Raw genomic sequence first — 72,089 nt, 5'->3', positions numbered from 1 at the left:
GAAGGCAAATTATTTGTCGAAAGGAGGGAGAGTTACCTTGATCAAGAGCACTTTAACGAGTATTCCAGTATACTTTCTCTCATTGTTTACGCTTCTGAGGTCCGTCAAAATTAGATTAGAAAGGCTCATGAGAAACTTTTTGTAGAATGATAGGAACGGCAAGAAGAAGTGTCATTTGGTCAGATGGAAAGTGATATGCAAGCCCAAGAAGAACGGGGGACCGGGTATTAAGGGACTTAGATTAGCTAATAGAGATCTTCTAGGAAAATGGCTTTAGAGATTTGGGGAGGAGAGGAATAGTTTGTGGAGGAAGACTATTAGGGCCAAGTACAGGGAAAGGAGTTTAGGCTAGTATAGCGGAGGGTCTAAAGATTCGTATGGGTGTAGTGTTTGGAAAAGGGTTCTCAAAGTGAGTGAGAATTTTGAGAAAGGGATTAGGTACAAAGCGGATTTGGGAGACAGAGTTAGATTTTGGGAGGACAGATGGTGTGGCACGACGTCTCTGGCTATTCAATTTCCGTCTTTGTACGCTTGTTCTATTAAGAAGAACCGCTCTATCCAGCAGTATTTGAATTGCAATGAGTCCAATCCTACTTGGGATTTGGGGTTTAGGAGAAACTTCAATGATTAGGAGCCAACTAAGGTGGCATCTTTCCATGATCTCCTGCATACGGTCCATCTCAACAACAGCGAACAGGATAAGTGGGAATGGCATGGGCTAAGGAGTTGAGATTCTCTGTCAGGTCTTTCTTTATGTGGCTCAATCCATGTACAGAGCGATCCCTACCGAGTCTCATCATTTGGTCCAGGTTAGTCCCCTCTAAAATTTCTTTTTTTGTTTGGCTGGCTTCCCTTAATAGGATCCTTACGTTGGATAATTTGATTGTGCGGGGTTGGATTACTCCCAATTGCTGTCCCCTTTGCTTGAGAGATGAGGAATCGGTTGATCATATTTTAGTCCCTTATTCATTTTTTTATAATTTTTGGTCAACTTTCCTTGGTATGTTCCATATTAGTTGGGTCCTTCCCTGTAAGTTCTCCTCATTGTTAGAAGAACGGACCAGTAATGCTTTTCACACCAAAAAGCGGATCTTGTGGGCTATTGATCCTTCGGCTATTGCTTGGGGGGTCTGGAAATAGAGAAATAACAGAGTGTTTAATAACAAGATTAGTAGCTTTTATGCGACTTTCTTGGAGATCTTGAGGTGTTTATACCTTTGGTCCAAGCAGAACATAGAGTTTGCGGGAACTTCTTTCGATGATTTCGTATTTAGATGGCAATCTCTATGTAATCACTGAGACTATAGTTTCTTTTCTTTATTGTTTCTCGTGAGGCTTTCTCGACCTCCTTGTATCTTTTGCCATTATCAATATATTATACTTTTTCAAAAAAAAACTATATAACAAAGATCTAATCTTCAAAATGATTGGGTGTGTCTGATTCTTTCCCATTGCAAACTCCTATGTTCCTCTTCTTTCATATGGTCTAAGATACCATGAATGGGGCAACCCCCAAAACTTTCTTGGTTTTGTTTATCCTGTTTGTCTTCAAAACGACATTGGTTCCCGTCCTTTGATCCCTTGAATATGGGATAAGTGAAAAGAGGTACCAAAACAATTACAACTATTCAAACTTGAACCGTGATACAGTTAAAATTGACTTTAAATTGTTAGTTCATTAGTTTGTTGAATAGCTTCATGATTGGTGTGGGGTATCTGATTCCAATCCAATGACGTTGACGAAGAAAACTCGTGCATATTTATAAACTTTGGGTAGAAATTGGAAGACCAAAGTGGTTATAGTTGGAGGATTCCCATATACCTTGTTTGAGGCCATGGTCTTGAATCCACTATGCCTTCTGACACCATTTAACTTAAGGTTCCTTTCTATTAAGATAAACTTTTAGCTTTTCCATCCTGAAGACGTAGCATGATTTGCAGTAGTTTTTTAGCCTATGAAGCATACTTGAAGCAAGATTCTTCTCTTTGATACATGATTATAGATAAACAAATGTAGAGAGCTTCAATTTAATTTGTCAGATTCCGTGCACATTTGATGTATATATTGCTTCTCATATTCTTAAAATCAACTAATATTCGAATGCTTCTTTTCTTTCTTTTTTCCAGAACAAAGTGCGACAACGAAGAAGAGAGAGCAAGTCGTAAAGTGTTCAGGGGCTGCTCTCGTTCTTCAATATGCGAGGGGTGTACTTCCTGTGTATGCTTTGGATGCAACATCTGCCGTTTCTCTGACTGCAACTGCCAGACCTGTATGGATTTCATGAAAAATGCAGAAACTTAGTCCCTAAATCCATCCCATTGAACCAGTTTTTTATTTTTATTTTTATGGGTAGTTCTCATTTTTTTGGCCTTTCAGGCCTTCAACCCCATTAACTGAAAGCTTTAAAGTATTTTCTTTCTAATGTCAACTTGAATTCAGAGTCCCTCTTGAGTGACAATTTTTGTTCTTCCCGACGTTTGTATATGAGCTTAATTGGTGCAGTAACCATTCTCTCCATTCAAAATAAATTTTTTTAACTTCAGATTGTCACAAACAGATTAAAGTATCTGAAAGACGTTAACGCTCATGAGTTAACTACAAAATCAGATCATTGTGTGGTGTTTACTTGTCTTTTTTTTCTTTCTGAATAATACTATTGTGTCCCATCTCTTTTAATGGACCATTACACCTTAATCCATCTTTGAATTTTAATTCCAAAAATTACAAAACAATTGAGACAACTTGGATATTTCTAAACTTTTTGGAAACATTCAATGTTTCGCGATAATATTACATTTTAGTCAGTCGAAGTTGATTAGTTCCATCAAAATACTTCAAATCAGTACTTTAAACCATGCCTCCATAACTTTAAATCTCAGAAGAGATTTTGTCCCAATTTCAAGTCATCTTAAGATTTTAAAATTGCATACGATAAGATTTGTGATTGAGCATCAATTAATCCAGCATATAATAGAAAAAATAATCGTTATCAAAGGGTCGGTTCCAGTGACTCATTGAGAATGATCTGTGAGAAAACACGACCCCAACAGTGTAAACAAGAAATCCTATGAGAAAACACATGACCCCAACCGTGTAAACAAGATATCCAATGGTAGGGATTTATATATATCCCCAATGACGAACATCTTGGAGATTCTTATCCTGAGGATAAATCTCAACTGTTTGATTTTGTATTTAAACAATGGGCATCACTTGTTTTTTCCTTGAGCCACATTATTATTTCATAAAGACTAATGATAAACTGACTCGAAAAAGCATTTGAAATTCACTTGCTGACGTGGATGTGTGTTCATAGATCTTTTTTCCTTGTGTATCCCAAAGAAAAAGATCTATGGTTCTATGCACATGCTACATCAGCAAGTGAATTTCGAGTGGCTTTTTTTGAGTTAGTTTATTGCTACTATTTCTTAAATTCATTTTAACTTAACATGGTTACCATTACGAGGTCTGATTGTAAGTTATGGAGGTGGTGCCCTCCATTGACTCATGAGAAAAACACATGATCCCAATCGATTCGAGTCAAAAGCCAACAGTTGAGATTTTTACCGATCTTGATGACACAAATCTAGGAGATACTTATCCCGAGGATAAATCTCAACAATTGGATTTTGTGTTTAAATAGCTGGGATCATGTGTCAACAGATCCTGACCCCACTATAAAATAACGTTTTTTTCAAAAATATAAATTTTAAACCCCAAGGAGCGTTTGTCAATAAGAAATAACACCCAAAATGGTTGCATTGTGTGGAGCACACATATCCTTCATCTCTCCAGTGCTAGTTCCACTGCAATGAGAGTCATTAGCTCTTTTTTTTCTTCTACTTTTTTTTTATATATATTATCCCAGGGAGTATCCCCACCGTCGCTGAGACTAATTTACTTGGGTTCGCAGGCACCACCCATCCCTGTCATGTGTTACGACAGGTAAGTAGCCACATTTCTGTGGAGGAGCATATAGAGATCTGAAGCCATGACCTAAGGAGCACACCCAATCGCTTCTTACCATCTCAGCTAACCCCAGTGGATGTCAATTAGCTCTTATCCACAATGAAGGTAATGGGTTGAGCCTAATCATGTTTGGGTTCTAATAGTGTCAACTCGTTTGATCCATTTATTAAACTGGTCACGATTGGGTTAGGGACATTAACCTGTCTAACCGTTTTGACATGTTTGTCACTAATGTATATAGATATTTGGTGGTGGAATTTGATTTATGTTTTGTAATACTTAATTTCTACTAATGGTAGGTTGATAGATACAGGTTATGTTCATGTTTGGATCATAATCGTGCTCATGGTTGGGCCGTAATAGTGGTGTATTTGTAAGTTATGCGTGTCGACCTGAGCATGCCACAGCCCAACATGTTTACTAAGCGGGTTACATGAGTCGAGTTGTGTTACTTGTTTAATAAACGGATTGAGTTCAGGTTTAAGGTTTTGACACAATTATTAATCAGGTCAGATTTAATCAAGTTGACAATCAATGCAAGAACTTCACTAAATACTAACAGGATTAGAGAGACATGATTCACAAATCAATCCCTAAAGATTTAGGATAAGACCAGTCACAATGATAATTTGAGTGAATTGATAGAAAGCAAATACCAATCAACAAAAGAAATCAATCAAGATAATATATGAAAGCTTTAGTTATTATTGTTTGATCTACAATTCAGGTGAGATAAAAGGTCGCCTCTTCCGATTAAATGTCGCCTATTTTAAAATAGGGGCTGTGTTATTATCAAACAATGATAACCCAAGATAATCCTTCAACATTAGGGCTTGAACTCAAGACCTCTCCTTTTCTGGAGCGAGGCCTGACCACTAGGCCCAACACTCATTAAATGTAGATATTCTCTAGCTATCTCATTGTGATGGGATGGTAACCCCTTTATTGAAGGTCGTTTGAACTTTTCCAAAGGGCTGCTTTACAGTATTTGTTGGAGAGAGAGAGAGAGTAGATCGAATGTTTTGGACAAAAAATTTAAATCATTTGACATTTGTAATCTCATAAAATATTTAAAATACTCATTTAAAATTTTGTATTTAATAAAATTGAAATGAATCAATTTTTATAAGAACGATCATCATTTGCCCCAAGGGTATTAAGATGCTTTTATTCTATTCTATCTAAGACCATGCTTTTATTAATGGGTTTTGTTAACATTTGCCCCACGGGCACACGTTAAGATGCATTAAATGCACCTTCTAAATTTATTTTTCATTCCAAAAATATCCTCAAATGCTTACTTCCAAGGTGTATTTAATGCATCTTAACATGTGCCCTTAAGACACATGTTAACAAAACCCTTTGTTAAGTCAAGTGTCCATATCTTCTCTCACAACCAAAATCCAAGTTCTCTTTCCAGCACTTCTAGACATTAATTAGCAATCCATCTAAACCAACAACTTCTACATTTTATACCTTGTATTGAGCTTGGTAATATGAATCTTATTCTTTACTTAGACTCGTATCTTTTGTCGAGATATACATAATCGATTCCTTTCTCATTACCTTTCCACCCTATTCTCAACTCCACATATGTGAACCTTAAGGCTTATATAACAGCTCCTAAGCCTGAATTAAAGGTTTTTCTGCTCTTGGAATCCTCCCAAAATCTAATCTTGTCTCCTTTTCCATTTTGAACACGACATGTTTGGATATAATAATTGCTAGACCCAACACCACTTCGAAACAAATAATAGAGCTTTAAGAAAGAGTAGCATCCACAAAAACTAGCATATCAATTCGAGGCTAAAGATAGGACTCATTGGACTCCTCTCATATAACTCTGAATCCGAACGACAATCCCTTTCAACGATCCTCACCCTGAGGAATTCAAACCAACATATCAAACAAAAAGGTGATAGATGATTGCCTAGCCTCAGATCCTTTGGAACTCTTAGAAAAGTCAATGGGCAATCATTGGAATACAAAAAAGAAGGGGATGAGTCTTCATAATCCATTTAATCCATATATAGTCAAATCCCATAAGATCTATTATGTATTCTATAAAGTCCCAAATCACATGATCATAAACTTTATTTAAATCTATGTTACAGACCACACCCAAAGTCCCAAATCTTACATTAGCTAGCAACAAAGATCAATCTAAAATTTGGGTGATATCCTCACAAAAGTGCTTTGCTCCGATCCAATAACCGAGGCTACAATCATTTTGTCTTTGAGGCGAGGAATTTTGTGGTAATCTTGTAAGTGGCTCCAACAAAGGCGATCCGTCTTAAATCTAAGATGTCCGCAACTCCCTGCTTTTTCGGATCAATGCCACAAAAATATTGTGGGAACTATTATGAGTGAAAGATTTCCCAATAAAAATCCTTTTAACCATTTTTTTTTCTTTCTTTTGGACAAGTAAAGGATTATGTTAAAAGTGGTCAAGATGAGAAGCATTGAACAAACAGAGAAATCGAGAAGCCAAAACTACAATAACTAAGACGATGAAAGTGAAAAACCCAATCCCTTCTCACGAAGTCAGTAAAAAAGACTCCTCTGAACTCTTTAAAGATTTTACACCAACAAAACACAAAACTCGTAATAGTTAAAATAGAATCTTGTACTGATTCAGGGTTTCCTTTGAACACATGTCAGTTAACGCTCCTTCTAAATCCCCCAACAAACAGCGAAATGAATGACACTCCAAAGCACTCAGTTTGATATAAGAGTCCCACTAGCCCCACAAAACAAAGAGTGGGCTGAATGAGGCATACAACCCACAATCCCTAACATACCCAAAACATGATCCCACACATCTCATGTGAATGGACAATGTATAATAACATGATCTATCAACTCTTCATCCTTCGTTCACATAAGGAAAATATTCGGACCTTGAACACCCCACCTAATGAGATGGTCCATTGCAAGAATTCTTCCATGAACACCACACCATATGAAAAAAGTGACCTTAGACGGAACTTTTGGACCCCAAATAGGCAGGAAAAGGATGAATGGCTGGGGTTTAAAAGGAAGACATAAAATGACCCAACCGAGACCACGTCATTTCAATTCTCAACCCAAACTTTGTTGTCACCCACCTCCAACCTCAAAGGATTACTGTCGACACAAGTCCTCAAGGAAGCCACGACCTCCACCTCCCAATTATTAAAGGATCTTTATTCTTTGATGACAAAGAATAAAAATCCTTTAACCTTAATATCAAACCCCTCATCTATAACATCCCAACACTATTTGAAGAAAGCCATTAAGAAATCATTGAGACCTAGAGCCTTGTTTCTATCCATACCAATAATTGTCTCCCACATCTACTCTTTTTCAAACAATTGTTCCGGTAGCCTTGCTAATCCAAGCCAATCTGATCTAATTCCAGGTTTTCCAAGAGATGCCTCACTCTAAGCCAATGTTACCAAATAACATATGTGATGTTGTGCGACCAACATATGTTGTCACGTGTGCAATGGCACAATAGCATATTCAGTTGTATATCACTATTTTTTTTTTTTTTTTGTGTTTTTTAAAACAATAGAAGAAAAAAAATGAAAAAAAAAGAAAACTTTTCTATTATTACAATAACTCTAGGAAAAATAATTTTATAATCTTTTATTTACAATTTTATTACAATTTATTGTATTTGCATGTTTAATCAAATACGTGGTACTACATAAACTCAAAAAAAAAAAAAAATTAAAAATATATAAATTTGTATTAATTTAAATGAGCTTGAATGGTTGTAGATTTTTTGTTTTTTGTTAGGCAAGTAAGGGGTTAGTGGTTAACAAGGTGAAGGTGGGTTCAATGGATTTGAATCTAATGTAGAAGAATAATAGTGAAAATATGAGTTAAATGGAAGTGTACAAGAGTAGAAGAGTGAAAGAAATAGCTTAGAGTGACAAAGGAAAGGAAGGAGTGGAACTAGTATAATTATAGAAGAAGATGAGTTAAAAAACAAGTTAATGTTCCACTGACAGATTTTTTTACTATTAGAGCAGTATGTGATTGCATACTACTACAATATGCGATGGCATAATGACCTAATTGTCACATCTATATAATAAAACACAACAATAGGTCTCACTCCAGTTACAGTTTTGTAGAATATAAGCATCCCACTTCGTCTATAGTGGAGTGAGGTACACACGACCCCCGCACTTTATTGTCTTTCTGAAACGTCTCAAGCCCACAATAGTACAATATTGTCCATTTTGGACCGAAATCTACATGGTTTTAAAACGCATTGTATTATGTAGGATTTGATTTGTCCTTATAACCTAAGTTCTAAACGTTCTCTTGTCCGATGTGGAAATAATCACTCTTCCTTATCATTCCACCCCGCAATGTGACGACTCCACTTTGATACCTTGATCTTCACAGCTCTTTCCACATCCGGCCAGTGGTGTGCCGACGAGGCCATGACACTTTCCTCTTTAGCCCCTTCAATTATATTATCTTCCCCCCATAATATCCCTCCAATTTTATTATATTTTCCCTTTTACCCTCTTTTTCAATAATACCCCTTTAACTTCACTATCTTTTTCCTTTTATCCCTTTAACCCCAAAGAGGATGCCAATGCCGGAGGCACAGGCAAACTATGGTAATCAAATATGTCAGCATGACACGTGATTGTGTGACCCAAAATTGTGTATATGCATATGCAATCACATATGACAATTATGTTCTAAACTACTCTGAATATATACATCTGTAATAATTCTCCACCCTTTGCCTAATTTTAGTTTTTCTCTCCACCATGGAACCACTAACGTACAATATACATATATGATTTTTCCTTTTGTGGTTGTTGGTTGTCCTATGAAAGAATTTTGTAGTAATCCCCTTTCTTCAGCCACCTAACTCGTCTTTTGTCTCTTAACTTATTTCCACCAAATTTACAAGCTTTTGAAACTCAACTTTCTAAATCAATCTTTTTGGTTTCTTTTTGTATGAAAAAACTGGGCTATTATTTAACGTCAATGACTAAAGTTTCCTCTTAGATTGATTGCTTTTTTATCTCCACCCTCCTTAATACTTTGTTGTTCCAATCTTGAGTTTTTTCCTTCAAAGCCTTGAGTTTATGCCAAAATAGGACTCCAAGTTTTCCTATAAATGAAAAAGATCCGACCAGCTCCTGTATGGTTGGATAGAGCAACTTCTTTTCAAACTTAAAAAAAGGTAGGCCAACTCTCCCTCAAGGACAAAGATTGTGTGATCTGAAACTACCCTAGAGATGGCATCTGAACAATAGAAATGCTCCTCCGGTCGTCCCATGACAAAGAAACTAGGAATCTATCAAGCTTGCACACAATTAAAGAGTCCCAATTATTCATTCAAGTGAAAAAACAACATACATGGGGAAGTTCCACCAAAAAATTATTGTTAACAAATTCCCCTTATTTTAAATTTTGGACCCATTTTTTCTCAAAAGAGAACCTCAACATGTTGGAATCCCTTCCCAAAAATCATAACAAATCCCAATACCTTGCAATATCATGAGATTCCTACCAGAATTAGTTGTTCTCCTATTGCCCAAACCACTCACATTCCAAGAAAAATGATCGTGTTGAACTACTTTACCCCTCCCTCTCAGACTCGCAACTAAAGTGTAGATGAGTGATCACATTAAACGGAACCCAACTCAAGAAATGTTCCAAATATCTTCCCCCCCCCCCCCCCCCCCCACACACACACACACACACACACGCGCACAAAAATAAATAAATAAAAGGAAAGAAACAGTAAACAAATAAAAATCCTAGAGGACCAGTAAAAAATCAGACCTAATTCCACAGGATCTAATCCTATGCATATAGAATTACTCCGCACCCCTTGACCCTCTCTTACCAACTCTCCCAATGTTTGTCACAAATTCTTGTATCAAACCTGTTGTATAAGTCTTAGCGCGCCTCATGTTTTCTCTCAATTACCTTTATTGCTTCCCTTTTAGCTATTTCTGATGCAGGATGGAAGGGAAGAAGATGAAATACAGGGGTACGTGAACCTGATTTGAATTTGGATTAAGGATTTGGGCTATGATCATAGGATTACCGTAAAGGTTTAGGATAACCCAAAAGGATTTCAGTTACAGGATTTAATTAAGAAGTTTTGCAATTATGGTAAAGGATTTATAGGGTAAAGGAAAGGGTTATAGGTTGAGGTTTGTAGTTTCAGAATTCGAGACAATTAAGAAATCAAGATTTCAAGATTTCAAGATTTCTTGGAAATCAAGAAAATAGAGTTTTATTGGGTGGATTTAAGACTAAAAAATAATAATAATTGTAGAGGGTAAAAGTTGTAACAGATTTGGGCTGAGTAGATGCCCAGGTCCTAAGGAGAGTTGGAGTTAAGTAGGACTCCGAAAAGGTGGTACCCAGAGCAGTCCAGTCATACTCGGTTGTAGAGTATGGTTGGATTAGGTTTCTTCTCTGATAACAAAGTGGAGGAAACAAGATAAGCTTGGCAGACCTGATCTCAAGCTTCAAGGAACCAGGAAATGAATGATTCTACTTCGGTTGAGATTCCACAGATCGTGAGATTTCCCATGATCTGATCCAAATTAAGAGTAGTAGAATTAGGAACCCAGATTCGAGGGAAAACCTATTAAGTAGAATCAAGATCAAAAGGGAGGGGGTTCTTTCTCTTTCGGATCAAGGAGGAGCATAATAGAGAGCATTCTTGTTTTTCTTCTTCTATTAAACCTAACTTAATCGTCAGAGGACCTTTGACAGGTACCACACCGGTGCTAGCAGGTGATCGGAACAATGAGCATTCCATCAGGACTGCAAGATAGAGTTGATAGAGATAACACAAAATAACCTTTACAAGCTTAAACAAAGAGAAGAATGAGATTAAACAAAAAAAGAAGAAGAAAAAGATTAAAAAGAAAAGATGATAAATTTACCTTGGAATCACTCTAATGATTTTCATGGCATCATGAAGTTGAATGCTTCAACATTCAAGGAAAGAAACAAATTTCTGTAAATTTTATTCAAACAAAGATGTTGTAAAATAACATAAGGATGTATTTAAATACTAAAACAACACCCTAAAAAAACAAAATATCTAAATTACAATTAACTTAAAGAAAACATACTTATCGCCCTTAAATTTTCAATCCATATAAACTTAATAAAAATCATAATAAAGATATCAAAGTACCCCCCAAACATTTAATACTAAAACCATGGACTAATAAAACATAAAAATAAATCTAAATAGTACTCTCAATCACTAAAATAGATTCTCCTAAACATAAAACTAAATAAAACATAAAATCTAATGATCCAATGGAAAAGGTCCATGATCTCTGATGTTCCCATCAATTCCCCATGCTTTGTGCGTCAATTTATTCCCATATTATAAACAAGGCCTCCTTTTTTCAAATGGCTATTGGACTTCACCACCATATTTCCTTCTGTAAGTTGAAGTTTTCCTAAGATTTCCCAAGAGCTGCTTTTATTTCAGACTACGTCATTCTAGTTCCAACATCTAAATTATGTTTTCCTTGTTCTATTTTGATTTGCCTCTTGGAGCAAAGGGTATGAAACAAATGAATATTCAAGATCTTGCTCAACGTACCCATAAACTCAAATTTCATACAGGAGCAATTCCTAATTCATTCTTGTCATATGCAACAGAAACAATGAGAACATTAGAATATCAAAATGTAGAAATCATAACAGAGCAAGAGAATAACCATAGTCCATCCAAGTTAAGGTGTCTCTAAAATAGAAATTTAATTGTATAAAAAAAGGTTACAACAGTCAAACTACTACTACTACAAAAAAAAAATTACATTTTCTCGGATCAGAGATAAATATACATCCTTGGTGAGATCATATACAACAGGGTGCAGGTAAGGAACAGAAAGCACACCAGGTTTCTAGTATTCCTCGGTTAAGCATGTATATACAATTGAAATTTCTATCTTCATCATGCATGATACACCAGAAAACTAATACATTTGGAATGATAAAATACTTAGACAGCCTTTGGTTGTCCAGCATCCCAGCGGTGCTTGCCCCGACCTCTCCTTGCACTAGCAATGCTAACAGTCAAAGAGTTGCCTAAGCTTCCTAATTCACTAGGGCCCATTAGCTTCAAACCAAGATTCCTACACAAAAAGGACAATTTACTTTCATCCCCTCCATTCACCAACTGAATTTCAAGTGCTTGCTCCCGAGACAATACAGTGTACATAAGCAATGGTAATTCCAAGGAACGTTGGCAGCCCTTCTCTACCTCTTGTTCACAACTGTAATCACCAATAAATTTTCTCCTAGACTTCCCAAAAGTAACTCTCATGAGCCCCATAGATTTTGGGCCTTCCTTCAAAGGATCAAATATAAATAAAAACTTCCCAAATGCTAGATCAGGCTTTTTAAAAAGATCTATGAGGATATCATTGCATGGTCCCACACTTTTTTGAATGCACTTCCCATGATCGTTGTGCCAACTCTTCGTGGCACGGAGAATGTGTGAAGCTTCTCTTAACCCACTCAAGAAAGCACCATGCATACTGGCTGGATACTGCCTGTTTGTGGCCTCACCAGCAAAGAAAAGCCGTCCCCCAACACTTTCGGCAAGAATATCATAATCACTGCCAGACGACCCAACTCTAACATGGGAGTATGAACCATAGCAAAGGGGATCACTGCCCCATTTCGTGCATATTGTTTGGATGGGATCTGGCACATCAATGCCCTTTGGACTAAAAATACCTGTAAAACAGCTAAATGTTATATCTCTAGGGGGATCAAGAAAAAAAAAGGCCGCCATAAACTGCATTGATATATTGTCACCTGTCAAGAGATGTAGTACCTCTGAGGATGCTTAGAACGCGGTGAAGTGAAATGGCTGGATCTGTGGATTCAAAGGTAAGTGCAGCTTCTCCTGCTACAAGAGCAATAATAACAGGACCTCCGGAAACTGTATGGTAGCTGTAGAACAGAAAGAATTCTCCACGTCTATGGGAATCTCTGTTGAGACAGCCGAATGTGTCTAGGTCTTCCCCCCAAAACACGTGAGGGAAAACCATGGCTACTTTAGTCAGCAACCCAAATCCCAGTCTCTCGATGGCATCAAGCTTTCTTTTGGGTAGTTCGGGTTCAAACGTGATAGTCTTTTTCTTCAGGACCCCAAGAGGCACGGTACAAAGGACCATATCTGCTTGAAACACTTGATCCCCAGAAACCACCTCTACACCTTCATTTCCATACTTAATAAACCGAACTGTTTTTCCATAGAATATAGGGATTTCTTTGCACATTTCTTTGATCAGTCTCCAATTACCTCCGGGGAGGAAACAGTGGTCCCCACCCATTTCGTAAGGATCGTCTTGATCCCAATAAGCAACCGAAAGGTCCGAAAGACACCCGGCATTTGCATATTCCAAGTTTGCAAGATGCCAATCAAGGAGTTGCCTTTCTTCGGTACTTTGAGTCACGCCATATAACTGTCTTAAAGTCTCCAGCGCTGAACCCAGAGAAATATCATTTGCAGACCCATTCATAATATTTCTCAATTGGGTGGCTTTGTCGAGTAACTTATTGAAGATGAATTCGACCTTGGAATCTATTTCGTCTTCAACCGGTGTCCCATCTGGCTTGTATAAAGGGCATTTATCTCTGACCTTGTGAAGTGGGATGGATAGTTGCCTGGCTAGAACTCCAAGAGGGTTTGCATGACATCCCGTAATAACACTGCCTCCGAGGTCTACTGCAGCAAACCTACCCTTCCGACCCATTTTCTGGGTATAAACTCTCCCTCCAGGCCTGTTTCTACCTTCAAGGACAACAACCTTGAAACCAAACGCTAAAAGCTGCCTAGCCGCAGCTAACCCTGCAAGTCCAGAACCAATAATTATCACAGACCCTTCTGTTGCTTCTGGAATATGAGATGTAATCGAAGGTGAAACACCAAAGTTAATGTACCCATGAGACAAAAGAAAATCGTAAGCCGAACTGATCAGCTTTTCATACTCATTACTAACAGTTTCCTTGATCTGTCCTTTCGAAAGCCATGTTCGAACATTATCCCTCCATTTTGCCAATATATGGTTTCTCACCACAATATAGTTATTTTGCTCTTCTCCACCCGATTCACTCACAACACCATCTTCAATTTCCTCAACTAAAAGTTCATCAATTGGGAACCCTAGAGAGAGAGCAATCAAGGCCTCTGTCTCGGTTTCTTTCTCCATGTCTTCCATCGTCTTATTTCGTTTCCGAGGAGTACTACCCAAATGCTTCTCTATGAACTCATCCATCAGGTTCTCATCATAGCTCCGCACTCCGACGGTCTTTCTTGATGAGCGTTTAGAAACAGAACCATTACAAACTGGAATATCCATCATGTCTCAAATTCTTAAACCCCAACACTTAATACTCAATTTTCTCTCATTAAACCATTTTCACTGCTCAACTTCATGGATCCAGCAAATACCCATAAATCACATATCTCCAAAGTTCACTCTTTCGAAGTCGTAAGTTATCGAAATTTAGCCCTAGTAACCTGGATCTCTTCGATTTCAATAACTTGAAACCCCGAAGTTCAACGACAGAAATTTGGTTTCTAGATCTTTAACTTTCATGCCATTGTTCCTCCAAAACTCAAATTGTCACGAATTACTTCGGAAAAGAAAACAAATAAAATTTTGATTTTCCATTGTTGGAGCCAAGATTTGCAGATGAGCAGACGCTAAATCGACTTTATAGTTTAATTCGCTCTAATTTCGACTTCGCCATTGAAGGTCGACAGAAGACCGACTCTAAAACGGCTCGAAACACCATGCGAGAGCGAGACAAACTTGCATCATCGAAAGAAGAGTGAATCATACCTTTACACTCCCATGTTCGAGCGTGGATTTGGAATTTCTTTACTGTTTGCCCAATTAGGGTTTCTGCAACCGACCTCGAATGCGGCGGTCACTGCTTTTGTTAGTTATTAAATGCATAAATGAGATTGGAGGGAATTGCAGACAAATGATTCTTCATGTTTTAGGACGTTTAGTTTGGTAATGGAAATGGCCTGGGCTATGGGCTTATAGTATATAAAAGCCCAATAAGAGGGTAATTTTTAGATACCCCTCCGGATTTTTGTGTATATAAGATACACCCCCGGATTTTTTAAATTAAGTACATATCCCCTTTCAGGAGTCTTCTCGGGGAGAGCGATAGAAAATGAGGAAGATTACTTAACGAGCCCTGTGGGAGTTTTTTTTTTTTTTCCTCCCCTATATGATGCCTAATCTACTTTGTCGGGATAATGTGAAAGGAGGATCATCAAAATAGGTTGATCAAGTAGTCACCATCTCCCTAGCCTCAGTCTTTTCAAGGTCTTTTAATAGTCTCTCGATCTCATCTCTCGTTATTATGCTTTTAAAAATACCTAAACTATCATTTTTCTCACTTTCTTCCTGTAGTTGGGTTTTTCAATGGAGATTGTGATCATTTTCGATGATTTTTTTTTATCATGAATAACGAATGAAGAATGATGTATTCTTCATTTTGAACATTTAGATGTATTTTTTTTTTAATGTAAATTTCGAAGACTTATAAAAAAAATTTAAGAACGAAATTGAGATTCTAAAATTTTTTATGATTACATCGTAACTTTTGATTCGAGTGTCTAATTCACAACTATGCATTTTGGCTATTTCCAAAAGATTTGTCCAATATCAAAATCGAAAAAAATAAAAAAATGAAAAAAATCTGGATCACATTTACATTGTCGAGATCACCACTTTTTATTGTCGAGACCAACATTAATTCTTACTATTGAGCTCACTACTTTTTATTATCGAGTTTAACATTCTTATTTCGACAATAACAATGTTGAACTTGACTAGTATGATGATCAAAAGAGTATTCATCCAAAGTTATACACCGAGACTATAAGAAAATTATAGTCACACCAACAAGAAGTCCTTCAGTCCTTCGGTCCTTCGAACAAGTTTTAAAACCATGATTTGCTTATATGTTGTAGTAATAGGAGCCACATAAACACTTTAATCTAATCAATGAAAAACAAACTCAAATTTTATCTTTTTTTTCTCTAGGTCGGTAGTACCCAAAAGGATATCCTACTTGGAGGACTGTCTAAGGGATTTATTTTCGAATTACCTTATTTTTACCTTGGTCCAACTTGGAGGATTCTTGATAAGTACCATACCAGTGCCACCAAGCGACTGGAGAACCAAGGACTCACCATTGTAGCTACAAATTGAGTTGATAGAGGTAAAGTTATAATTACTTCTACAATTAGTATTCAGTAAAAATTGTTAAAATTATTATTATTTCAATAAAATTCAAAAATTATCCACCAAATTGCTTTGTTGCTTATAGGAAATCATTCTCAACATGCATGGATTTAAATGAAATGTTCAATTCTTGGAATTCTAGTCAAGTTAGTAACTATAGAATATGTAGATTTTAGTTTGGCCATCTTTGTCTTGAAAATGATTTAAGGGACCGTTCAAGATCATGTGCCATAATCTGTAAGTGGGTGTAGGGGAAAAATGATTTTTGAAAGGATAATGATTGTTTGACTCGAGTATTTTCACTCAGTTTGACGTGACAAGGGCACAAAATCATTGATTGGTTTCTTTGGAATTCTTCGGGATAAGCAAAGAAATAGTTTTGCGCCCGTGCCATGTTAGATCGAGTGAAAATACTCAAGTCAGAAAATCTCGACTCTTTTATATATATATATATATATCAGTTTGAATCGGTTTATAATGATTTGACTCGGTCGTTTCGGAACCGAGCTGCTTGTCCAAACCAGATTAGGTGTGGACGGGTCGGATCCCAAAAACTAATTCCTTGAACCCATGACAGGAACCATAAACCTGTTTTTCACCGTTTCCCTCCAACCGTACCCGCCTTTTTTTTTTTTTTTTTGTTCCTACAGTTGTCGTTTATTCTGTTATTATTCGTTTCCATCTTCGAAATCTAGGGCTGTTGTCGTCTCCATGGCCAAAGAATCTATCGAACCACCAAGTTTTGGAATCATTGAGTGGATAATCTCGAAGGCATATTTTTGCATTTTAATGGATTCCTCTTCAATGACGACAAATGAAAAAAAAAATCAAATTCCATAACATAAATAAATCATTTTAACTGATTTTACTCAACATTTGATCTCACTAAGTATCTTGATCTTCAATGTCCTCTATTTGTTCTTAATCGGGAATTTCAAAATTTTTTTTTTTTTTACCTCTGTTCTTGTTCAGTCTTGATGACTTGTTAGTCCATTTTGGTTAATTCGATTTCTTCTGTAAACTTCTCAATTTGCAAAATTGAACTATGGGAAGGAAGGATTTCTTGATTTTAATTTTCCTTGTTGTTTTAGTCTTTAATGGTTACTATTGCGGAAGAGGGGTTGCAACCACTGTTACTTATGATCATAGAGCCCTAGTTATTAATGGAGAGAGACGAGTTTTGCTTTCTGGTTCTATCCATTATCCTCGAACCACACCCGAAGTAAGCTCATTTTCGCTCCAAAGAAATTTTTTCCCCAATCAGTTCTCTTACCCATTGAAATCAGCTTTGATGATAATTGTTGAACAATAATTTATAGGTATGGCCGGAGATCATTAGGAAATCCAAGGAGGGGGGATTGGACGTGATAGAGACTTACGTTTTCTGGAACAACCATGAACCTGTAAAAGGAGAGGTAAAAAGCTAGTTGTCTGAATTTGTTCAGGGTTTTATTTAATTGTTTTTAATTCGTCTAATATATTTCAAGTCAAATGTTGTGTTGAAATGGTTTCTAGTACTACTTCGAAGGCAGGTTTGATCTGGTGAGGTTCGTGAAGACAGTGCAGGAAGCAGGACTTTTTGTGCATTTGAGGATTGGTCCATATGCTTGTGCTGAATGGAACTATGGGTTTGTTTCATTTCTTTCTCTCAGTGATGCAGCATATTGTGCTCTGTTGTTCTATTTCTGTTGCTTTCTTGTTATATCTTTTTTATATTCTTATAACAAGAAACAAGAAATTTATTTCATACGGGATTTTTTTTTGTTTATTATGTTGTGCATGGTCGATCAATGTATAAGTTGCATTTCATTAATTGTAGTCTAATTAATCAAGGTTATTCACATTTTTATCTGTGTCAAAGATATGATTAAGTTAACGTTAATCACACATTAATTGAGGATCACGATTGGCTTTTATGTCAGGGGTTTCCTAGTAGAAATTTAAGAATAAAAAGTTGGGTCGTTTCACTATATCCATCTGGGTATTCTCAATCCATTTAACAACTCACTAGAATAATACACATAAATACTTGTATCTCTCTTTCAAAACAAATTTGAAAATAACATTAAATTATGTGCAATGAATATCCAGCTTTTATCATGAGTACTTTGTATCTTACTCCCTCTTCACTCTATGAGCACAACAAAGGCTCTTATCCAACTTTGCAGATTTTGAATACAAATTTCGGTTTAATGATGCATTTAAGGATTAAATGTAAAAGAAGCAAGCTAAAAAATTTAAAATTTCCAGAAATTTGTAAGTAGGTCTGCAGGGGTACAAAGTCTGTTATGAAATTTTAAAGAAATATACAGAAATAGTGATATGCATGTTATTTCTTTATGAATATCCTATTAAATTACATGGAGAAATCTCCTTAGGGTTGGAATATTGTACAAGTTTTCCTACATATGGTAAAGTAAGAACTAAAAATGTACAAGGTGCTGTAACATGAATAAGGGGATAGGCTATCTTACCGGCTGTAACATGGAAATGGAACCATTGCAGTCTGAATACCACATTTATGCTTAAAATTGAAGAATTTGATAGCGCATGGAACTCCTTTTGATGTATTAGGGGAGCATATGAGAGAGGTCTTATGCGAGGACCACAACCCTTCTCCATGCACAATTGCTTATTATAATTCAAGTTATGTGCCCTAACCTCATTTTTGTATGTGGCTGACTCAATATCACTTTGGTGCACCACACGATGGTTGCACAGGACTGATGCAAGTGGAAATTTGTGAGCTTATGAAATTAAGCTTGCCTCTGATTATTTCAGGGGATTCCCTATCTGGTTGCACTTCATTCCTGATATCCAGTTTCGGACAACGAATACTCCTTTTAAGGTATCTTACTATCTAGAAGATGATTATGTTTCTTTGTAGAACATTTATTTCTTTATAGTTGATTTGTCCATCTTTTCTTACTTTAGTATGTCTCATGTAATTTTCTGTGCAAGAATGTATAGCTTGGAATGCCCTCGTTTATTTTTCCACATGGAATATGAAATCAATGTCCTGTCAATACAGATAGAAATGGAACGTTTTCTCACAAAAATTGTGAGCCTGATGAAGGAGGAAAAACTCTTTGCATCACAAGGTGGGCCTATTATTCTCGCACAGGTGATTCTTCGTATCCTCCATTTGCATTCCTTGATATGGAGACTCAATTTACGGTGTTTGATAGATTAGTTGTTCAAACTGCATGTTGTACAAACTTTTTGAACGATACAAAAAGTTTTAGGAACTAAGATCAATCTGCAAAAAGCAAGCAAAAGAAGGATAGGCCTAACTTCATTTAATCTCCAGCTCCTGCAGTTCAAGTTTGAAACCAAAAGGAAAAAACAGATGTATTGATTATGATACCAAACCCTCAAACAAGAACATGGCCAACCAAATTTTGGACGCCAATATGTCCAAACATCTCCAATATAACCAAGTATGATTAGTTTTAATGGATGCTTACAATATACATTGTAAAGAGGAAAAAAGAGTGGAGAACTTTATCATCAAGATGTCCGGATTACAGGTCTTGCCCATACAACAGCAGACATGGGGCATATCTTGGTTTCTCTTTAACCAGTGAACTCCATTCAACAAGGGGCAGATCCACACCTCAACGCTGCAGCAGATGAGATAGAGTGGTGGCCCTCAGGCACAAAATTGTAGTGGAGGGGTGGATCATTCTCAGGTTACAAATAGAATAGGTCATTACACCAATTAAGGACAAACCCTAAATAAGGTATTATTCAATTTTCCAAAGAAGCCTAAATGGGATCATATCTTTCTAGTTATAGCAAGGTTTTAACTGTCGAGAAGTGTAACATTTTTTTTCTCCTAATAAGTAAAAATTCATTGAAAAGCAGGGTCGAGAGGACCTACCCAACGAGAAAAATACAACAAAATGGAAAAAAAAAAAAAAAATGGCACACCCTTGGGGCCTCAATAACTGCATTTATTTTGGTTTCTTGTTGCTTAATGAATCATGGTCTCAATGTGTTTCGTGGCTCTGTTGGGAGTGGTCACAAACTGGACCATCTGATTGGACCTTGGCCTTGGATGAGTTTAATCCATTTTCGAATTCTTTGAATGGGAATTAGCATTAACTTCTCAGTTGATGGTCTGCCTTGGATTGGTTCTATCCCAGACCACCAACCTCGGTCAGGGTGAAGTCTTATTATATAGTCCCCACATCTGATTGGATGAGGTCTAAGAGCATCAACCTCATATTGGTTCGGATCTAAGAGCAATAAACTCATATTAGCAAAGGGCCATGTCCAAGAGCCCAACCTTGGATTGGATGTTTGACTAGCACCATTCTTGGCCATATGGTATTATGAATTTATGATAACTGGCTGTTGGTAGTCTGATAACTGCCTGTATCAGTGAAGATTTACTAGACCCCTTAGGTTTAGTTACTGAAACTTGCAGAACTGGTTAACAACATTATTTATTTTTTTCAGAGAAAAAAAAGTTGATAATATAACAACAGATTGGAGCATATACAATTTTGACTAAAACCTCATATATGGTGTACTATGGTGATTTTTATACAATTTCAGACATGGTTGTGCTGTGTTTTTTGAATACCTTAATACAAAATATCGACCCACACATCCATGGGGATTATCTCGTGATTCTACTTTTTTTTAAACAAAAAAAAATTCTATGCTACAGTTAGGCAATATCCAGAGGAAGGATTTCTATTCTCATCATATCTTGCATCCCGAGTTAATGAAAACTTCCATTTACAAAACAAATGATTGTCATATAATTCCTGTTAGTTTTACTGTTTGACATTGTTTCATTGACTCATTTATCTGTCATCTTTTCAAGTTATCTAATTTTGTGCATTGCTCCACAATGGAAAGATACAAAAGCACTTAGAAATGAGTCACACTAATAATTTTGTCTGCATCCTAGCTCTCTAAGATCCTTTGTTTGTACTTGGGAATTACTGGTTTTATTTTTCTGGTTATACTTCTCATTTTGGAATTTTAACAGGTTGAGAATGAGTATGGAAATGTTGAATGGGCATATGGGGTTGGCGGAGAGTTATATGTGAAATGGGCCGCGGAAACTGCTCTTAATCTGAATACCACTGTTCCTTGGGTTATGTGCGTACAAGACGATGCACCTGATCCAATAGTAAGTGTTTATCATATTAATGAACTCATTTTTTTCCTCCAAGAATATTTCTAATATGTTAACTTAGGAAGAGTTTTGATGTCACAGCCATCACATTAAAATGATATCATGCTTTTGTGTTAGTAATTTAATTGTTTTCAGTTAATGCTATGTCAAAGAAGTATAGTAGAGTTGCTTGAGTTTTCCAAGTATAGAGAAAATTAGAATTTTGTTAAATGTATTAGTGGTGGAACTGCTAAAAAAACATATGAGGATAAGTTGGCTAGGTCTGATATGTGGCCTCCCTACTCATAATTCTTTTCTTTTTCCTGGTCTGGTTCTTGTTTCAGCCTTTATCCTGCTCAATAACTTTAGTAGAAGTTAAAAAGTTAGAATGAGGGATATGGACTTGATTAAGACTTGGGGTATGGATATAATCCAATATTAGATTATCTGCAACTTGATTTTCTTTGGTTAGATTCATTTTTATTTTATATTTTATCTACATTAGAGTAAGATATGCCAAGTGTTAGAAGCCCATTTGAAGAGAAGAAAGTTCTAGGAGATATTAAGTTTTAACTGTAGATAAAGCTTTAGAGTTGGATGGTTTCACTACAGGTCTTTCCAAATCTTGTTTGATTCCTATAAAGAAACATGGAAGTGCTTGAGGAATTTCATAAAAGGTGTAGATGGTAAAGAGATTCAAACTTGACTTTAGATTAGATCATTAGGTGTAGTGATCCTATAGATGATTAGGCAACAATAGTAGTAAGAACTGCTTCATCCAGTAAACGTGAGGAACCTTCTTCCTATTTTTTTTGACAAGTATAATTTTGTTAATAAGAAGGGAGGTCGAGGAGACCTACCTAGATACAACTGATAAGAGTACTAACTATCCCAGGTATGAATAGATAAGATCCCATTTAAAAGAAAATCTTCAAAAAATAACCCTTTTAAACTCCTCAAAAAGCCTACACCAAAAAGAGGAAACCTAATATATTGAGAATGACTTCCTTGATATATTGCTCATCCCCTTCAAATGTTCTTCTATTCATTTCCTTGCAAATGCCCCAACATCCAACATAAGGTTTTAGGGCCCACGTAATTCTCTTTCTATTCATAAAGGCCCTGATCTGCCAACTTTGAAACAGTGCCCTCATAAAGTTAGAGAAGACCCTAAGTTTATTAAACAAGGACAGAAAATGGCACCAGATTACCCTTGCAAATGAAACCATTTGATTGAGTAACCTCTAAGTGATTCCGATCTTCCATTCAACTTCTCCATTTTGTTGGGGCATGTAGATGGAAGAAATTTGATACTTTATACCATATGCTACAAAATTATTTAGCAGAACACAATATAGAAATTCTTTTGCATTGTCAGAAAAAAAAAAAAATCTTAATCTTCTTATCATATTGATTTTGAACAATCTCGTGAAACATTTTAGTGATATAAACAACTTCGTATGTACTTCTCATCAGGTATATCAAGAACAATCATCAATGAATGAAACAAAATAATGATGCCCAAAAAAGAACAAAAAATATTAGTGGGTTTTGGATGCCAAACATCAGAGTGAATAATGAAAAATACAATTGCAACTTTAACTATTATTACTAGAGGGATAAGCAATGCAACAATATTTACAGTTCACAAACTTCACACTGAAAACTAGACTCAGAAATAAAAACTGGAGGTGTATTCAACGTATCAAACGCATAGTGCCCATTGGATTCATGGCCCCAATTGTTGTTCTCATTTTCAAGTCTGAAAAAGCACAATTGGACAGATAGAAGGTTATACTACAATTCAGTTATTTTGTAATGCTACTTACATAAAGAAGACAGGTAAACTTTGCATATGGGTGAGAGTTGATACATCCTTTTGATAAAGTACCATTGCATAATGAACCAAAATATAGACAACCATAATTTATTTTATTTTATTTTATTGTTTTTATTTTCTGATATGTAGAAAACCACAAATTATGTAGAATTAGAGAAAGTCACAATTCTTACCAGTCATATGAGTAGAAGCTCCTGAATCAATGATTCGAAAAGCAGATGTAGGAGATGGTGACACATGATTAGCATTTGCATAAAAGCCTGACTTGTCCATTGGTGACTGAGAGTGTAGAGGCCTTGAGGGCAGAAATCTCCTTTTGTAAGTCACTGAAGACGGGGTCCCATGTGTTTGATGAAGAACTACCTGAAGGTAGGCTGTATGAGAAGTGAAGAATTTCCCTTAACAAGAACACTATTAAGTACTAGCTACTCAGCTTAGGTTTTGATGGGGGTGTAAGTCCCAACACTGCTTTTTGTACAATGAGTGTAACAGACCTTTCTTTCTTAACCATGGAGAGAGGAGCATGATTCTGGCCTTTGCCGTACATGATTGTGTTTCTTCCCTGTCTAATTTCAGTTTCAAGAGCTGATTGCTCAATCATAGTATTAGAACCCTCTATAGAAGCTTGTCTAGTAGATTCCCATGTGATGTAGTTGCATTCAAAACCAACAGAAGGCGAAATATCCTTCCCTTATACTTGTACCCTCGGCAACTCAAAAGTACGACTCAAACATGCAAGGAACTCCAATAGGTGCTGTTGTTCCACTTGTTGCTTGATCTTGGTGAATCTCACAGTGGGTAGGGTGGGTTAGTAGTGATCAAACTCTTCCCACTTTTGCTTCAATTTCATGAAGAACTTTTCTAAGACATCCCTACTTGTTGCATAGTTACCAATTCACAGCGCAGTTGATAGATACATGCCAAATCATCTATTTAGGAATACGTTTCTGACACAGTATCCCAAATTACCTTTGTAGTCCTTTGAAATAACAGTCTGTGACTAATACCTGGCCGCATATCATCATGTGAAAATATTAGAACTTGCAGTTAGTAATTGGTATATGCGCCCTTAATATCCTATCATTAGTGCCAATTCGTGTGAAAGGGTTGCTCATGGATACCTTATGACCACTGCATCTCAGGCTTAGGTAATTCAATAGATCCCATAATATACTAGTCAATTCTTATGCGCCAAGTTTTGTGGTGTCTATAAAGTTCGACTTGCTTTAGGCACATTGGTTATTATCCTACAACACAACTTACCATGTAAGCAACTTGGATGAGTCAGTACAAACTCCATGGAGTTTTAAGACCGACTTTGTTATGGTTGTAATGAGTTATATTGTCTTTATTATTGACTGAGTCGTAGAATAATACTGAGATTATATTCCTTGCAATGAACTACAGGACTATTATGCTTACCCAAGCTTTAGAGAACAGCGTAGCGACGGATAATTCAGAATCAGCAGAATAGGGTCCAGTCCAGGGGACAGATCAATAGGAAATGCTATTAGCTTCGTAAGAATAACAATTCACTTCTATGAAATGAAAGAGTTTCATGGGAATTGTCTTGATTGTCAGATATCATTGAGAAATAGGAATCAGTGTTCTCGAACGATTTCCTGCAATTTTTCCCAGTATTGAATGAATAAAGAATCAAGTGCCGGAACTACTTGAGAAGGGCACTAGGCTTTAAGTGTTGGATTCCGCAGCTCAGTTGACAGGTTCAGTTATTGGAAAGTGCTTTGGGATTCCAATCTGGCTATTTTCAGTCCTGTAGCCAGAATGGCTCGACTAATTACGCCTACCATTTCTTAATTCTAGACAATTACTTGGGTAGTTTCACAGTTAATAATAAGGAGAAAATCACACCATGCCCTTCTAAAGTCATAGAGCACCATGAGTCATCTTTACATTATTTTTCTTGCTACATGATGTTTTGATTTGAAGGGTTCCATTATTATTCTTTAATCAAGAGTATTTCTCAGTGCAGATAAACACATGCAATGGATTTTACTGTGACGAGTTTACCCCAAATTCACCTTCCAAACCCAAGATGTGGACAGAAAACTATAGTGGATGGTAATAATTATAGTCGTCTATGCAATACTGTTAAAGAAGGGTTGCAGACAATACTAGTTTGTAGTGTATTGAAGAAATTTAAGGCCTCCAATCTATTTACATGGTACAGGTTCCTATCATTTGGAGACCCAATCCCATATCGACCTGTCGAGGACCTTGCTTTTTCTGTTGCACGCTTTTTTGAAAAGGGTGGAACTTTTCAGAACTATTACATGGTGGGCCTTCAGCTAACTCTGTTTCTTCGATTTGAACTAGTTTCATCCAAATCATTGTAGACATTATGTGTAAGATATTGTTAAACTGATATCTCATTGCAGTATTTTGGAGGGACTAACTTTGGGCGAACAGCCGGAGGTCCCTTGGTTGCAACAAGCTATGATTATGATGCTCCAATTGATGAATACGGTAAGTTTCCCAAACCCTTTTGGAATTTGAATGTCATGAAAAATGATGGTTTTTGTTCTCCATGTTGGTCATATTCCATCATCTCCCTTTCGATGGGTTTTATCATTGGCATAATTTGCTACCAAGTCATGGATAGCATGAGGATCTGACTTCGGAGACTGAAGGATCAAAAGATTAGAGGAGAGCTCCACCCCCTTAACTCTTATTTCCTTTTCCTCTATTAGTGAGTCACTAGAGAAGAGCCAATGCCACTAGAAGTGACAAAACCCCCTAAAGCCAGACATGGTTAGGATTTGGAAAATTAGTGATCTATAGAACATTAGAACCATATTTAGGATTATGTTGACTGGGGTCATGAGGAATGTGCTTCAAAGTGTTGGGGTGGGATGTATAGGACTGATTGGGGTTTATAGAGTTAAGTCATGTCAGGGATTTGAAAGAAGGAAACAATAGAGAGCTCTTCAAAGGAAATGTAGTCGCAGACTGTCGTACACCCAGAAAGTATGGAATAGATTTGTAGACTGGGTCGACTGATACATTTTAAAATAGTTCTATGGTCATTTCTATGCCTTCTATGTCATAGAATTGAAACCAGGAAATATTTGTTGCTTTCTCGATGTTTTCTTACGTTTTCCATAAAGCCCTCTTATTGAAGTATTTTAACAATGGTTTCGATGAGAAGATGCAGTTGAAGACAAAGAGTGAAAGAGAGGGCTCAAGATAATTTAAAGCTTGGGGTGGGGACAGAGTGGAACTTCATACCATATGTCATTTTCTATTATCTATTTATTTATTTTGATTGTTTTGTGTGTGTGTATGGTGGGGGGGGGGGGGGGGGGGGAGATGGTGGTGTCAAAGTAGACAAGTTTGATAGGGGGTTGGATGCTTTGTATCTTTGGGGTCTATGCCAATTAGTAAAACTCTCCATTCCTTACTGTCCCACTAAAACTCTTTGATATTCATGCAAGTTTATAAAAAAAATTCACCTCTCTTATTCGCCACCTATTATTTAAATTAACATATTTATATTTTACCACACTTGCTACATTTTTATTTTTAATCCCTTATATTTATGAAAAAGTAGTTGGAGAGTTAAGCCAGTGGGTATTGGGAAATAAATGAGCACAAAGTGGATATATTAACATAATTAAGGACATGTGTGAGGAAATTGTGACTAGTGCTAACAAATGATGAGGAGTCAAATATATTTTTGGAAGGTAGGGTGAAGGAAAGGAAACAAATATCTCCCTTAGTTTATCAGCGATTGGGGCTACATTCAAAGTTATGTAGCTCAGAACAAATGCACTTGTTGTTTCGGCTAGCACTGGCATGAAACATTGACCACGAAACATTAAAATTCTTGGGGAAAGTTTCAGATTGTCTTGCAATGTTTCAGAATGTCTGGGTTTCTCTCTGGACAGAAACATTGTATCGATCGAGATATTAAACCTTGTGTAGGAGTAGCTCTATATGCAATAAAACAGGTGCTTCCTCTAGAACTTCTAGAACTGAGATTCAAACACTTTCTCGGAAAACCTATTGCATGACCTTCCTAATGAAGAACCTACGACAAATCACTTTGCAGAACTAAAGAGGAACTAATGAAAAGTAAATTAGAATGCATGGACTCTAGATATAACTTGCTAGAAACTTCTCAAGGGACCCATAATGGTAAGGGGTATCAGTTAGAATCTGCTCCTTTCCAATATTACATTACTAACCCACTCAATTACTAAATTGATTGTCATAAAACCCTTCGTAAAATACAAACACTTATCAAATATAAGTGTGGAGTGTTGATCCCACTAGCTGGGTTCAAACTTAGCCAAGTTGGTTAGGTGTATGGAGTGTTAATCCCACGACCTGGGTTCAAGACATGGATGTAATATTGTATGGAGTATCTTAAATGAAATTGATGATTGTCGCAAGGATTTAAGATGGTGGTATTTTAGAGGTTGAAAATCAGGAAGAGTTTTATGTTTTTTGGGGGAAAGATGTTCAAAGAATTCAAGGGTATTTTCTTTGAAGATTTTGTTGTTAGATGGGACCTTGTTTGTAATTTAGAGGCGGCATAAGGGGTCATCCTCGCTCTCTCTCTTAGATAAGTTGTATCTCGGGACCTTCTCGTCCCCTTTTTATTAATAAAATTTTAACATATCTAAACAAAAAAAACAAAAAAAACAAAAAAACAAAAATTCAGGAAGAGAACTAGGCAAATCTCCTAATGAAAGTCCTCATGATTAATTGTTCATGTCTAACTGATACATTGCCATGAGAGTTGACTACAGTGTTCAGAACATTTCATAGGTAAGCTTTCTTAACGAACTTGCATAATGTTGCAAGAATCTTCTGGTAAACACAGTAAGTGTGAGCAAACTATTTTATTAGATTTGAGTCTTGTTGCAACCAATCCACCTATCTGCATTGCTTGGGCATCTACACCCATTCTCATCCAACTGCTTGTCTTCAGATAAAATCACAAATTCCAAGTTTTTTCTTCATAATCCTCATTTTCTTGATCGTTACGTGACCATTCTGTCTGGAGATGCTTTTCACGTACTAGAGGGTTATAATATGCAGGTGGAACACATTCAATTGACAAAGAGTGGGTGATTGAATGAGAGTTTAAGGGTCTTCTACTCTTTCAGAGAATATTTCTTAGTATAATTATATAAATCTATATTCTTCATGTTTTATATTTGGATCTTGAAAAGCAGAAAATACTGTCAACTTAAAATGTTATCTTAATAGTACATAACAATCAGGATATTTCCTGTGTGATTAATTATAATTTTTCTTCTCTTTAATACATTTATCTGTGCATTTTGTATAACTCCATGGTAACAGTCTTCAGACAAAGGTTCAATGTGGATCGTCTATAGTAAGGCTTCTTGGATCAAATGAAAAAGTTGCTATCCTTTAAGTCAAAAAGAAGAGATATTAAGTTGAGATGAACTCCTAATGTGTTCTTTTATTCATTAAGTTTTAATTTTATCGTTGATTTGAATGGATACAGTGGCAGTTTAAGGAACAATACTTGCTTTGTACTTGAGTAAGCAACAATGAATTTGTTGATAACTTCATTGTGGTCTGCCTTTCAAATTACTGGGTCATCCTTCACGTTATGACAAATGTTTTATGCAGGTTTTATTAGGCAACCAAAATGGGGCCATCTACGTGATTTACACAGGGCAATAAAACTGTGTGAAGAATATCTGGTCAGTTCAGACCCAACTTACATGCCACTTGGTGTGAACTTAGAGGTATGCAAGAAGGTCCTACATATGGTAGTCGTCTATTTTTGAGGATGAAATTCTTTTAGATTTTATTTGGACTGGTAATAAATGATGATAATGCGTTTTTTTTTTTTTTTCCTTATAAATAAAGATTTGAGATGAATTTCTAATGAATTGGCACACTGCACTAAAGGAAGAGAGGACTTATATATTATATGGATTATGATTAACGTATGGATTGTCATAATCTAATACAATGTCAATATCTTTGATGATAAAGTGCCAGGGCTAGATGGCTACTCAATGGCCTTCTTTAAAACTTGTTGGGAGACAATCAAGTAGGATTTGGTCCTGATGCTTAAGAATTTTTTTGATGAAGGGTATCTAAATTATTGTTCTAACAACACTTTCTCTGCTTTGATCCTGAAGAAGTTTGGTGAGGATGACATCCTAGATCTGACCAAATAGTCTTGTTGGCGCCATATACAAAATTACTTGAAGTTGTTAGCTTCCAAGATTAAAGTGGTCAATGCTATGAAAGTGTTTTAAGGGGATTTCCTTAGAAGATGGTATTTGGTGTGTAAGGCAAGAGAGTAGTTGGATTTCATGCTTGGAGATCTCTAGTCAGATTCAGACTCCCTTGGATCCTGCTGCATTTCTCTATTAATTTTTTGATGTTTTTGGAGAAAGTCTAAGCATTTTCGAACATTGAATTTTTTGTGGGCTCCTGGATAAAACTCAACAGTCACATCAAGAGATGCATACTGGCATGCCTTAGTTGCAGCTTTGCAGGAACCTTCCACTTTGGTTGTTGTCTCCACTCCCTTTCCCAAATAAAGCAATGCAAAGATTGTTTGCAACAACTCTTTCCTACTCACACTTCATGCAGCTAAATTGTAGGCATTTGCATTTAGCAACAATTTGATCCTAACATGATAAATTTTTGGACAATTTAGGGTAATGGGTGGGGCTCCAACATTATGGCAGAAGGTTATTGTCCTTTGGCATCATGGTGTGGTGCTTGTGATTCCATAACCTAAATGAAGGAAACACAATATATCATAGCCAGAGTGTACGTAAATATGAAACGTGACATTGAGTAGGCCAAGCTTGCTTAGTGCATTTAGATGACAACTCAGTTTCAGTGACGGCATGCTGTGATCCCATAGCCTTTTTTTTCCTTTGTTTACAAGTCAAACACTTTTCTTTGCAGGACTTTGTTCAAACACATTATGAAATGCTTTTTTATTTGTAAATTTAATGGAGACTATCATTTTCTGCAGTATCATTTCTTTGGGATCTTCATCTTTGTTTGGTTTTTCATCTTTCCATTTGATATTCTGAAACTTTTATTTCTTTGGCATGCTAGGCACACATCTACTATAAAAATTCCAACGAATGTGCGGCTTTTCTTGCTAATATTGACAAACGTTTAGATGCAAATGTCACATTTAATGGGAAGTCATATAACCTTCCTGCTTGGTCGGTGAGCATTCTTCCAGACTGCAAGAACACCATTTATAACACAGCAAAGGTATGATTATAATTGTATTTTTTCCATGTACCTACACATGATTATTTCCCATTGGGCTTATTTTAAACCATCATGATTAGGATGTTTTATGTGGCAATTTTAGTTTGAAGCTAGCAATTCAGCAATGAAAGCAGACAGAGAAAATGCATTAACATGATTGGGAAAGAATTTGATCAAATAATTTACAGGGTGTGTATCTATAGGGACTATAGTTGAAGAAATCCTATATCCTCATTTAATTCATATCTCGTTAGATTCAGTAATACTGAAGTTAAAATTCTAGATTTTGGAAACAAATGTCTTCTTTAAAAAACGATGAATGATGCTAACTAATGTCACAACAAGGACATGTATTCTTTCCATGGTTTAAAGTCTCAGCCTAAGCAGGAAAAACTAGGCTAACTCGTTTCAATTTCTCTTTTGGCTGTCTCCTAAACTTGCATATAAGTTTGTTCAGTGACTTGGCGATCTCACCTTGGCCTCAATCCTGCCTGAATCAGGTTCCAGTACTTGGTATTAACCAGATTTTTTTTTTTATGGGCAATTTAACAAGATATTTGGCTTCTCTTTCGGGAGAGAGAATCATCTGGATTGGAGAAGTACTGTAAGGGTGGTTTTACAATTAACAACATCACCTGTCCAATCAGCATGACTATGGACACATAATTCCAGTGGAGAGTAGCGAAAAGCACTTGACGAGGTCCATGGTGAATGATGAGGAGATCCAAGTGTAATAAGTTCTACAAGGTACAATAGCGAACGATTGACCATATGGATGGGATAGTTAATATTTGAAAGGTAATGATCAGTAGACTAGGTTTCCAACAAGTGGATAATACCGTTTGATATCAGTCAACAACTTCCTATCAGTTGATGTTAAGAGAGGCATTGACAACTCTTTGAAGTTGGTGAATAATACCATACAGATGTTGAGTTTGTCCCATCTGATCTCATTTAACGAGCTATTGCTTGTGAGATGTATGCAGTGGATGCATTGCCGGGCTTCCGATTGGAATTCAGGTGACAGTAGGAGGAGTGAAAAGCTGCCGAATTTCTGATGGGAGATTCACATGTTTGAGATTTAGTCAATCGTGAATTTGGAATTAAATTGGGTGTAGATTTTTGTTGAGAAAATAATACCAAGGAGAGAATAAACAACTTCCAGGTCTAAGAAGTGTTGAAGGAGGCCAAGATATTCATCTCAAATTGTTGATTAAGTAGTTCTTTGACAGATAGAATCCGGAAAGGGTGGACAAGTAATGGTAATAGTTCCTCAAATACTTTTTACTTTTAGATTTGCTAAGTCCAATAGTTAGGAAACTCATGTTTCAGGACTTGATAGAGTTGGACTTTTAGGTCTGCGTGAAATCATGTGAATCAGCCCAAGTTGTCTGAATTTGTTGAGTTGAATGATCATTTGAATTTGGAATGAAAAACCTAAGCCATAATCAATTTTAGTCCACATAAATATGTTTTATGACTTCTTCTTTTTTTGATAGGTATAAGGTTAGTGGTTAGCAAATGAAATTGGGTTCAAGGAGGTTTGAAACTAGGACATGGGAACCACAATCCACACGTCTTACCACATAGCTAAGTTGGCACTTCATGTTTTATGACTTCTTTACACATAGTACCCCAACCTCAACCAAACCCTAACTGCTAGAAAGGCCATAAATTAAACAAACAATGGCTATTAATATATTGTCTATATTTCTGGGTATAGGACATGCCATAGATTTGTAATGGACGTGGAAATTACACTTACAATAAACTGGCAGGTGCCGGTACTGTAAAACATTGATCTATTGTGGCCCCTCTATTCTCAAATAATTTGAGGCGATGCTTTTTGAGGATTTCCTTTCAGATGGGAGGACTTTCTCGGGTCTCATTAGTTTGGGGGTTTCGTGAATGCTTTTGTTGCTAATCAAGATCTTCACCATAAATCTTGCTCTGTACAAGGGCCTTTCATAAAGCATAGATATCCCCCCTCTTCCTTATTGACATGAACAAATCTTCACATAACCAGGAAAAAATGGTATGGAAATTATGACTATTGGGGAAATTTCTTAACACTTATCTACTTGAATTTTATTTACATTCAGTTCTTCTTGCTTGTTACCATTCTCTTTCTTGCATTATAACTTCATTTGTTGGTTTACAGTTTGTATCTGACATTCTTGCCAATTTCAATATATTCAATATTAATATTGTGTTGAACTTTTTTATTGAATCTATTCCTTCCACTATTGGTCACAATTGAAGGTTGTTTCACAAAGAAGTCTTGGTGATCTTTTGGATGCACACACAATCCGTGTAAAAAATAATTTACCAGCATCATCAGCATGGAGTTGGTATAAAGAACAAGTGGGGGTATGGAGTGAAAACTCATTTACATCATCACATTTGTTGGAACAGATAAACACCACAAAGGATACTAGTGATTTTTTGTGGTATACAACAAGGTACCAATTATTCTTCTCAATTTTTTTCTTTTTGTTGGGCTAGAATGACGTAAAACAAAATGGTAACAATAAAGCAAGAGAACCCAATTTACCTCAAATTTAGCTGTGGTGATTTTGATTAAACTGAACAATATCACATTTAGGCTTTTCAAGACAAGTGCTTTGTACGAAGCCATGAAAAAAAAAAAAGCATTGGTGTCATCATCGCATCTCTTGTTCTATTGGGGATGGCTCCTATAACGCAACATTCCTCTCTTCTATTTGTCTAGATTTCCATAATTTCTATTGGTTTGGAAAAGAAATGGAATCCTATGTGAAACTAGAAGAACCAATCCTATGTTTATGTCCATGATCATCTCTTTGGATTTTGTTTTGAGAGAATTTAATTTCTGGTTATGTGTCCTACCAAGGAGTATTACAACTCACTATGCATGAAGAGTTTGCTCTTCAAAGTGAAATCTTTTTTCAAAACCTTTGTTCTTCTAGGTTCTCAAGTTGACAAATGGCTTATAATTATAAGATATTTGTTTGATGACCTCATATTGTTTGCACTTCGTTATTTTGGCAGCATTAATGTGAATGAGAAACTTTCACCAGGAGAAGATAAGGAAGTCTTTCTAAATATTGAAAGTTTGGGACATGCAGCTCTTGTCTTTGTAAATAAAAAGGTTGTAGGTAGGTTTTTTTTTTTTTTTTTTTTGTCTTTGTTTTCTATTATGTTGGTATTACTAATTTGGGTTATTGTACTTTGTTGGAAGTTCGTTGCCAAATTCTAACTAGCACCCCATTTTTCCACCTTGATGGATATATGGGGGTTTGGGATCCAGTGACACATGAATAAAAATGAAACCTTGACTATTAAAACCGAAATCCAATGGTCGGGATAAAACCTTTATCGCAATGATGTGTCACATTTCCCTAGGATAAATTCCAACCATTGGATTTTTTTTAATGAGTCGAGCTCTGGATGGAGTGGAATGGAGGAACAAAATTCCTTTAGGAGACCCCTATTCCTTGGGATAAGGCTTTGAGGTTGATGATGAACTCTGTCTAGATTGTTTGTAATATATTTCTCATCCCTTAATTGCATTTATTCCTATAAGTGAAATTTTTTGTCTTCATTTACTCCATGTTTTTATTTTGTTTGTACTCCCATGTTGTGGGACCTGTATGGATAACATTTTAGATTATTCAATTTTACATTGACTTAGTCTCAACATCATCATCTCCAAAATATATCTAGTCTAACATTCCTAACTCTATTATATAAATAAAAAAAATCTGATTTAAATTATTGGTTTAAATGAACAATCTGTTATGGTTTGTGGAGCTTGATGGTACTGGTCAGGAAGGAGTATTGTTCATCATTTAACACAGTAGAGACATTGGTCAAGCTCAGTGCTGAGCTTTTTGGGGGGTTTGGAGGGGGACCAGTGGCCCCCTTGCCTAGAAGGTGGGGGTTTAGGGGCTCCACCCTGGAAAGAAAATTTCCAAGGGTATTTTCGTAATTTCACTAATATTAGGTAAAACCATATATATATTCAGTGAAGGGGTGTAATCTGTAACTGCAAATTCTCTTCATGATGGAATCGGTGTGATCCGTGGACTAACCTCAATCTTGAGGGAACCACATAAAAATCTTTGTTTTTTGTGTGTGATTGCATCTTGCTTTCTTTTCTCTCTTTATTGTTCTTGGATCCATTTCTCTACACAATCCAGATTCTTCAAATTCAAAAATCAACTTTTAACTAGGTTAAGTATGTCAAAATGGATTGAAATTTGGGAGGATAATCTTCAAGAATGGACCATTCACTGTACGGTTGGATTGGCTAGCATGATACTAATATGGGCCCTACAAGCAGGAACACAAAACAGGAAAGAAGAATGGGGAGTATGTATAAGCCATCTCTAAGCTAATTACTGGAAATAAGTCTGTAGAATATTTCTCAATAATTACCCGCATCTTCACACATATATCAATTGTTCCTTTTAGTTCTTGCAAAGGAATAAAAAAGTTGTTGAAATCAGTGAAGAACTCGCTGACTAGTATTTGCCTCTGATTAACATAGCTCACCATGTCACACTATCTTTGATTTATGGCAGGATTTGGATATGGTAATCATGAGGATGCAAGTTTCACACTCAACAAGAAAATTACCCTTAACCAAGGAAATAATACTCTAGCATTGTTGAGTATGATAATAGGTATACAGGTAGAAATTATTTCCTCAGTTCCTAATAATACCTTGACTGCATTGATATGTGCATTCTCTTGCAGCTTGCTATTTGATTCAGCAATGTTTTCAGTTTTGCCATATCCTGCTATTCCAGATTGCTTGTGGTATTCTTACTTTGAATTGCAAGGATACTTTGGTTTTTCTAGATGTAACTTGGTATTGTTTCTTTGCATCATGTGTCCCGAAAACATTGCATGAATATCTGAATCATGGTTCGAAATGGCTAAGCTTTCTTTTGATCACCCAGAGTTCTGTTATCAATTTCTTCTCTTGTAACATCTATTTCAAATTTGCTATTTTCTTTCATTGCTATATTTTGTAGAAATTTTTTTCCTTTTTGCTATTCTTCTTATTCATTCATAAAAAAGAGTGGTGGTAGCTTGTAATTTTGCTGGACTTAATTGTCTCAACAAACTTAATTTGGTTAGTTTCGTTTGAGAATCGTAAGTTTCTATTTGTGGGGATCAATCCCTGATTTTGTGTCTATTTACTCTATTATAAATGATTTCCATCAATTGTATAGGGTACACATGCATATCTGTTTTGCATCAGCTGTTAACTAAATATAGATATGATCTGGTATGGTCATGAAAAAGGCATATCCACCACACAAGAATACCTGACTGAACATTTTTCGTACTAAAGCTCCTAGAGGGATCCATTCTCTCACAAGGGGGCTCCCCCCCCCCCTCCTTCTCTCTCTCTCTCTCTCTCTCTCTCCTCTCTCTCTCTCTCTCTCTCTCTCTCTCTCTTTGTAACCTCATGTATTGTAGATCATGTAATAGTTTCAAGGGTAATGGAGCGGTTCCTCGGAACCTAGGGACGTAGTCCGGATTTGGACGAACCCTGTGAACAAATCATGTATTGTCATCTCTTTCTCTTTTCCCTTCTCTTTAATTATCCTTATACGGCTCATACCGACGTAATACCAACACTGAATGGCCATGAAACATGGTTTAGGCGGTGGTGGGACTACCTAGTGTCACTTGGCACATGACTTATATAAAAGCCTTATCCTTCGTGTACGTAACCAAAAGTGGGCATCGACAAGAATGAAACATGTAATGTTTGCTAGTGTAGTCGAGAGTTGTATGTTAGCATAATTCCTACTTGGATTTATGTTTCATGTCATTAGGGTCCCAATGGGAACTTATCTTCTGGACCGACTTCTACCCCTTCTCTTTTTAGTATTATGCTCTTGAAGTAAGGACACAACTTTTCACATTTTCAGTGGATACATTTGAAAATTATATTTCTCCAGAAATATTTAATATCCAGAGTCCTGTACTTTTCTTCAGTACTCAGATTTTTATGAACCATTTTCACATGATCAGAAAATGAACTAGCAATCTTTTAATCTTTCTCCCTAAAACATTATCTAAATTTCTTCATTTATGTTAATGTCAAATTTCTGTAGTTTGTAATGTTTTTTTCTGTTTACTTTGCCAGAACTATGGCCCGTGGTTTGATGTTTCTGGTGCAGGAATCTTCGCCGTTCTTCTTAGTAACTTCAATACCAAAGAAGATCTTTCTTCTGGGGAATGGACATATCAGGTTTTAGTCAATACTTGATTCAATGTTGTTTGTACCAACAATGAGTGTATATAACAAGTTAGCAACATTACTTCATTCATATTCATATACAGTAAAATATATATATATATATATTTTTTGCATAAGACACAGTACAGAATTTTTTTCCAAAAAAAAACTGTTTTCGTGCTTTATTTGTTTGAGTTTTGACAAATTTCAAAAGTCTAGGACTTTGTTCCTCATTTCACAGTGCTTGAGTGGTTGGCTAGTTGATTTGCTGTGTTGAGTTCTTTCAAGTACACACACAAATACAGAGCATATATTGCACACGTCTACATCTTATAAGTGTCCCAATCACAAATATAATTCAAAATTATTGGATAAATATTAAAACAAACTCCTTTGAACAAATGAAGAAAGTAGAAGTGCTTATCCTCACAGAATTAAGAAATAAGAAGACAAAAAAATGACCTAAGATATGTTGAATAAATGATGAGCTAAGTTGAAGTGTGAAGAATAATACACATACACCGATAACTGCACTATATTGTGCATGTGCTATGGTTTTTAGGAGTTGGGACATTAGAGATTTGGAGGTCATAAGAAAATTGGATTCATTATGTCAAGAACATTTACTCTCCTATATATGGGGTTCTATTTTAGCAATTTCAACAAGAAGCATTTGCATTATCCTTCCTTTCCAATTTTCAGGTAGGACTGGAGGGTGAATATCTTGGACTAGATAAAATCAGTCTGGCAAATAGTTCATTATGGACCTCAGGGAGTGACTTGCCAATAAATCAGAGTCTGATATGGTACAAGGTACGCCTTCAAAGCTATAAAATTATACTTATAATTTGCAAGCGGAGTTCTCTGTCACTTCATTCATATTGCTACCCTACCAACTAATTGCACTGAATGTATCATAATAATATGTAAGTTTTATGTTTATTAGACACACCAGCTCATATCCAACTATAATTAGACATTGATGTGTTCTGGTGTAACCATCAATGCCAAGTGTCGTTAGAGCAAAAATGGGAAACAAATTCTCCTATCTATGATAATATAAAGAAAGATGACTATATGTGTTTAGCTTCTATATAATTCCTGTACAAAGGATACTAGGGAACGGAAGAAAATGTGGCCTCGTTGCCTCATTATTTCGCTTCTATATTACTTTTATTTCACTCTGTTGCTGCTTGGATCCTAGAAGGTTACTTTAGATCTAATTGAGGACTGAGAGTAGGGGATCCCCCTTTCCCCTATTTTTTCCCACTCCTACTAAAGACGTGTTTGATAGGATGCTAAAAGAGCTGCTGATCTACATCTTATTAGAGGGTATGAAGTACACACTTGATGAGTTGTGGTTTCACTTTTTACAGAAATGAATTCTGTAATAGATGAATCATAGGGGACATATAAGATTCCAAAACTAGGTCCCATTGATCCTGATTGTTAACATTGCTCTCATGAAGTGGTTATTCGAGTGCCTATGGCATGTTTGGTTTCATGCTTCTTTTCCCATCTTCAGAAAACATTCTTTGCCCCAGAAGGGAAGGGTCCGTTGGCTTTAAATCTTTCTAGCATGGGTAAGGGTCAAGCATGGGTTAATGGACAAGGCATTGGACGATACTGGCCTGCTTATCTCGCATCATCAACTGGATGCAACAATAATTGTGACTACAGAGGACCCCATGATGCATCTGTATGTCGCAAGAACTGTGGTCAACCGACACAAACATTGTAAGATTATGTACTTCTTCCCCATTCCATTGGAGTATTAAATTAAAATTTAGAAGAAAAAATTTGGAAAACCAATTATCAAATTAGTCTAATAATTATTACGATCATAATTTTATGTTTTGTATGCATCTACTGGTAAATATGAAAGTCGCATTTCAGGTATCATGTCCCGCGCTCTTGGGTACATTCTGGGGAAAATCTATTGGTTCTCCATGAAGAACTCGGCGGTGACCCTTCAAAGATCCATGTAATAACACGAACAGGCCAAGAAGTATGCTCCCATGTAACAGAATTTGATCTTCCACCAGTCGATTCTTGGAAGCCAAACTCCGAATTTATATCTCTGAGCCCTGAATTCCAGTTGAGCTGTGAACAAGGATGGAAGATTACTTCAATTAACTTTGCAAGCTTCGGGACCCCTGAAGGAAAATGTGGAAAGTTCAGTAATGGGTTATGCCATGCTGAGAATGTTTCACAAATTGTTCAAGAGGTAACAATGATCTTTCCTTGCTTATAGTTGCTCGCATTTATTTCGATACTTGGATAATTTATTACATGTTTTGGATGAAATTACAGGCTTGCATTGGCCATGAGAGTTGTTCTATGCCTGTCTCCACAGCGGTCTTTGGGGATCCATGCCCCGGAGTGTCAAAAAGCCTTGCAGTTGAAGCTCTTTGCAGTAATTAAAAGTTCCAGCAGCTGCAAACAGAGGAGATCAGCATCTTTAGGTTCTTGCTTAGAAATCGATATTTTGTTGCACAACGATCGAGTTCTGCTGACACAACTGGAAGCTTTTGTTTGTCTAATGAATTGTATTGCTAAAGTAGGCCCAACCAAGCCCAAACTCTTAATAAAATCATGCAGGTTTGTTTCTCTTCACCTTAATGAAATTCGCTTTTCATATGAAAAATATATGTTTTAGTTTGTTGAACATCAGGCATTGTTTTAAAAACCATGACCGTGACCTTGACCGAGATTACTCTCTTGAGTCATCCTGGCATTGCTCATGAATGACACATATAGATAAGTCATCTTCTTCTTCCGTCTGATTCATAGACGTGAAAAAACTCTCATCTTGCTAGTCGGAGTTGGTAAGGCATGTGGAGTGTTGATCCCATGGTCCTACGACCTGGATTTGGAACCCATTGATCCTACCTTCGTCCCTACTAACTATTAATCCTTCATTGTCTAGCAAAATATTATATGCACACATATATGAACTCATTCTCAAGCATAGTCACCAAGTCAAGAGTTCGGGATATGTAAGCAAGAGGAAAAATGGAAAAGTTCGGAAATATTGGGAAAATATTAAAAAAGAAAAAAAAAATGGGGAAAAAACGAGTTACGTGTAAGACTGTAATTGTTCCTACCAAGTAGTGTTCTCATTAGAAACTACATTGAACTATAACAATCAATTATCAAATCCCAGAATGATTTCATCCCTAACCTCAGGTCCACAATATTGTCATGATTTATATGGTCATATCAAAAAAGATGATAACCATATGTCCGAGTTAGGATTCATCAACTGGTCAAAAACTTCAAAATCAATGTCATCCTCATTTACATAGTTATTATCTTATGTTTTATCGATAAAATGGTCACCACCATCTTCATCAAAGTCATATTCTCCTACTATTATATTAATGTCATATTTCATTTTTCTGATTTAATCGCAAACTTTGTGATTTAATCGAAACTTCTTGATTTGATCGCGAAGTTCATAAAAGTCATGTGTCATTAAAAATTCATAATTAAATTGGTGAACAAAAAAATAATGTTTTAATCGTGCGACTTTTTCATTTAGTCGGAGACTTTAGTGACTATTTTCTCAAGAACAAAAGACTTTGCTTTGAGTAGAGTGGAATGGATGAACCGGATTCGTCTAGCCCCACCCAAAACTTTGAGTAAGGTCTCATTGTTTCTTAGCCTAAGCTAAAATATTTAGAAGATTGGACCTCACATAGTTATTATTATAGTTATTATTAGGGAAAAAGCATCTGTGGTTCCATCAACTTTCAAGTCTGTGCGATGTGAGGTCAAATCTTGAGGTCAGTTCACCATTATTCAAATATTTATTTGTTAGCATGACATTATTCAAATATTTCACATCAATTATTATCTCTCAGCTCTTTTAATTTCATTTGCGTAGATTCTCTCCCTCTCTATAGCATTTTTTTCCCCCTGTAATGAAGCTTATTTTGGTGAGAGAAACATACTTAAAAGAAAAAATTAATATATCAACCATGTAAGGATCAGTGGATCACGGCGTACATCAGACTGCAAAAACAAAATTGAAAAAAGCTAATATTTTAAACTTGATCAAAGGCTTTGAAAATGGACGGTGCTGAATTATAATTTTTTTAACGGATGGAATTTTGTGATTTGGTGACATGGCAATCCCTCAAACGTTGGAGTCCACTACAGTGATAAATTACTACAGAGGATCCGCTCTCTCCGAGTAATAGTGATTTTTCTACCATTGATCACTTTTAAATTTAATAACACCCAAATCCTCCAATTTTCCAAGCATAAATCATATTTCAAAAAGAAGATTCCACAAAAAGATTATTTAAAATCACAATCAAAGATTTTGTAAACGAATGATCATTGAACTCTTAAATTTAAACTGTGTAGAATTAGTGTTTTATTGATGTGGTGACATCTCAACCACTCAAAACTATTGAAGAGTGTTCGTTCCCGTTATTCAAACACCCTAAATATGTAAAAGTTTTACAAATTATATAGAAAACTTGGGTTTGATGGGAACTAGAAGAAGAGATATATGTGGCTGTAAAACAGAAATTAATTAAATTATTGTCCGCAAATCCTTCTATTTTGTTTTGGGTTAAAAAAAAAACTCGCGGGAATGTGAATCCTGGAAGCAAGGAAACAATTTATGAGGAGCGAAATGAGGGTGTTTATGTCTAGGTTCTGGAGTAACCCATGTTCCTTCACGTGAATCAAACGTGACCCTTACTAATATTATTACGTAATCCATGCACTTAAAAGAGAAACAACATGAAGATTCTCAAAGAAATGGGTTAAAAATTATAATCAAAACCCAAATAGATGCCCCTAACATATTTGTTTATAGAATCATGATAATCTGATTATCCCATGTGACACACTCAATCAACTCTCCTGACATGATAAGTTTGGAAATCGTAGATCTATACGTCTCGAGATACAAAACTGCACTTCCCCATAAATAAATAAAAAGTATATCCTAAGGGAACCGTGTATCCTGAGGCGTAGAGATCTACGGAGAGTTAATTGAGTGTGCCACATGGGATTGTCAGACTTTTTTTTTTTTTTGAAAAGTATAATATATTAATCAAAGAAAGAAAACAAGAAACAAGGAGGTCAAGGGAGCCTCTAAACAAAAAACAAAAAAAAAAGAACCACATCAATAATTACATAAGGAATGCCATCTAAAAATAAAATCATCAAATGTAATTCCCGCGAACTCTATATTCTGCTTTGACCAAAGGTATAACAACCCTAGGATCTCCAAAAAACTTGCATGAGGGGAACGAGTCTTATTATTGAACACTTTGTCATTTCTCTCAGTCCAAATCCCTCAAGCAATAGCAACGGGAAGCATAGCCCAAAGGATCATTTTTCTGGTGTGAAAAACGTTACTAGTATGTGGGGGGTTGTCAGACTATCACAATTCTTGTTTAAACCCTTATTTTTAAGAGTGCTGATATTGTAAGTTCTAACTAGAAAGGTTGACGTGTTACAAGCAAAGAATCATAGATCATTTCCTCGAGATACACAAATGCACATCTTTTATGGAGATTTGCATTTGTGTATTTCGAGGAAACAAATCTATGGTTTTATCTCTGTAACATGTCAATTGAGTGAAGACTTTCTAGTTAGAAAATCATTATTCTATTTTTAATCTTTAGCCAAAAATCCTGTATTTTCCTTTTTAAAAGTAGTCATCTTCAATTTTGTGGTTAAAATATTTTTACCCTCATTTTCAACCTGAATATCTTATTTACTTCAATCCTCAAGGACGAGATATGATTTTGGAGAAATAGAAGAAGATGGAATTTTGGGTACAAAAAATAGGGATTTTCTACAACGGGTTAAGGCCTAATTGAAAATCATTAAAGATAAAATTGATAGATTAAAGAGCTTTTGTATTAGAGGTTGAAGATGAGGACATTTAGGTTATTTTCTTTTGGACATTTAGCACATGTGAGGATGTTAAGATGGATGAACTGCAAGAGTAGGAAAGATAAGATTAGAAATTAAAGCATTTGAAAAAAAATGTTGGACTCCAATATACGATAAACTACGAGAAAGTCGACAGCAACGAAAATCAATTACAGTCTTAATTAGGAGAAATATTCAAGTTGACAGTCTTAAAAGAATGAGAAGAAGACCCCAAAGAACATGAATAGAAATAGTAAAAATAGATTCAAGTATTGATATGTACTCTCTCAATATTAAAAGATTTGGCTTTGCACGTAATAGAATGGTCGAACATGATTCGTTTAATTGAACCAAAATATTTGGGATAAGGCTTTGTTATTGTGTGGATTTTTCTCTCTCTAGACTAGACAAGAGTTGGGCCATTTACCACCAAAGGCCAGCAAAAGTCCTCTCACTCCTACAGGACAGTTAGGCTACTTACCCACCCAAGTCCAGCAAAAAATGCTAAAACCACCCACACCAGAAACATTGGAATATCGTATGAGTTGAAGCTTGAAGTTGTTGAAGCACTAGCGTTTCTTGTACTCTGAACCCTCTAAACAAAAAAAAAAAGTAAAGGGAACCCACTTTCAACTACTTTTTTTTAGGAAGCTTACCACTCCCAAAGCTCTGACCAAGATTCAAAACCCGGCAAAGCATTTAAAGATACCCAACAGGCCCACGTTCCTACTTCAAACTTGAGCTAAATCAAAATCCTTAAACAAAGCAAACCCACTTCTCATATTCTATAAAAAGAGCATTAAATTTCTTGTATAAATTGTGTTTCTAGCTTTCCTCTTCTCATTAATATCTGCCTTGAAGAGGTTAACTATGAAGGTGTTTAGCAGGCAATGTTTAGTAATCATTCTTCTCTTCTTCGTGTCAGGTGTGACTTCCGTGACGCAACAACGAGTCACCTGTAGGAACCGCGGTAGCAAATGTTTTCTTAAGTCCATTACATGCCCCGTCGAGTGCCCGAGGGTCCAACCTAAGGAACCGAAAGTTAAAGGTTGTTATCTTGATTGTTTCTCGCCAACCTGCGAGGCTGTTTGCAGAAGTAAGTCAATCTAACTGATGTTCTCAAAGTTCTGGTTTTTGTAATTTCAATTGGAAGAGACTAATAAATTAACGATCTTGTGAGCGAAAACTGATGTTATAAAATTTCTAGAAAATAATACTGATGGGAAATTGCGAATATGTAATTATTTGCAGATCGCAAACCAAACTGCAATAGTCCCGGAGCAGCTTGTTTTGATCCACGCTTTATCGGTGGAGATGGCATTGTCTTCTACTTCCATGGCAAGAGCGACGAACACTTCAGCTTAATTTCTGATCCTAACCTTCAGATCAATTCTCGGTTCATTGGTCACAGACCCAATGGAAGAACCCGGGACTACACATGGATTCAAGCCTTGGGTATCATGTTTGGCTCTCATACCTTCACTCTTGAAGCCAAACAAGTAGCGAAATGGCACAACGACGTCGACCATCTCCAATTTTCTCACAATGGGAAAGGCTTAGTCATACCCGAAGGCCATCTCTCCGAATGGAAGTCCCTTGATCAAGACCTTAGAGTGGAGAGAACGTCGAGAAAGAACAGCGTCATGGTCACTCTATTGGAAATTGCAGAAATATCCGTCAATGTGGTTCCAGTGACAGAGCAAGATGACAAGGTACACAACTACCAGATACCTTCAAACAATTGTTTCGCCCACTTAGAAGTGCAGTTTAGATTCTTTGGTCTATCCCCGGAGGTTGAAGGTGTTCTTGGTCGAACTTATAGGCCAGATTTCAAGAATCCAGCAAAGCTAGGTGTGGCGATGCCAGTAGTTGGTGGTGAGGACAAATATAGGACAATGTCACTGGTCTCCTCAGAGTGTGGTGCTTGTGTGTTCTCTCCAGCTGGGATTGTGGAGAAGGATAACACCTTGGTGATGGATTATGGCACACTGGACTGCAATCGTGGGGTCAAAGGCGGAAATGGAATTGTTTGCAGGAAATAAGTACTAAAAATTTCACATATTTGAATAACAGAAAAGTGGGTGGTGGAGAAAAAAAGGTGGTGATTGTTTCTTCCAAGTAATGTAATTCTAGTTCTCTTCAAAGCTACGTGGATCAAAGCAATCGCAAGGAATTCAAAGCACACTAATTTTTCCAATGCAACATCTTTTTTTTTTTTTTTTTGGTTAGTGTAAAATTTTATCAATGAAGGAAAAAAAAAAAAGGAGGCTGAGATAGACCCCCAAACAAGGACTGAAGAGAAAAGAAAAAGAAGTACAAGAAAAACTTAAAAGAGAACAAATTCTAAACCAAACATGATACATATAATGTGACATGAAATGTTGCAAAACAGATCATTTATAAGCTGTGAATAATCATTCTCTTTAATCATATTGTGGATAGCTAATAAAATCAATACATAGTACACATGCATATATTCGCATTGGAAACTGAAACACCGCTTTCTTCGAACTAAGATAATATGATATTTTAATTACGTGACTTTGGCATGATTTCCCACATATTCTATGCCACAACCAATCAAGTATATTACAACTCAAAACATTTCAGTAAAACGAGGAAAAAAAACAAGCTCAGACCTTCTTCCGAGTAAATCGAGCAAAATTCTCAACTACTCTCCTCTGCAATTTGATCGAAGCCGGATATTTTAAGGGTTTTCTTCTCATCTACCACGAGGATTCACTAGCTGAGAGAAAACTGCACTGGTGGCAACATCTTCGGCATCATCATCGGTGCCTGAGTGCACCCCATCAATCATACTCACACTGTTGTCAAATGGTTCAAGTGATGTCAATGGAATATCCGGGATATGGTTTGTGCTGTTATCTTCCGGCTCAGTGAGTGCAGATGAGGTTTCCTCGAGCTGAAGAGCATACTCGAGATTCCATAGAACATCACCCATAGTTGGTCTGTCAACCCCGTATTCCGCTAAACACTTCTCAGCTGTCTCACCAAACTTCTTAAGAGATGCTGGGTTCACCTTCCCCGCCAAATTTGCGTCCATGATCTGATCCAACATTCCCTTCTTCTGCCAGCTCATCGCCCATTCTGCTATGTTAACCTGGTCCCTAGGGAGTACAGGGTTGAGTGCAGGTCTGGTGCAAAGGACTTCCATCAAAACCACCCCAAATGAGTACACATCCGACTTCTCGGTCAGTTGTTGCCTTCTAAAGTACTCGGGGTCAAGGTAGCCAAAACTACCCTTGACAGCAGTACTTACATGAGTTTGATCCAAAGCTGGACCTGTCTTCGAGAGGCCAAAGTCAGCAACCTTAGCCACGAAATTCTCGTCCAAGAGAATGTTTGTAGTCTTCACATCTCGGTGAATTATGCTCTGAGCTGCCCCTGTGTGGAGATAATGCAGCCCCCTTGCAGCTCCAATACAAATCTCGAGCCTTTGTTTCCATGAGAGGGATGGGAGGTCTGTCCCGTAAAGATGACTCCTAAGGGGCCCATTTGCCATGTACTCATAGACCAAGACCATCTCCGACCGTTCATCACAATAGCCGATTAGAGAGACCAAGTGGCGATGACGAAGCTTGGACAACATCTCAATCTCGGTTCGAAATTCGGCCATACCTTGCTCAGATCTTGGATTCCCTCTCTTGATGGCGACCATCGTCCCATCTTCAAGTGTCCCCTTATACACCCTACCAAACCCACCTACCCCGAGAAGTAAGCTTTCATCGAATTTGTTAGTTGCATCCATGATCTCTTGGAACATAAAGAACCTACCAAGGTTCGGGGAGGCCAACGAAAGGCAGCTAGCGGTTCCACTCTTCTGAGAGGTCATGGAGCCCTTTGTCATGGTTTGCGAATTTCCATATAACGGTAATGGCCGCCATGGATGTCCCTGGCGAGCAGCCTTGGACCTTCGGGAAAGTATGCAACAATAACACAAAGCTATCAACCCCACGGCAGCCGAAGTTCCCACGGCCAACCCGATTATGATTCCCAACTTACTCTTTTTTGAGGACAATTTGGGAAGAAGGCTCTCAACAGGAGATAACCCAACCATGCTTCTAGCATCATTACTGATCTTCATGATCTCCAATCCATTTATGATTGCATTCGGGATGTCGGCCACTGGATCTGGCCCCACACTTACAAACAAAGTACCCAAATCAGTCGAAGAATTGGAGATGAAATCTCTGTAATAAGGTACGTCCAAATTACCAGTCAGACTAGACAGGTCTAGACTTCCGAGGGCAATATCAGAGTTGATGTAAACATTGAACACGAGGCTGTTCAAAATCTTGCTCACAATATCGCAGAAATGCAATCGGACAAAATATGTGAAGCTTGGATCTACTGGGAAGACCCAAGTCATATTGAAGTTAGTATTTGCAACATTCGCATCCTCCATAGTCTCCGTGGTGGCATAAACCAAATTCGGGGCTGTTTCGGGTGTAACGCCCACGGGATATTTTATTATTGAGGGGTCAACCGACACATTCACAGCAGAACTGTTCACATGAAGGTACTTTCTATCATTTTCCCATGTTCTCCCGAGGGTATCATTCAGAGGGGTGAGCAAAGGGCCTCCCATATTCAATCGGTACACAGTCTCAAGGGCAAGATCAGAGAGGCCACTAAAAGGGCTAGAAGGGGTTAAACTCAATGCTCGGTCAGGAATCAAATTGTCTGGGATAGAGACAACTTCAATTCCATTCACGAAGGTAACCGAGTTATTCGATGGAATAAAGTTGAGAATCAAAGCATCGGATGTCACATTTACGGTGTACTCCTTAAACAGATAAGAAACATTATAGCTCTTTAAAGTGAAATTATGCAAGAGCACAAAGTTATCGGTGACTACTGTGATAGAAGCAGATTTCAGATCGTGGTTAGAATCAGGAAGAGGGTAGAAATACAGGCGGACCCAATGCCGTCCCTTTTGCTGGATTTCAAATTTGTAGGAAGCTGGAGCAGAAAAAATTCGTGCAGATTGGAAGATTGGAGATGGGACGCTAGAATTGGAGCTAGCAACCACAGAATTTTCTTGATTCTTTAACACAGATGAAGATTGCTTTGAATCAGGAACAAAAATCCGACCTTGGAGGGAGACATTTTGTGAAGACCCACAAGCAATCAAATAGTTATCAATAGGAATGAATGTAGCATTGGAACCATAAACCATAAACCCAATAAAAACAACAGCAAGAACCAGAGGAACCAACTTTAATGGTCTCATTTTCACTAACCCAAATCCTCAAAACCCACAAACTGTCCACACTCTAAGACCCAAATTCTTCAGAGCTCCAGATCCTAAAAACCTGATTTCCTGAAACCCAAATCTAAGAAACTCCACATGAACTTAACCTGAATCCTCGGAAGCCCATGTTCTCAAAACCTAATACCCTCAAGAACCCACTTTCAGAATCAAGTTTCCACTATAACCCAAATCTCTATAAACCAATATCTACAAAAACTACTTGTAATGGACAAAAACAAGAAAAAGGAAGAAATTTTAAGTTCACTAAATAGCAAAAAATGCAGACTACTATTAAACAAAATGCTGAAAACAGACAAAGATCAGATTTTTTCAGTAACTTTACCTCTCCCAGAGAAAACCCAGAAAGCGATCAAGTTCAGAGAGAAAATCCAGTTGTTATCATACCAAATGACACCATGAGATCCATACTATGAAGCTTTTTCTTTCTTCAAGTCAAATAGATCTTTCCAGGCTGTACATTAGGCTGTCATTTGCAAAGAAGCAGACCCCACCATTAACTTAAATAACGCCCCCATTTCAGAGAAGTTGCTCTCCCTCTCTCCAGACATTTTAGTTACTTTTGATTCACCATATCTTATAACAGCTAAGACTTCAAGTAAGATAAAACGCCATGGAAGCTCTGCAACTCAGCTATTGTTTGCCTTTAAAAGTTTATAAGAAAAGAGATCTGCTATTGGCAGCCCAACTTTTACTTGTCACATCCGATTAATAAAATAAAAAAATAGGGACTTTTCCCATACGTACGCGACCTATTCAAAATTCCGATTTATAGTGACTTTTGTAGTCATAAAATCACTGGTATTTTATCTATAAATTCGTTGGTAAAAAAAAATGTTGAACTCACAAAATCATAGATTATAAAACTGATGAATTCACTAAAAAAATATGTTTGAAGAATTAAAATGAATAGTGTATCTAACTCTGAATTTCGTCATATTCAATGCACGAAATAGAGATTTATCCTAAAAAATAAGTGAAAGTTGGGGTACCATCTCCCTCTCTCCCTCTCTTTGTTTAGATTTCTATTTGCTTGATTTAGGATATTATATGAACTTACTAATAATTATTAATCGTTGAAATTTTTTCTGAATGTGTTATAATACTTTGTAATATTGAGATAATATCGTGAACCAAATTTTTATAATGTTTGAATCATGTTTTTAAATTTCGTCTTATATTGAAATGACTCGGGTAAATCTTTTTTATATCATCCATGAACAAGACAGATAGACAAGGCATCTCCCATGTGTAAAATCTCACTAGACAAAGAGATGATTTGGGTAATATTTTAAAAATCTCGATCAAGTCAGTAAAACTCATTCGAGTCAATTGGATTTTATATATTTTAATTAAAATAATTATTTATTATATAAATAAAATATGATTTATTGATAAAAAAATCTTTTAATTTATTTTATTTAATATATATAGGGCCGGTTCTTGGGCCATATGTAAAAAACAATGATTTTTCAAAATAAGGGTTAGAGGTTTTGGATTGAGCTGATTTTTTGCGATGATGGTCACTATGATGAGAAGATCATCCTCACAAAAAATCAGCTCAATCAGAAACTTCTAAATCCATCAAAAGTGATTTTCAAATTATTGGTAAAAATTGATAAAAAATCGACGGTTCACATTCTAAATCACTTTTAATGAGGTTAGAAGTTTCATATTGGACTGATTTTTTTTTTTTCCGGATGATCTTCCCATCATAGATATCATCCTCACAAAAAATCAGCCCAATCCCAAACTTCTAACCCATATTTTGAAAATTTGTTAATGTTACATTGTTTTTACATATGATTTTTCATATGTCCCTTTATCCGTTCTCATATATATATATATATATGAATAAATAATTGTAAAACTGATAAAATGGTTTATCTCATCTAAGAAGAGTTGACTTGTTTGAGATAACTCGATCTCGTCCATTAGCATGAGGAGATATCAAGAATGAGTTTTGAAATCATGGTTTAAATGGTGTGTTTTAATCTTTAATTATGTTGAAATTAATAATTTAAGAAAGAGTTGTGCTGGGTGACATAGTATTTATTGTGATTCTCACAATTTTGACGTGGACATGCATATATAATCATAGATAATTTTTACTCATATTGCAAGGAAATACATTTATGATTACGTGCACATCCCACATCAGACTTGTGAGAATCATTGTAAATGCTTTTTTTCATTTCAGCATTTTTCTTAAAAGGAATTGGGGTTTAACAAGTGAAAGTTTAGGTGCTAATAGAGCTCCATAAGAAAATTGTTTTTGCGGTTGCTCTGCTGGTGCTGGGACCAAGGACCGACCAACGGTCCCTAGGATCCTCTCTTTTACGCGGTTTTTAGTAACGGAGAGTATTTTTAACGGCGTTAAGAGACGGCCATTAACCGTTACGTGGTGATGCGATGGTACTTGTCGTTCTCTTCTCTAACGGCAATTAAATGACGTTATTTGTCATGGTTTTTTGGTTTTGACTGTGTGTGTAAAACAAACAAGGTAACCAACTCTCTACTCTCTACGTTATTGGCGGTCGGACACTTTTGTGTCCAATGACGTTTGACATTGTAATTACTGAAAAGGTCATTTGGTTTTTTTTGAAACACGAAAGTTCGTGAATTCGTATGAGGGGTTTTTATGACATTTTGAAAACATATATACCTAGGACGAATATGCTGTTTACAACCAGAATAAAGCTATTCAGCATCAGCATCCAACTGTCACGTGCAGCTACACTTTTCAAGGGAAAATTTTTAAAACTACCCTAGTGAAGGGATTTTATTTCTAAATAGTCCCCTAATTTTCAATAATTTGATAGGACATTTAATAAAAAAATTATTTCTTAATGTTCTCTTATTTAGGGAGAACTCATTATTTTTTATTATTTATTGTCGAATTTACTAATTTTTATTTATTATTGAACTCGATGTTTTTTTATTTAGTGTTGAGTTCACAATTTTTATTGTTGAGCTCACCACTATTTACTGTTGAGTTCACCTTTTTTAATAAAAAATGATGAATTTGATATTAGTAAAATCCATCTATTTTTAATTTTTAAATTTCAAGTTTTTTCGACTAAAATACATAGAAATATTAACTAAAAACTTTAGATAATGATTTGTTTAGATGATTTCAACCTAAAAGATTTATTCTTGATTGATTTTCATCTAAAAATTAAAAAAAAAATTGAAAAAAATCCTAAATTTTTACATACATTTTCAAAATATTTGAAAAAATCACCTTCAAAATGGAAAATAAAGTGAAATAATAATATTTCAAACATACACTCTTTTTTATTTTCTCAATAAGTTATGTGTTGGTATCTAAAATTCAGAACGAAAATAACAAACATTCTACATATAATGAGGAAAAGATTATGTAACAAAGTACATGATAGAATATTGAACTACAACAATAATAACACCATAGAAAAATATTAACGCATATCACCCATATGCCAAAGAGTTTCCACGAAACTTTGAAACGGTCATGGGTTGAAATACCTGAATGTGAAAAATAAGATTAAACATGAACTTGAATTTTTCAAAAAATAAAAGAAAAAAATGGAACGAAAAAGTAAATTTAAAAAAGACAATTTGATTCAAAAAAATTTTGATTTAATTATTTTAATACGTCATTGAAACAACATAAGACATGAAAATTGGAGTTGGAAGAAATTTGTTGTCCACACTATTTAAATTGGTTAATCTTTGTAAATTTACTATTTATATAGGGTTTGTGTTGGTAAAACTACTATTTATTATATTTACTATTTACTATTTATATAGGATTGCGTTAAAAAGTCAAAATTCCTTTTTTCAATCTCAATCTCAATCTTTGTGAATGTCAAATCAAGAGTAATGTAAAGGTAACAAAAATGGCGTGTTAATCGTTGGATCCCACATCAACTTTAACGCTGTTAATTTGACGATCGTTATGCCATGGAGTTGATGGCGAGAGTAATCAGTTAAAACTAACTTTTTCTGTTAAGTAGAGGGGTAGATGCACGTGCTGAACAAATTAATGTCGTTGGTTATGACCTAACTTTATTTTTCTCTTTGTTTATAGGATTGAAAAGACCTCCAACTCTCAACTGAACCAACCAGCTGTCTTTTAAGCAGATTTATATATCAAATAAAATAACGTTATTTCGTAAAATCTAGGGAGGACGTTGTCCTCAGGATGACAACAACAAAGCTTGGGATCCAACCGAGCACGTCGAGGCCTTTGGGTTTGAATCCCACCGCCGCCTATCACGCTCTCTCCGTGAATACAGCCGGGCGGCGCGTCCTGATTTTCTACGAAACTTTAAAAAAAAAAAAATTCCCAAATGTTTGAGTCAACTAAATTCTTAGCACAAGAAAAAATACTTTTATGACATAAATACCCCTGTGGATGATCTAAGGTCAGTTTAAAGTTGGGCTTGGGTTGGACCCATTTTAATTGGTCGGTTCAAATAATCTCATCTAGTTAGGGTAAGCTTTAGTTCCATTCATGTCCATTTGCATTGCTGCCCATTTGTGGGTCCACACCGAAACCATTCCTCCCAATTTTAAGAAAATTGAGTTGATTTTTCCATTTCACCAAATCGGAGCACATGAACACAGATAAAAAATATTAGAGATAGATCTGACGGCATCTAGTGCCCAAAACATCTCAATTATACTAAACCAAGGTCTAACCTTAGTCCAAACAATTTGACATATATTGGTATGATCATTACTATTATATACTCCTTAAACATCTATCAATTAAGGATGGGTCCTTCCTTTAGAATCATATATTTATCTCATTGTATCTCGAGGACAAAAATCTACGATTTTGAAATCACTATCACATCAATGTAATTATGTCGAGCGTACTCACTCTAGAACGACACTTATCTAATTGAGATTTCATGTATTTTTAACTAAGGAAATTTCCCATGTCAATTTTGTTTTTAGACTAAATGAAAATGTGCTAAATGCCCTCATCTTCAGGTTGAAAACGAGGGAAAATTTTTATTCAAACGATCTTGAGAAAAAAAATTAAAATTTTTTGACAGAAATTAAAAACAAAGACATTTAGATCATTTTTATTAGTCTATTGGAGAAGAAAATAGTTAAAGGGTTCATTACCAATTTAAAAACATAAGATATCTCAAATATTTACCAAAAAATGAGGGGTTACATCTAAATCAGCCACAAACTTACCAACTAGGTGTGGCCTATGGGACCACAACGATATTGATCACTTGTTTCATTAACCTTTGCAGATGGAAGTCAAGTCAAGCAGATGCGTACGAATTGCTGACAGTGGAAGTCCTTCTACGAATTGTCTGGTAACAACCTCACACGTAGAAAAGTACCCCAAAGCCAAGGTGTCACAGTAGAAGACAAATCATACCACATGCCAAGTTCATTCATTTGGAAATTTGCTGTAAACCTAACATTGATAAATGTGGAACTTTTTCAAATCCTAATCACTGGAAATCAATGCAAATTTTACAGTTTTCTCAAGTTAGGAATCGATCTAGGACCTATCGCAAACAATTGGATCTAATCAAGATTACTATGATGTTTATTGGATTGCGCTATGGATATCCAAATTCAATTCAATAGGTGGATTGGGTCTAGTTTAAATCAAATTAATATGATTTGATATAAAAAAATATCTGTATAATAAAATACAAATGTTGTCTTTCCAATATTTATCCCCCCCACAAAGAAAGGTTCAGAATCAATCTCACAGGCATCTTGAATACAATTTTCTATTTTATTCATTTTTTTTACCTCATCATTTACAATAACACCCCTCTAACTTTATTGTCTTTCGTTGTCTATCTCCCTTTCTAAGATACCCTTTTAACTTTATATATAATATTTCTTCTTCTCTCGATTTTCTAATAATATCTCAGTAATTTTAGAGAGTTGTTATTGCCACACCAATTTTTTTACTAATAACTTTTGATCGATTTAGAAGTTTTTGATTGGGCTGATTTTTGGTGAGGATGATCTTCTCATCATAGAGATTATCCTCACAAAAAATCAACTCAATTTAAAACTTCTAACCCATATTTTGAAAAATGATTGTTTATATATATATATATATATGATAATTTATATATCCTCACACAAATTATTGTAAAATGACCAAGCCAAAGCAAGACATATTGATCCAAAACTAATCCATTAGATTACCCAAAAACTTATTTACTATGGATTCCGACCACACAACGCTAAGGTTTCTATCATTGTTATATGTGGAGGACATTTTTTAGAAAAATGACACATGACAATCACGAGACGACCTATCCGAGCGTTAGAATCAGTAGAGGATGAAGAAAGGTCGGCCATTGTATTCAACCAAGTTTCGAGGGTTTATGATGAAAGCTTGAAAGTTTCGAATCCCTTAAAATAAGGAGTTTAACCACATTCACATAAATCGAGAGAAACCCCTAAAAGAATGGAATTGTTTGAATGGAAATCAAGGAGAAAATCTATGAAGATCTAAGGGAAGAAACCCCTATCAATACATAGGTGCAAGGTACTAAAAGATATATTATTTTCTTTGAAAATACGATATACTATTTCTTGTATTAAATCCTGACTTGGGCGTCAGAGCGGTGTTATTGTAGGCACACCTAAGGATAAGAAGAGAGGAGATTTCAAGGCTTTGTCACAGATCTCAAGGTAGTGCAACTTTTTTACATCTATACTATACATGCACGTTTAATTACATGTCAACATAACTTTTTTTATTATAAATATTATGTCTGTATTATTTTGAATATTGCATTAATAAATTTATACAAGGACACATTTGTGATTTGAAAAATGTAATTTAATTTGGATTTACTTAAATAATTCTCGCTTTTGTAAGAGTCAACTAACTTAATAGATAAAATCTTTGGATGATGATACCATAGACCTGGGTTCATTTATCAAGTTATTGAACTCATTAAAGATACATTTAAAAAATAATAATATCCATCATTCTCTCAATAATGGTAAAAATATCATTGTAGATAAATTATTTTAAATGAATTTTTATACATCAATTTTTTTTTTAAATACATTTTTTCAAAGATCACAAGATGAATAAACATATACCATATGAGTTCGTCATGCATGTTGGAATCATTCTTATGAATTAAATAGCTATGAAAATTTGAATAACTAATTTTCAGATTTTATTATAAAAGAAATAAAAAAGGCACTTTCACAACATAGGTCACATTTGGTTGTCTTTTTTATAAAAAAAAATATTGAAAATATGATTTTAAATCTCATCAAATATCAAGATTACTCATGCAAGTTATCCTTTGATATTGTCCATGAATGAGATGGATTGACAAGGCGTCTCACATTTGCAAAATCTTACGAGACAAACAAGATGACTCAAACAATACTTTTAAAATCTTGGTTGAGTTAGTAAAACTCGTATGAGTTCACCGAATTTTCGTATATATTTTAATCAAAATAATTATTATTTTTTAATTTAAATATTTATTATCTTTAAAATATGATTTTATAATTAAACATATTCTAATCAACATTACTTTATAGAAGATTCATAATAATTTTGATATAAATATATATCAATAAATGATTTATCTCATCCGAGACAAATTCTCTCATCCATAAAGAGATTAGATGTGAAATTGAGTTTAGAAAGCATATAATGGATTTTTTAGATAAGTGTTCTCATCAAAGTTCAAACCATGATTTTTAAATTTGTTTTGATGTCTTGTCTCGTTCGTAAACGAGATCGAGTCATCTCAAACAAGTTTTTTTTTATACATTTGAGATATTACGTTCAACAATGAAAATAATGAATATGAAATTTAAATCTCATTTGATATATTGACTTGTCCGCAGGGGTGGAGCTAGGATTTTCCTATAGTGGGGGTAAACTATGGCTAGTTGTATAATAAAGATGAATGATTTTAAGGAGAAATTAAGAGGTTTTTAGTTAATAGTTGAAGAAAATGATATTTAAGTCATTTCCAATAAATATTTGAGAACTCCCGGTCAAGAGGCAATGTCATCAACAAAAAATTAAAAAGGTGAGGGAGTGGGACAAATGGGTATGTAATTAGTTGAAAATATAGGGGTGTTTCAAAGTTCTGTGGGGGCAAAAATTGGAGGGAGGTGAGGGTGTTGGGGGAAATGGGGAGAGGTGAGGGAATGTAAACAAATGGGACATGTAATTAGTTGAAAATATAAGAGTGTCTCAAACTTCTGTGGGGACAAAAATTGGAGGGAGGTGAGGGAGTGGGGGCAAATGAGGAGAGAGGTGAAGGAGTGGAGACAAATGGAACATATAGTTAATTCAAAATATAAAATTTCTCAAAGTTCTGTAATTGCCCCCACCAGCTCCTTACTAGCTCCACCCCAGCTTGTCCGGACAATACCAAGACGACTGGCGTGATACTTTGAGACGAGTTTTGTAACCATAGTTCAAACTCTCCATATTTTATTTTAATTTATTACTTGTAAAAATATCTTACAATTTTGCACGATTATATCTCCCACGTTCTCGCGTAGGTGACGTCACTATTTAATACAAACATCCAATGACAGGAAACTGTCATTTCTGTCCAGATATTTTCAATACACGTGTCATCATTAAAGAGAAGAGAGTCGTGGAGTCTTTATCCGCATTTACAACGTGGGCTATCATCGTGTTTCGAAAACCGAATCGATGCCTGGATTATTGAAGATTTGTCAAATTGATCCGGGTCGGAACTTGGTTCAATTTGATTGAACCAGGTTATTAGAAGATCCGGTTGAGAGTGAATTGGACCAGAACACCAGATTAGGGAATTGCAGGGCTACTTATATATGTAACAACATTGATATTTTTTTATTAATAATAAAGTTTTTTGATAAATAAAATTTTCTTGATAAGAAAAATGTGTGTTATAATAATGCATAGGGGTGGAAATTAAGGGTGTTAATGGATTGGGTCCAAAATTGGATCTAGATGGATCTTGGACCAATCTGATAAGGACTAGACTTTGAACTGATCCAATAAGAATTTACTCAACTCTTGTGGATCAATTTTATTTTACTTTTAATATGATATTGAATCTGATTAGACATATAAAATATTGACCAACTTTGTATATTTAAACAAAAGTCGTGATTTTCTGACTTGAAAATTTTCACTCAATCTGTATGCAGCTGATAGGGGTGTCAATGGATAGTCGAAGTCCGAATCCAAATTCGAAAAATTGGATATTATCTAAAATTTTTGAATATCAGATATCGGATATTATTTTTACATTTGAATGGGTTTCGGATACGAATTTGGATGTTACAAAATCCGATTCGATAATATCCACTCTGATTATAAATATATGTGTTACGTATTCATGTTACACAACAAAACTAATTTATATATATATTCTCGTATATTCAAGTTTCACAACGAAATTTAACTTGAAATATTTGATCTTCTCTCAAGCAAAGACCCAGAACTAGCAACGAGGTTTCGATTGTGCAAACTCTTCCCATAGCCACCCTCTTTTCCGGCCGGCGAACATCAAGGTAGGTACTCGTACTTCATCTCTCTCTCTCTGTAAAATTTAAACCCCCTATTTTTTTCCTATTGTGCGAGCTCTACAACCATCTTCTCCGACCTATGGCATCCAACTCTCTCTCTCTCTCTCTCTCACACACACACACACACACACACACACATACACAGTCACAGTAAAACCCTATTCTTTTACCCCTCAAAATCCATCAGCTTCAACCTTAATCAAAATAATCTTGATTTATTTTTGAAAATCTATTTCTTCTACGTTGATGTAAATCTTTATTCAAATTTTTCATAATTTTTTTCAAAAATTAAAGTTTATTTGATTTTAAGATCATCTTTTTTCAAAAAAAAAATCGAAGTTTAAACCAAATCTTCAACTTATTTCAATCTTAAAATCTTCAACCTATGGAGCTCACAAGGTCAATTTGGTTTTTACAAATCGATTTGGTTTATCGAATCAGATATCCGATATATTTTTCGAATTCGAATTTGAATCTTGGTTAATAATATCTGATCGGATTCGAATTCAGATATCAATATTTTTTTTCGAATTTGAATTCGGATATAGCACTATCTGATCGGATATCTATTCGTTGACAACCCTAGCAGCTGACATGGCAAGGGCACATAACCATAGATATTTTTCTTCGAAATACACAAGGAAAAGATCAATGATTCAATATCTTTGCCACATCAGTTGAGTACACAGACTGTGTGAAAATTTTCAAGTCAGAAAATCATTAGTCTTAAGCAAATATACAATAAATTTTACATACTTTTCTACACTTTATCATATTGAGATATGATTACCAAATTGGGTACTTATCAAAACCAAAATCTTCGACTAGATCCAAAGTTATTAGATCAAAATGGGTCGGATTTCGTGTATGATTGATCCATTGATAACCATAGTGGCAATATTACTTTTACCATCACCAAATTCATTTTTAAGTGGGTAGATGTATCAACAGGAAAACAAATGAAATTCATTGAGGATTGATGAAAGAGAGAGTTCATTGGTAATAAGGAATTCAAGTTCATTATAGGATATTGTTTTTTAGGTAAACTAGAATCGAACGTGTGATCTCAAAGCAATTACATCGATTGAACTATGAGCCCAAACCCATTGATTGAGCTAAGAGCGTGTCAATGGATTTGAGGTTCATGAATGAACGACAACGACACCAACAACAACAAAGCTTCATCTAGAAGATAGCGGTCGGCTAAACAAATATTGTTCATCCATTCGACTCTATCCAAAATTAAGTCTATTGTTATAAAGACGAGTTAACATCAGCTTTCACTCTGGACCACATCAACCAAACTATAAAATAGGTCTCCTATATGTGTCAAGGCAATAATTGAACCTACTTCTAAGTTGGTCTAAAATTAGTTAAGCCTGACCCATTCAACAATTGGGCCAGCCCAAGAAAAAATATATGTACTTTTTGGCCATTTTAAGATGGGCCGATCCAAGTCCATTTCTACTGTTAAAGCCTGCCTATCCCATGTACAAATTTTACAAATTTTTTTTTTATAAAGTTTTTATCATTTCAATATACTTAAAATACCTCTATAATTTCGTTTCATCTAGTGCAATGAAACCATCCTTTTTTCCATCATGTACATCATTATATGTACTTCTAAAATCTGAAAATTCATCATCAAAGAGACATATAAACGGACCGGGCCAAATTGCCCAATGGACCTTTACTTATGAGCCAAAAAGGTCCAAACCGGATACCGGTCTGAAAATGTTTTGGATTTAATTTTGAGAAATGCTAAATGAATGCTGTTTTTGGCCAATTCACCTGCCCTACGATGTGTTGGCACACAGTCTAACAAGTGTTTGACATGAGGAGCAATGACATCAACAATAGAGAGAACTTCTCTCTTTTGCCCGTTGCCCACTTATTTAATTTTTTAGATTTCAAATCTCAAAAAGGGTTGTAGGGCCAATATTGATTATCACATCGACCATCCAACAATACAGCTTTTTAAATTTCATGAAAATATTTATATTAAAAAAAATAATAATAAAAAAATATTATTTTTTTGAATTTGATTCAACGTGTTGAAACCATTGACCACCTAACTTTAAAAATAAAATTCAATGGTGAAAATTAATTATATATATTTTTATAAATTATATAATTTTGTCCTCTACAATTCCATCGCATCAGAGCATGTATGTTTTTTTTTTTTTGCCAATCGAGTGTCCGGGCCAACTTGCGCCCACCACGACTAATCTTGGGGAAGATTATCACAGCAAGCCACCACTATGATCTCCCAATTAAATCATGAGAAAATCTAAGAGAGGAGTCGAATCCGTGATGTGCATCTAACCTACACTTCACATGCTCGCCTTTACCACTTAGGCAACCAAGGGTGGGTGATCATGCACGTTAATGTCACGAGTTGATCAAATCAGAAAATTTGCTTATTTTATTTTAGTGTCATGGTAGGAGAGAGAAAAGGGTGTTAGGTGCATTTTACTGGTCGAAGTCGGGTACATTTTACTAAAAGTTTTGACTTGATGGAGAGAAAGATTCTTCTCTCCAACTCTAACCAGAGCTGTACTATCCAATCGATACGATTCTGAAGATATTATTATTAGTCATCGTAAAACCTGAATTACTGATTGTACAGGTTAGTCTAGGGTTTCAATTCTTTAATTTATTAAAGATTTAGATTCTAGAACTTGTTCAGAAATCCTAAACCACTCGATGGTTTGCATCAAATTCTAGTTAAAACCCCTATTTTTTGGGTCAATTTTGATGAATTACTACTGAAATTTGGAAGCATTTTGATCTCTATAAAAGGGGGAATTTTCTCAGACAAATCTAATTTGCCTAAACTGAAAGTTGAATTGTTATGTAAAATTACACTAGTTTGTTGAATTTCAAAGTTCTTGTTCTTTAAGAATTTAAAATAAGAATCTTTAGATTTTCAGTAAGACTTAATGAAATTTGTATTAAATCTGGAAAAAATTTCTCCATTTGATGAGAACTAAAAAGGGGTGAGTAATTAACTAACCACTCAACTGAATTATAATGTTTCTTACAGAATAGCATTAGAAATACTTCGTTTTTTTGTTGAAGTTTTTAATATTTTTCTTCTGTGCCAGCATAATGGTTGCCTCTAGATTATTTTTTATTGGGAAAGTGCTTCTTCTTCTGCAATTGCTCCCAGGAATTCAAGCTTGGGGAAAGGAAGGACACTTTGCAATTTGTAAGATAGCTGAGGTAAGACCACAGCATATTAAAAAAAAAATACATTTTTCTGAATCAGGATGATTTGGTTGTTGAAATTTGAAAATGGGGGGTGCGCCAAATGTGGGCTCCTAGTCATCCGTCTACCAGTAGAGAGGACAATGTCCTCTCCTTCCGTGGAAGTATTCCTCAATAGGAATTATGGCTATAAGTTTCTGTTTCCGTTCCAGTTTTTCGAAGGTGCCAGCTAGCTTAGTTGGTAAAATATATGGGTGATGATACTACAGTCATGTGTTCATTTTGCGCCCACATTGAGTTACCGATCTCATTAAAAATGGGCTTGCCAATAATTTCTGTTTCAATGATCATATAACATCGAAATGTACTAAGACAACGTGAACTAATACATGTCTATTTATTGTAACCCATTGATGCATCGTTAACACGGCTGGGTTTGCCTCGATATGTATTTTACTTGGGGTATCATTTTGATTATTGTCAATACAGAAAGAGTAGTTGTCATTTAAATTTACATAGATCAAAATTGAAAGCCACGAATAAAGTTCTTAATGATCTTTGGGTAAGAAATCTAATACAAAACTTGTTGGAATGTTTCAGGGGCTACTGACTGAAGATGCTGCAGATGCTGTGAAAGCGTTGCTTCCAGAGTCTGCTGAAGGTGATCTTGCTGCTGTTTGCTCCTGGGCAGATGAGGTCCGATTCCATTTGCGCTGGAGCAAACCTCTTCACTATGTTGATACACCAGATTTCAAGTGTAACTACGAATACTGCAGTAAGTTTGCTTTTTCTCATCTTGCCTCTCTTGTATCTGCCATTTTTAAACATTTCTATTCTTACTTGGTTCTGGTTCTAACTAGAATAATTCCCATGGTTTGCGCAATTGTTAGCTAAAGAGAAATGTAATAACCCTTGGTTTCGTGTTATAGATGCATTGTTCACTCTGAGCGATTTAAACATCGAGATTGATTAGCCACTTTGTATGATGGCTGCCATTGTTGGAGGGAAGGTTCAAGAAATGAGCTCAATTTGGTGTCCTATTTTTCACAGTTGTTTATGAAAGAAATCATTTTTGTAGTCATTGGTCGGCAGACAAGGAGATTGACCTTTGCTTCTATGTACATAGGGGTAGTCTTTGCAATGTGCGAATATCCTTGCAACTGTTAAGTGTTCACTATTATCTTCTAGACTGTTTGTGTTCATTTTTCTCACCTAAATAATATCTACTTCTTGTTAGTGAGGCTTATAATGTTATTGTAGCAATGGTCCTGAGAGTTAAATTTATTGTGTACCCCATGCATTTTTTTTAAAAAACATTTTCTTTGTTTGCTTGTTTTAGATTTAAATGTACATGGATTGTCCAAAAAGCATCTGATTTTATACTTTATTTCCCTACATCATATTCACTCTTTTTAGAAGATACCAACTTTTGCTAAGTTGGTAAGGTGTGTGGAGTGTTCATCCCACGACCTATGTTTAAACTCTTCGAGCCTACCTTCACACTGACCACGAACCCCTGCTTTCCTTGCAAAAAGAAACAAACCCTCCTTTTAGCTTTACTTACAGTTATCTTTTGCATGACTGAATTGTTATGTTGTTTTCGCTTACTCATTACTTTGTCCTACCTGTTATGCATGAAACTTGTCTCCTCTTTTTCTCAACATTACATCAAATTTGATATGTCTTAACTTTGTACAGGAGACTGCCATGATTCAGTTGGACGTAAAGATAGGTGTGTCACTGGGGCAATTTACAACTATTCAATACAGCTAGAGACTTATCAGGACTCTACTTCAGAATGGAAGTGTAATGACCATTGTTTCGCTAATTGCAGTCCCAGTCTTGTATAGCTTCCATGCTCTTTTGAATTAAACGTAAGGCTTACTTTATTGAATACAGATAATTTGACAGAAGCGCTCATGTTCTTATCACATTTCATTGGGGATGTTCATCAGGTTTGCTCTTCCTACTATATCTTTGAAATCCAAGACTAATTAAGACATGCATTCTAATTGAAATTTTAAGGGGTGGGAAACTTTTTTTGTTATTTTATATTTACTTGTAGGTCTGGACATCGTGGGGTGATGATGTTGAAGTTGTGTTGTTGACGATACACTGCAATTGAGACCTACCCATGCATCATTTTGGGACAACTGCAGAATTAGTGGCAGACTCCTTGATTGAACATAGCTCAAAAATCATATCTATTAGTTATCTTAGCTGTCTCCATAACGAGGAAAAACAGGGACAGCTAAAACAAAGCGGTTTAACATATCAAATAATTGAAATACATCAGTGCACTAGGAATTGTTGGATGTCTTTATAACTTCTTTTCACACACCACTCAGAGATGCCCCACTGATTGAACAGTATAAATCGATCCATAGATGGACATACGTAAAGCAGGAGGATTCATCATTAGTGTATCAAATAATTGAAATACATCAGTGCACTAGGAATCATTGGATGTCTTTATAACTTCTTGTCACACACTACTCAGAGATGCCCCACTGATTGAACAGTATAAATCGATCCATAGATGGCCATACATAAAGCAGGAGGATTCACCATTAGTGTGCATTGGACACACAAAATTTTTTATATATGTATACACACACACCAAAATATTTCATTTCTAGTTATCTAATATTTTTTTTAGATTTTATAAACAAATATTGGTATAACATTTTATATTTCTTTCTTATTTTGCGACAATATTGACATGTCTGTTTTTGGATTTCTTCGTCTATTTAGTTTTTGACTCTTTGAGGTCCATGAGCTGTAAAGACATAATGATCATGGATGATTAATGATCTATCTAGTGTATTTATCAATTTACTAAATATGTCAAAGTATATATCCTCTTCGTGGCTTGTTAATGTGCTGACAGAACCAACTTGATACTGTAACCCTTGTGGTTAAACAAATATATAAAATACTTATTAACTTATTATGTTTGCCTTGTGATGTCAGCCTTTACATGTTGGATTCCTTGGAGATGAAGGTGGGAACACAATAACTGTCCGTTGGTACCGACGGAAGACCAATTTACACCATGTAAGTGTTGAATATTTCCTTTTCCCTAGCTCCTTTTCCATCTTTATTCTTCATGTTCATTTTTCGATTGACAAGTGCAAATTGAATTTTTTTCCTTCTTTCCTCTTACATGGATAAAATTTCATAGACCACACCATCAACAGTCTATGCAGCAAAGACATAACTTTTAGGGTTTTTGGTCATGTCAGGCATGTATCTGACAGAAAAGTTGACACATAAGGTAGGGGCACCCTTTATTCTAACGAAGTTATATGAAAAATGGCTTATGGAGTGATTTCCATATATTAATATATTATGTTGTAAACATAACCATGGTTTGATTTCAAAAATCTACTTTGAAATTAGTTTTTTTTGGTTTGGTTGGCTTCCCTTGGTAGGATTCTTACTTTGGATAATTTGATTGTGCGGGGTTGGATCATTCCAAATTGTTGTCCCTTATGCATGAGTGATGGAGAATCTGTTGATCATATATTAATCCATTGCTCTTTTTCTTATCATATTTGGTCGATTTTCATTGGTCTGTTCCATCTTAATTGGGTCCTTCCTCATAAGTTCTCTTCGTTGTTAGGAGAGTGGACCAGTAATGCTTTTCACAACAGAAAAATGATTCTTTGGGCTATGCTTCCCGCTGCTATTGCTTGGGGGGTTTGGACTGAGAGAAATAACAGAGTGTTCAATAATAAGAGTAGTTCCTTTCATGCAAGTTATTTGGAGATCTTGGGATTGTTATACCTTTGGTCAGAGCAGAATATAGAGTTCGCGGGGACTACATTTGATGATTTTGTTTTTAGATGGCACTCCTTATGTAATTATTGATATGGTTCTTTTTTTTTTTTTTGAAGCTCTCTCGGCCTCTTTGTTTCTTGTTTTCTTTCTTTGATCAATATATTATACTTTTCAAAAAAAAAAAAAAGATCTACTTTGAAATTTGAACACGTTATGGCTTATAGAAGTGTTTTTTTCTTAAACTTTTCATATATTTCTTTCCCTTATTCTAAAGGAAATTTTCTAAGTTAACTATGTTATTTTATAATACATTTATATGAATTTGTCGTCATTTTGGGCTTTTCAAAGGTGTCATGTCAGACATATTGCACCCATGTTGGATGCTCACATACAAGTCCATGCCATCCTGAAATGGTCAAGAATGAACATGGACAAGGATTCCATAACAATCTAAACCTGTAATGCTTTAATTATCTATGAATGACCAATTTTACTTTCCTACTAATGTCCAAGTTGCCCAAAGTTGACTATACTAGAAATCTCCACTGAGATTTCAGTTTCAGCAATCCCCTTTATGTGTGGAGGCAACTTTTTTTCCTAGCTAAAAGTTCTAAAAGAAGAGACTAGGAAGTAATCATTTAGCACTGCTATTTGTATTTTGAATTTATTATTTATTTATTTACATTAGGCAAGAGCACTTCATAATAAAAGTTGTGCAAAAAATAGTAAGAATATTAGTCACTGTTTTGATGGTATCATATAGGATGCTAACCAACTGTTGCTAAGCTCGCTTTTCTGTCTCTCTTGAGAGATGTGAAACTGGAATTTTTTTTTTTTATTATAATTGATATATTTCCATTCTGATTCCACAAATATCAGGCCAAATTAACTGGTTTCTTTCAGGTGTGGGATACCATGATTATTGACTCCGCTTTGAAGACATTCTATAATAAGGACCTCACCAACATGATACAAGCAATTCAAATGAATATTACCGTATGTTTTTCTTTTTAACTTATTTATTTTGTACTTCCTACCTTAGCATTTACTTAGACTATTGATCCTACTTGGGTATAAGTGATGTTATTGATTACATTCTTTAAATCAGTCTAACAGGAAGATCTCATGTTAAAGTTTATTTCTCTTGAAATACTTCAAACAGAGACCCTTGGGCAATACCAAAGACCCCAAATCTGGATTAAAGAATCGACAGGACAGAGATGAAAGAAAATATACAACCCGCTTAGCTCCAGGGAAAGTAACAAGACTAAAAATAAATATTATGAGAGACGAGTACCGAATACACAAGGATCTAACCTCCAAAAAGTACTATTTTTCTTGGAAAAGGAAAAGACCATACTTGTCCATTTCCGTGATAAATTTTAGCCACTTCAATTCTTTAAGGAGATCCAGGACTTGTGAAGAGAATTATACCAAACCTCCTTCATTTTGAGAGACCTGGTAGTTCTGATTGCCACGATTTTCCTTGTAGTCCCGATTTTTCAATTTGGTCTGAAGTTTCTTCTAACATATATGAATTGACTAATTGATTACAAATAAGCTATATGCTCCTAAGCTTTGAATCAATTTATTGCCCATGCCAATCCTGGTTTGTTTGAGGGATAAGTATGTGCCTCTATTTGTTCTTTCTCAACTTCTATTATCTTTGTCAACAGGATACTTGGTCCGCAGACATCTCATCATGGGAGAATTGTGCATCAGATCACACAGTATGTCCAGATCCGTAAGTACATGGTCTTTCTTGGTCCTTTTTCAGATGCTACTTATTCTAGATCCCTTGGACTCCCAACTCATCTCTCCAAAATTCTAACTTGGTGTTGACTCTTTCTCGCATCTCAACATCTAATACTACATCATTTGCAAATAACAGGCATCAAGGTACTTGTTCTTGAATAGGAGCAGTTATGTCATCTATAACATACATTTAATGTTAAAATTTTGACTGAAAGGGTAGAACTCATAATCTATGATGATCGTTAATCAACATGCAAGAAGGCAATAAAAATAAACGGAAGTGTTGCACAAGAGTACTAATGTCCTATAGTGTTGGAATCCGATATGGTCTAGACCCATTTATTACAGTACATGCAACACAGCTTTTATTACATGGTTAACACAATAGGCAGGTATGCTGGAGCAAATGTCCATACAAATGTTCAACTGTGCCCTTCTTGAACTTGGTTGATCCAAGGACGCAATATTCTTAGCTTGCTCACACGAATTCTGGAAAAATGAATGGAAAGAATTTGACTCATGCGTCCATGTTAACAAGAAAAGTGGAATGGCTATGTATGATCAATTGACCCTACTTTTGCAGCTATGCTTCTGAAAGCATTAAATTGGCGTGCAAATATGCATACAGGAATGCTACGCCAGGAAGCACTCTAGAAGGTACACTGAAGTCCGAATCTCCTATTTCTATTTTTAATTGAAATGTAAATATTTATTCAAAGCAATCAAAATAGGGAGCATTCTTACCGAGATGATGGTCTAAAATTTGATTAAACATGGGTTTCGATTTGGTATCATATGTTATGATCAAAGTATATGGATCCAAATCCCAGTGTTAAAAAAGATTGAACTCAATCTAATAAACTGGATTCTAAATCCAACTGTTCATGGAAAAACGTCTGCAAATTATGGGGACATATGTACAGTAGTTGCAACAAATCATATAGAAGATGCCTTCATCAGAAATTTGACTGTGAAATGATACTGTTCATTTGCATCTTTGAACTGTTTGAAATAAATGGTAAATCTCACAATTTGAATGTCAGCAACATCAGCTGAATCAAAGCCCATAGGTGGAATCCATTGTGTGGTGGCTTCCTAACCCTTTGATGTATTCCTCGCAAAAGTCGAGGATGGCTTCCCCATTTTTCACGAACTGATCCAAGAAATGGCCCACCATTTTGGATGGTTTGGATCAATGGGATGGTCCACAAATACATTTATAGTGCTTTTATATGGATGTTATTCAGCTGAGACAAGGCATGAAATGGAGCTGATCATACCCAACCTCTGACTGATCCATAAGGCCATACCTGTTTTACAGATGGGATCGGATCCTTGGAAGGATATCTCCATTTGACTGTGTCTGTTTTGAAATATGGTAATAAGGCCCATATTCAGAGTTGGTCCGCATTTGGACAGCAGTCATGTGACATGGATCGAGTTGGTTCTGGATCTACGTCTGGTCAGAACATGTGAAATTGAACCCAGAACACATACCTGTATCCGACCCATTTCATGCCCTGGCTGAAATTATTATTCTATAAAATCTCCTCAATTAATAATTTATGATTAATTTTTGGTTCAGCTCCTAATTGTTTATCTTGACATACCACTGTAATGCAGATGATTACTTCCTATCGAGGTTGCCTATTGTAGAAAGAAGGTTAGCCCAAAGTGGGGTCCGTTTGGCTGCCAGCCTTAACCGTATTTTCAAACCCCAGACATCAGTATCACAAGCTTTAACCATATAGAGATGGAAAGTGGGAAAGAATCAAAGCGAGTGAGACTCTAAGAACCCCCACACGCCAACCCATCATCATCATCTCTCTCTCTCTCTTATACGACAAGCAAAATTTGTAATAGATATAAGGATGTGCTTCTATTTCTGTTATGTAAAAGAAAGCTAAGACATATGAAGCAATAAAAAAACCATAAGATGAAACTTGTACCTCTATCTGTTGTGTATAAATATATAAGAAATCTATCTTTTATGGGCCTCATTACTCATTGATGATGGGAAGCTTGTTGAAAATGTCGGTATGGTTGCATATTTTGTTGGTGGGTTTTGTTATTATTTCAGTGCCCGGAGCTCAGGCCTGGAGGAAAGGTCATATGATGATGTGCCGAATTGCTCAGGTAAAATTAGGAGGCAAAAATATAAGACGTGCCAATTAGTATGACCTATGTTTATTGGTTTGAATATGGTTTCGTGGTTTGGCACTCTAGAATAAATCCAGTTCATAGGAGTAGGTGTTGGAAAAAATCTGCATTTCTATCCAGATTTTTGTGATCAAGTAGGGATATTTGAGCTACGTTTCAAGTGGGTCCCATTAGTTTTTTGAAGTTGGACCACTTGGAAACTTATTCATCTCATTGAAGAGAATAGTTTCATGTTTTAAGTTGTCAAAAATCCATTATGGGTGAATGACAAATCAGCTCCAAAGAACCCCTATTAGTCATGGTTTGTTGTATGTGGTTTATAAGATTATTGAGTTTATAAGAGAAACTCTTTAGTCCCACATCGGATAGGAATAAGAAAATTGTCTAGTTCTTATATAGAACTTCTTATATCACTTAAGTGTATATGAGAGAGAGACTTGGATAAGCCCACGCACGCGCACAAGGGGCCCATGGGCTCAAGAAGGATTTGATCCATTGGTCCAAAATATCCTTAATGCGTATGCGCGCGCAGGGGGGGTGCAAATCCTGTTTTTCTTTTTGCATTCTTTGAGAGTAGCGTTCGGTTAGACGTGTAGATTGTAGTGCTGCCTCTACACGTGTGATCGTTGTATCCTGGGAGACAATTGTTCATTGATCCGTGTGCACCAAGTTGCGGGCATCTACCGCTTCAACTATTCAACAATCTTATTTTGTTCAACACAAGCCTCGGTCAAACTTTTATTTTGTTCATTCTCGGGTATCTACCGCTTCAACTATTCAACAATCTTAAGACAATTTTGTTTTGGATTTTTTTTTCTGTTCTTACAGATTAGAAAAATGAATCACCAAGAGAAACCCGAGAAATTTAATGGCTCGGATTTTAAGCGTTGGCAACAGAAAATGTTGTTTTATTTAACAACATTAAACTTAGCCAAATTCCTTCAAGAAGATGCACCTGTTTTGAAGGAAAACGAATCAGATAGCACAACGGTTGCTGCTATCGAAGCATGGAAACACTCTGATTTTCTATGCAGGAATTATATCCTCAATGGATTGGATAATACACTGTATAACGTATATAGTCCAATCGTCACTGCAAAAGAACTGTGGGAATCCTTAGACAAGAAATATAAGACAGAAGATGCCGGACAAAAGAAATTTGTAGTCGGCAGATTCTTGGATTATAAAATGGTGGATTCTAAAACAGTTATCAATCAAGTTCAAGAACTTCAAATTATCCTGCATGAAATTCATGCAGAAGGCATGTCGATTAGTGAATCATTTCAAGTGGCATCGGTAATTGAAAAATTACCGCCATCTTGGAGAGACTTCAAAAATTATTTGAAGCATAAACGTAAGGAGATGAAGCTCGAGGACTTGATTGTGCGGTTAAGAATTGAGGAAGAAAACAGAATAAGTGAGAAAGGGACGAAGTATAACTACTACGAGTCCAAAGCCAATGTAATAGAAGTTAAACGGCCTAAGTCGATCTCTCACAACAAAAAGAGGAAAATCTCTACTCTGAGTCCTAAAGGTAAGGACTTTAAGAAATTCAAGGGAAATTTTTTGTTTTGTTTGCAACAAACCAGGACATCGAGCCAAGGACTGTCGCAAACGCAAGGACCAGGATTCATCGAAGAATAAATTGGTTCAAGCCCAGTTGTCCGAAGTAGAGAATCTTGTTGCTGTTGTTTCTGATATCAACCTCTCAGCAGTTGTCTCTGAAGTAAATTTAGTCGGAAATACTAAAGAATGGTGGGTAGACACAGGGGCTACTCGACACATATGTTCTGACAAAAATTTATTTTCAGAATATAGTAAAACAGGAAAGGATGAACAACTCTTTATGGGTAACTCTTCAACTTCAAGAATTGAAGGGCAAGGAAAAGTAGTGCTGAAATTTACTTCGGGAAAGAGTCTTACATTAAATGACGTGTTGCACGTACCAGACATCCGGAAAAATTTAGTATCCGGATCTTTACTAAGTAAGAAGGGTTTCAGATTAGTATTTGAATCTGATAAGTTTGTACTTACTAAAAATGGGATGTACGTGGGCAAGGGGTATTTGACCGATGGTCTGTTTAAACTAAATGTAATGACAATTGTACCCAAAAATTCAATTATGAATAAAGAGAATTCTTCTGTTTATATGCTTGAGTCTTTCAATATGTGGCATGATAGATTAGGTCATGTGAATTTTAATACCTTGCGAAGGTTAATGAATTTAGATTTATTGCCTAAATTTCATATTGATCAAAATCATAAATGTGAAACATGTGTGGAGGCCAAATTAACCAAAACACCCTTTCATTCTGTGGAAAGGAATTCAAAACCTCTAGAATTAATTCATAGTGATATCTGTGATTTAAAATTTGTGCAAACAAGAGGTGGGAAAAAGTATTTCATTACTTTTATCGATGATTGCACAAGATATTGTTATGTTTATTTACTAAGGAGTAAAGACGAAGCCTTAGAAATGTTTAAATATTACAAGGATGAAGTTGAAAATCAACTCAATCAAAAGATAAAGGTAGTAAGAAGTGATAGAGGAGGTGAATATGAAGCACCCATCGGTGAGTTCTGTTTAGAACATGGTATTATTCACCAAACTACCGCTCCTTATTCACCACAATCTAATGGTGTTGCTGAACGCAAAAATCGAACCTTAAAAGAAATGATGAATGCTATGTTAATAAGTTCTGGTTTACCCCAGAATTTGTGGGGGGAAGCAATACTTTCAGCAAATCATATTCTTAACAAAATACCTCACAAGAAATCAGACCAAACTCCATATGAGTTATGGAAAGGTCGAAAACCATCATATAAATATTTAAAAGTGTGGGGGTGTTTAGCTAAGGTAATGGTTCCTAGTCCGAAAAAGGTTAAAATAGGACCAAAAACCATTGATTGTATATTCATTGGTTATGCACATAATAGTAGTGCATATCGATTCCTTGTGCACAAATCTGACATTCTTGACGTTCATGAAAATACGATTATTGAGTCAAGGAATGCTTCATTTTTTGAGAATATTTTTCCTTGCAAAAATATACAAAGAATAAGTTCTCATAAAAGAACTTATGATACTGCGATTACTAGCTCACAAGGAAATATAGACCAAAAGTCTATAGAAAATAAGGATGAACCTAGACGCAGTAAGAGACGTAAAGTGACTAAGTCTTTTGGTCCTGATTTTCTAACTTTTTTTTTAGAAAATGAACCTCAAACCTTTAAGGAAGCTATGTCTACACCTGAAGCACCTTATTGGACAGAGGCTGTAAATAACGAAATTGATTCAATTATGCAGAATCATACTTGGGAATTAGTGGATCTTCCACAAGCAGCAAACCTATAGGTTGTAAATGGATCTTCAAAAAGAAGATGAAACCCGATGGTTCCATAGACAAGTACAAGGCAAGACTTGTTGCCAAAGGGTTCAAACAAAAAGAAGGTTTGGATTATTTTGACACCTATTCACCAGTTACAAGAATAACTTCCATTCGCATGTTGATAGCTATTGCAGCGTTGCATAAGCTAGAAATGCATCAAATGGATGTTAAAACAGCCTTTTTAAATGGTGAATTAAATGAAGAAATTTATATGGAACAACCAGAAGGTTTTACTGTCAAAGGACAGGAAAGAAAAGTGTGCAGACTTGTTAAATCTCTTTATGGATTAAAACAAGCACCTAAACAATGGCATGAAA

General features: G+C 35.7%; 6 protein-coding genes across 6 annotated transcripts in view; 4 read left to right on the top strand and 2 right to left on the bottom strand.

Moving 5' to 3' along the window:
• Positions 1 to 2,531, top strand: part of LOC147411370 (protein ULTRAPETALA 1-like) — a 6,196-nt gene extending 3,665 nt beyond the window's left edge. The window contains exon 3 of the mRNA XM_086447839.1: positions 2,128 to 2,531. Within this exon, the coding sequence (XP_086303965.1) occupies positions 2,128 to 2,302 (175 nt within the window). The 3' untranslated portion in view covers positions 2,303 to 2,531. The remainder of the gene's footprint in view (positions 1 to 2,127) is intronic.
• A 9,162-nt stretch (positions 2,532 to 11,693) lies between these two features.
• On the bottom strand, positions 11,694 to 14,988 carry LDL2 (LSD1-like2). Its single transcript, XM_086447826.1, has 2 exons — positions 12,816 to 14,988; positions 11,694 to 12,715 (listed from the first exon to the last, which is right to left on the bottom strand). The coding sequence occupies exons 1-2, from the start codon at positions 14,347 to 14,349 to the stop codon at positions 11,976 to 11,978; spliced, it is 2,274 nt and encodes a 757-aa protein (XP_086303952.1). The 5' UTR covers positions 14,350 to 14,988; the 3' UTR covers positions 11,694 to 11,975.
• Positions 14,989 to 15,826: 838 nt separating this feature from the next.
• Positions 15,827 to 39,373, top strand: LOC147411368 (beta-galactosidase 8-like). Its single transcript, XM_086432031.1, has 21 exons — positions 15,827 to 15,842; positions 17,011 to 17,025; positions 17,346 to 17,476; positions 17,574 to 17,669; positions 17,770 to 17,882; positions 19,036 to 19,102; positions 19,286 to 19,378; positions 21,260 to 21,403; positions 25,222 to 25,310; positions 25,420 to 25,525; positions 25,628 to 25,715; positions 28,860 to 28,978; positions 30,321 to 30,485; positions 32,748 to 32,947; positions 33,516 to 33,622; positions 35,051 to 35,160; positions 36,634 to 36,738; positions 37,429 to 37,539; positions 38,252 to 38,463; positions 38,623 to 38,953; positions 39,040 to 39,373. Exons 1-21 carry the CDS (start codon positions 15,827 to 15,829, stop codon positions 39,148 to 39,150), a joined length of 2,529 nt encoding a protein of 842 aa, XP_086288157.1. The 3' UTR covers positions 39,151 to 39,373.
• A 4,101-nt stretch (positions 39,374 to 43,474) lies between these two features.
• LOC147411367 (uncharacterized) lies at positions 43,475 to 44,850 on the top strand. The gene is made up of 2 exons (XM_086447813.1): positions 43,475 to 43,726; positions 43,882 to 44,850. Exons 1-2 carry the CDS (start codon positions 43,501 to 43,503, stop codon positions 44,670 to 44,672), a joined length of 1,017 nt encoding a protein of 338 aa, XP_086303939.1. The 5' UTR covers positions 43,475 to 43,500; the 3' UTR covers positions 44,673 to 44,850.
• A 149-nt stretch (positions 44,851 to 44,999) lies between these two features.
• Positions 45,000 to 48,559, bottom strand: LOC147411366 (receptor-like protein kinase THESEUS 1). The gene has a single exon (XM_086447800.1). It carries the CDS (start codon positions 47,882 to 47,884, stop codon positions 45,353 to 45,355), a length of 2,532 nt encoding a protein of 843 aa, XP_086303926.1. The 5' UTR covers positions 47,885 to 48,559; the 3' UTR covers positions 45,000 to 45,352.
• Positions 48,560 to 60,442: 11,883 nt separating this feature from the next.
• Positions 60,443 to 68,237, top strand: LOC147411365 (endonuclease 4-like). Its single transcript, XM_086447788.1, has 10 exons — positions 60,443 to 60,474; positions 60,583 to 60,700; positions 61,286 to 61,460; positions 62,384 to 62,491; positions 62,585 to 62,640; positions 63,659 to 63,742; positions 65,372 to 65,464; positions 66,145 to 66,212; positions 66,807 to 66,880; positions 67,847 to 68,237. Exons 1-10 carry the CDS (start codon positions 60,458 to 60,460, stop codon positions 67,972 to 67,974), a joined length of 921 nt encoding a protein of 306 aa, XP_086303914.1. The 5' UTR covers positions 60,443 to 60,457; the 3' UTR covers positions 67,975 to 68,237.
• The last annotated feature ends 3,852 nt before the right edge of the window (positions 68,238 to 72,089 follow it).

The sequence above is a fragment of the Akebia trifoliata genome, chromosome 1, assembly GCF_017979445.1.
Source record: "Akebia trifoliata isolate Shusen 1 chromosome 1, ASM1797944v1, whole genome shotgun sequence".
In the NCBI taxonomy this organism is placed as follows: domain Eukaryota; kingdom Viridiplantae; phylum Streptophyta; class Magnoliopsida; order Ranunculales; family Lardizabalaceae; genus Akebia; species Akebia trifoliata.
The sequence above is the reverse complement of the archived record's forward strand: the minus strand, read 5'-3'. Positions and strand labels throughout refer to the sequence as shown.

Coding starts and splice junctions, on each gene's coding strand:
- LDL2 (XM_086447826.1), bottom strand. CDS start 14,349: ATGATGGATATTCCAGTTTGTAATGGTTCTGTTTCTAAACGCTCATCA. Junction 12,716..12,815: donor CGTTCTAAGCATCCTCAGAG/GTACTACATCTC, acceptor GCTGTTTTACAG/GTATTTTTAGTCCAAAGGGC.
- LOC147411368 (XM_086432031.1), top strand. Junction 25,526..25,627: donor CTTTTCAGAACTATTACATG/GTGGGCCTTCAG, acceptor ATCTCATTGCAG/TATTTTGGAGGGACTAACTT. Junction 32,948..33,515: donor TTTTTGTGGTATACAACAAG/GTACCAATTATT, acceptor TTATTTTGGCAG/CATTAATGTGAATGAGAAAC.
- LOC147411367 (XM_086447813.1), top strand. CDS start 43,501: ATGAAGGTGTTTAGCAGGCAATGTTTAGTAATCATTCTTCTCTTCTTC. Junction 43,727..43,881: donor CTGCGAGGCTGTTTGCAGAA/GTAAGTCAATCT, acceptor AATTATTTGCAG/ATCGCAAACCAAACTGCAAT.
- LOC147411366 (XM_086447800.1), bottom strand. CDS start 47,884: ATGAGACCATTAAAGTTGGTTCCTCTGGTTCTTGCTGTTGTTTTTATT.
- LOC147411365 (XM_086447788.1), top strand. Junction 60,701..61,285: donor CAATTTGTAAGATAGCTGAG/GTAAGACCACAG, acceptor GGAATGTTTCAG/GGGCTACTGACTGAAGATGC. Junction 66,881..67,846: donor GCCAGGAAGCACTCTAGAAG/GTACACTGAAGT, acceptor ACTGTAATGCAG/ATGATTACTTCCTATCGAGG.